Source organism: Girardinichthys multiradiatus, chromosome 19 (genome assembly GCF_021462225.1).
Source record: "Girardinichthys multiradiatus isolate DD_20200921_A chromosome 19, DD_fGirMul_XY1, whole genome shotgun sequence".
NCBI lineage: Eukaryota > Metazoa > Chordata > Actinopteri > Cyprinodontiformes > Goodeidae > Girardinichthys > Girardinichthys multiradiatus.
In genome coordinates, this window is record NC_061811.1 from 12,091,032 (window position 1) to 12,141,572 (window position 50,541).

Sequence of the window (50,541 nt, forward strand, 5' to 3'; positions counted from 1 at the left end):
CAGAAGGAAATGTGATTCTGCAGCAAATTTCTGAGATTCAAACTGGTACAGAGCAAATCAGTACAAAGCAGAACACGGGCCCAAGCCAAGCTCTTCTTAATCATAGAGCATTTACCTGAAGAAGGTTCCTCTTTTCCTTGATAGTAGTAGTGTTCCTTGGTGTCAACCCTGCCAAGACTGAGTGACTTGAGAGATAAGACATGCTTATATAGTGTTTTTGGGCTTGGCTTGTAGTCTCATTCAAGGAAGAATGAGGCTTATGCTGGTCCAACCAGATGAGCCAGGTTCCACCGGCGAGGAGCAGGACAGGGCAGCCACCCTGAAAAGAAAAAAGAACGATACTGACAAGTCACATGAGCAGATGCAGTTTTATGTCATCGCTGCCTTGTGAGTTTGTGTGATTTCTGATTAAAAAGGATTCAATTTATAGTCAGTAACAGCCTGCTGTTCTGCTTTATGTTTGGATGGGATGCAGCTATTCTCTTCAAGATCTGCTGTAGTCACTTTGCTCTTTTCAACTTTCAGAGAATGTTTCTGGTGAAAACACAAATAAACTGAGCTCAAAGATAGAAGTGACCTCTAATGATTGACAAGATATGCATTTATTCATTAAAAAGGAAACTGGAAGATGCAAAAGCAAGGCAAGTTTATGTGTATAGCACCATTCATACGCGAGGCAATTCAAAGTGCTTTACAGAAAAATAAACAGAGGTAAGAAAATTACTTTTGACTCCTCTGGAACCTCTGGAGATCATTGTGGAAAGACGGATTCTTCATAAAATGAAGAACATTATGGAGGACCCTGAGCATCCTCTTCATGAGACTGTCCTACAACAACAGAGTGTCTTTAGTCAGAGGCTTCTTCAGATCTGCTGTAAAACGGAGCGCTACAGGAGATCCTTCCTGCCCACAGCCATCAGCATCTACAACGGCTCTTTGAAGAAACCTTCATAATATGAGCTATAATAACATTTAATTTCCCTTTGGGATTAATAAAGTATTTTTGAATTTAATTGAAAACAACATTAAAAACAACCAATACATAAAAAATATAGTAAAACTTAAACAGCACCTAAAAATGAACATTAAATGCAAACGTTACATACCTGCGACAAGTTGGAAATTAACTGATAAAGTAATTTCTGACCTTTTATGGGAAGCCTGCAGTGGAGAGTGATGCAACTCTGAGATGTATTTAGGCCCAATAGTGTTCAGTGCTTTATAAACCAACAATACTGCAAACTCCTTCCTTTTACAGGGAGCCAGTGCAGTGCTTTAAGGTCTGCTGTGATGTAATCTTGTCCTGGTGTAGGTCAGGACTCGTAGTCCTGACCTACACCAGCTTTCTAATAGATTCTTAAAGGAAAGTAGGAAAGACTTTACATGGTTGTTACAACTCAGGTCTGAGTCCATGATGAAACACGTCTCTTGCATTTTCTGTAGACTTAAGCCTCAGTGAGTCCGAGTGCTTATTTCTAATCTTGCATCTTTCCTGCATAATGCAGATTTTGAATAAAAAGTCAAGAATGTAGCCTGGAGGAATGCCACATGTGATTCATTTTAACAAAATAAAACAAAGTACATTTGATCAGAAGACAGCTCAAAAACCATTAAGTTCAGGTTCTTTGCGAGGAAAAAATCTAAAAAGTCAAGGAGATAAAATAACTATGAATGGAAATTAGTCATATAGTGACTCATTTCAAATGAGTCACCTCACAGCAACAGTCGACTACTCTGCTGTGAAACAAGCACATTGCACTGCCACAACCTCCCGTGTTTATGTGTATGTGTATGTTTACATATGACAGACAGACAGACAGACAGACAGACGGACAGACAGATAGATAGATAGATAGATAGATAGATAGATAGATAGATAGATAGATAGATAGATAGATAGATAGATAGATAGATAGATAGATAGATAGATAGATAGATAGATAGATAGATAGATAGATAGATAGATAGATAGATAGATAGATAGATAGATAGATAGATAGATAGATAGATAGATAGATAGATAGATACTACTGGTCAAAAGTTTTAGAAACATTTTCTCACTTAATGGGTCTCTTTATTTTCATGACCATTTAAATTGTAGATTCTCACCAAAGGCAACAAAACTACGAATGAACACACATGGAATTATATAGTAAACAAAAAGTGTGAAATAACTCTAAACATTTTTATATTTTAAATTCTTTCAAATAGCCACCCTTTGCTTTGATGAATGCTTTGGTGTCTTGGGATTCTCTCCATGAGGTTCATGAGGTGGTGATTTGAAAAAGCTTTCCAAAGAGTCTTGAAAGAACTTCCCAGACATTCAATGAGAAACGGCCAAAGGTTAATGTTTATCATTTGTCATTACAGCACAGGGTGGCTACTTTAAGGAATCTAAAATATAACTTTTTTAAAGTTCTTTTACAATTTTTTGTTTGCCACATAAATGCATGTCTTCATTCACAGTTTTGATGCCTTCAGTGAGAAGCTACGTACAATGTAAATAGTCATAAACATAAAAAAAACCATTAAATGAGAAAGTGGTTCTAAAACGTTTGACTGGTAGTGTATATTTAAAAAACTCTCAGTTGTTTTTACATATTGTGGTTGTTGTTGAGGACCGATCTTTGATATTCGATGTGAGCGATGGAAACCGAGGTCAAATTCCTTGTTTGTTCTCACAAACTTGGCCATTAAAGTTGATTCTGATAATTACAGAATTAAAAAAAGGCAATTCCATATTAAGTTAATCTAAACATACATGGATACGAATGGTAAGAGATGTTGGGATACTACATAATTTGAAAGAGAATACATGTTAAATAATAGTGACCTGAGAACAGAGTCTTGAGGAACACCAGATGCTCATTGTTCACTTAGATTTATAATTACCAAATGGCACAAAGTGCAGGCTTACAAATAAGATCTGAACCACTTTAGCTCATTTTATGACAATCTCATTTGTCAGTCTGTCAATTAGTATTTTATGATCAAATGCCCAACACAGCACTGAGATCTTTTGGATGTAATGCTATGTAATGTTATATCATTTAAAACCTTTTTTCAATACAACAAACTGCATTTCCAAGGACCTCGGCCAAAAACATGAGGTTAACACAGGCTTGTAATTATTGACCCAACTCGATTAAGTTTATTTAAAAGAGGTAATGTCACTGCAATTTTCAAGTACTGTAAATATGTTCTGCAAAATTTCAGATGCAACACAGCTAAAAACAAGGAAAACACTTGTAGCCACCATGTCAAGGCACAATAATATTTGAGCAGGATCAACACATTTAGCTTCACCCGTGTTCGTGAAACACATCAGTAAGCACAGAAGACATTTTTTTTAAAGCACAAGTTTTATTTCTGCTGCTCTTTCCACAAGATACCAAATTACTTTCAAACAAATTATCTAACAGGTGTTTCTGGAATTCAGGAAGGTGACAGAGAAGATTTCAGGGAATTGAAATGTTTCTGAAAAAGCTGAAATTGTTAGAAGAAAACAAAATGCAAACTATAATTTCCTTGTTCAAAAAAGGCAAAGATATACTAATTAGCCAGTTTTTAATGCAGAGAACATTGAAAAATTCATGAAAAGACCACTGAAACTGGTTTTCATTTTAATCTGCCTCACACAATAGTCTGGACTTCCCCTTTATGGTTCAGAGTGAGAGATATGTGACGCTTCCAGTTCGACAATTAACACAGAAACAGGATGGATGAGTATGAGCAACAGCTTGTTTTTTATGATACCTGTTGAGCAGCAGGAAGTTGAAAACAAAACTCAGCTTCAGAAGCTGAGTGATTATTTGGCTGACATGGACAACATTCATTCAATAAAACATTACCTTCATGATTTCACATTATGATTTCTATCATCTCACTAATAAAATAACTACAAAAATAAAATCAGTGATCTTACCCTACAGTTGGAAATGGTATAAATACTTGCTTTTGAAACAATTAATAGTTTATAATGTCACAGCAAATACGTATGTAAAAGCTGAACATCACTAATTATGGGGTTATTTTTTATCTATGAAGAAAAATAACCGGAGATTAAAACGTTTAGCACTGTAACATGTTTCTACAAACATGATATAAAACAAACATTTACAGTGCCTTGCAAAAGTATTCAGCCCCTTTGAACTTTTCAACCTCTTGCCACATTTCAGGCTTCAAACATAAAGATATAAAATTCTAATTTTTTGTGAAGAATCAACAACAAGTGGGACACAATCGTGAAGTGGAATTAAATTTATTGGATGTGTCAAACTTTTTAAACAAATAAAAAACTGAAAAGTGGGACGTGCAATATTATTCGGCCCCTTTACTTTCAGTGCAGCAAACTCACTCCAGAAGTTCAGTGAAGATCTCTGAATGATCCAATGTTGTCCCAAATGACTGATGATGATAAATAGAATCCACCTGTGTGTAATCAAGTCTCTGTATAAATGCACCTCCTCTGTGATAGTCTCAGGGTTCTGCAAGCAATCATATTGAAATAGAAGAAGTATCAGACCACTGCAAATCTACCAAGACCCGGCCGTCCCTCTAAACTTTCATCTTGAACAAGGAGAAGATTGATCAGAGATGCAGCCAAGAGGCCCATGATCACTCTGGATGAACTGCAGAGATCTACAGCTGAGGTGGGAGAGTCTGTCCATAGAACAACAATCAGTCGTACACTGCACAAATCTGGCCTTTATGGAAGAGTGGCAAGAAGAAAGCCATTTCTCAAAGATATCCATAAAAAGTCTCGTTTAAAGTTTGCCACAAGCCACCTGAGAGACACACCAAACATGTGGAAGAAGGTGCTCTGGTCAGATGAAACCAAAATCCAACTGTTTGGCCACAATACAAAACGATATGTTTGACGTAAAAGCAACACAGCTCATCACCCTGAACACACCATCCCCACTGTCAAACATGGTGGTGGCAGCATCATGGTTTGGGTCTGCTTTTCTTCAGCAGGGACAGGGAAGATGGTCAAAATTGATGAGAAGATGGATGGGGCCAAATACAGAACCATTCTGGAAGAAAACCTGTTGGAGTCTGCAAGAGACCTGAGACTGGGACGGAGATTTATCTTCCAACAAGACAATGATCCAAAACATAAAGCCAAATCTACAATGGAATGGTTCACAAATAAACGTATCCAGGTGTTGGAATGGCCAAGTCAAAGTTCAGACCTGAATCCAATCGAGAATCTGTGGAAAGAGCTGAAGACTGCTGTTCATGAACGCTCTCCATCCAACCTCACTGAGCTCGAGCTGTTTTGCAAGGAAGAATGGGCAAGAATTTCAGTCTCTTGATGTGGAAAACTGAAGAGACATACCCCAAGCGACTTGCAGCTGTAATTGCAGCAAAGGGTGGAGCTACAAAGTATTAACGCAAGGGGGCTCAATAATATTACACACCCCACTTTTCAGTTTATTTGATAAACAAGTTTGACACATCCAATAAATTTCATTCCACTTCATGATTGTGTCTCACTTGTTGTTGATTCTTCACAAAAAATTTGAATTTTATATCTTTATGTTTGAAGCCTGAAATGTGGCAAGAGGTTGAAAAGTTCAAGGGGGCCGAATATTTTCGCAAGGTACTGTACATGTAGTATTTCCCTTTCAAGGCTGCATAAATTAAAATTAGTGGTGATAATGTGGTATAGACATGTTTGGATGTATAAACTGATATGAGCACATATTAAATAGAGGTCAAACACCAAACACAAAGGTGGACAGGATGTAGAGGGCGGCTTGTCAGGAACGGAGTTGGCTCACAGCACTGTTGGTATGGCAGTGAACTCGATCCCTGCACCGTTCTGCCAAATCAAAAGAAAGGATACTAAGTCCTGAAAGACATGACAACTGTTTCAGGATTTCTACACAAGCACATTTACACACATGTAAGATTAGTGTGTGCAGGAGAAACAAACATGCATACACCCACTCATACCAAAGTGCAATTGAGAGAGACCAATTAACCTAACAGTTATGTTTTTGGACTCTGGGAGGCCTAGAACATGCAAACTCCATGCAGAAAGACCTCCAGGCAGGAGGCAAACCCTGGACCTTCTTGCTGCAAGGCAACAGTGATAACCACTCTACCACCGTTTATGGTTATATTTAATAACCAATGTTTTTAAATATAGATATGATAACCCAGGTTGCAGGTTTTTAGTAGTTTTTCAGGGTTTTTTTCATGGAACAATTGAATTGAAATTCCACAGCAGAATGACAACAAAAGTACCAGAAATATTTTTTTTTCTTGTCATTGGGTTGGAAACTATGTTTATCTTTAGTGTAGAACCTAAAAATAAAAATAAAATGGTGGTTCCTTAAAAATGACAAAAAAAATTTTTTTTGTAGACTTTTATTAAAAATTATGTTGTCTGTTTTCGAAAGGTCATGTAACATTTGCAGCTTTAAACAATTATTTAGCTGGACAGATGAGGTTGGTCTAAACTAAAAAGGACAGCAAAGAGGCTCATGGTAACTCTGGAGGAGTTGCAGAGATCCACGGGACAACAGTCCACAAATCAGGTCCTTATAAAAGAGCGACAAGAAAAAACCCACATCATGCTACAGGGATGCTTTTCTTCAACACGGAGAGGAAAGCAGACCAGTTCAGAATCTGTAAGAAGACTTGAAATTTTAGGTTTACAGTTGCTCTCCATCCAATCTGACTGAGCTTGAACTATTTTGCCAAGAAGAATGTGCTGAAATCTCTAAATGGACAAAGCTGGTAGAAACATGCCCCAAAAGACGTAAAAGATGGTCTTAATCAGTAGTACTCAGGGGGGCTGAATACAAATGCATGCCACACAATTCAGATTTTATTTGTGAAAAATCCTTTTCCTTCGATTTCACAATCGTGCTACTTTGTGTTGATGGATCATATAAGTTCCCAATAAAATACATTGACGTTTGTAGTTGACAAGACAAAATGTGAAAAGATTCAAAGGGTGTAAATACTTTTGCATTGCACTGTAGCTCCTCTATATTTTCCACATCTAAACCTGCGTTTCTAGAACAATACCTACTTTCTTCCCACTCTCCTCCCTTCTCTAAAATCTAAGTCGACTGTTTCAGATCATCTGTCAGTTTCTTCAGAACACTGAACAAATTTAGGCCTCTTCCAACCACAAGGGTGTGAATGTGTTTGTCTACATGTTGGCAAATGAAACTGATCATTTGACCTTGTGTGCCTATAATTAGCTGGATAAGCTTTTTAATGATGGGATTAATGGATAAAAGCATTCTGAATAAAGGGGAGCTGAGGCAGACATGTTCGCTGTGGGAAAGGAGTAACAAACTGGAAAGTTCACTACATCTTATTTACCTCATCATCATCATCAATATTATATTCATCATATTCATTTAATTCTCCAAATATGGTCTGAAATGAACAAGACAAGTAATTAATAGGCAGAATTAAGGCATTGGTTTGATTTAAGTGAATTTAGGTTTATGCTGGAGTTTGTAGGAATATGGTAAACTGTTTACCATGGATTTGCTGGTTATGTTCGAAGTTAAAAACTCCACCACATCCTTGCTACCTGCAGCTTGAGCCTGAGACAGATAAAGAGGGTTATTCGATTTTATGAATTGAAAAGTGTAATCACAGCAGCCCAAGTCTCTCTCAACCCACCACTTCAATAGCCGTCTTTCCGTCGTAGCCTGGCTTGGTCATATCTGCCCCGGCGATCCTCCAGATATCCAGGCCGTCTTTATCACCACTCGCCGCGAGGCTGACACACAGAGTATTGCACTTTTATTAAAGCAAAATACGGAATGAAACAAACTGAGGGAGAAGAAAAACATTTTCCTGAAACTGAGCCAACACATCAATGGAACAAATCAACAGATTGGCAGATGCTTTTTCTTTGTCTTAACTGATAAAGCACGAAAGGCTCTGAATAGGTCTTGACACAACCAGTTGAGTATCTTGTGAAGACAAATTACAGAACCCTCTTTGTGCGCTGTGGAGATGCAGATTTGGTCCAGAACTATGCAGCCAAGCCGCATTCTTACATTATTTTTTGTAACACTTGAATAACTGGTTGGATCTGTGTCAGCTATGCAGGATGGGTCAGCATGGCTAGCGTAGCGACCAACAAGTGTGTGCATCTGCTTGTGTACAGTCTGAAGACATCCTTCTAGTCCATCTGACCTGCACAGCTCAGTTCCTGCTTCTTCCATCTGCTCTCTTGAGAAGTGGGCTCCGGTCTTTCTCAGCAGCCTCACGACTTCCTTGTGCCTAAACAAGATGAAAGTACAGATTCCCAGCAAGGTCACATTTTCACTGTAGTTCACTGGTTTAGTGTAAGGCAGGACAATAAGGAGATTTTATACATCTATTGTATCTTTTTAATGTCAGCTCATTCAAAATGCCACCACCTCACTGGAACAACTTTAAGTTCTTATAAATTAAATGGTTTAAAATGATAAATCAACAGATTAAAAAATATTAATATTAATATCATATTTTATGATTTTAATGATTTTTGATTACTCAGAAACATATGTCTACTTCTGCCTGTTTCTTACCTTTTTTAAAGTGTTTGGAGAAAAAAAAAAGGCTCCTCTTAGAGCTGAGGAGCCCAAGACCTCATTTTGTTTAATGTCCAACATAAAAGACCTTTTATTATTAGTGTGTCCTTCACAGTGTCTGAAGTGTCAAAAAAAGCTTTCCTATCTAAAGTATATGATCCAACTCTAAAGCTGCGGTTCGTCTATATTTGTTCCTAAGTCATTCAGCTTGAGACCATCTTCAGTCAGAGGTTTCTTCAGATCCACTGCAGTACTGACTGCTACAGGAGATCCTTCCTGTCCACAGCCATCCCCATCTATAACAACTACTTAAAGAAACTTGTATGAGTTACAACACTTAACTTTCCTTTGAGATAAATAAAGTATTTCTAACTGAATTGAATTTTTAAAAGTTGCTGTAGAACTTTTAGTGCCTCCTCTGATGCACTTATCTCAAGTTGTCCACAGACTGTCCTGTACCTTTTTTTTAAATGTGTCAAAACCTATTTTTATTACATTTTTTACATGTTTTCAGGTAAATTCAGCTAAAATACAAAAAGGAAAATATGTAGGTTGAAAAACAGACAACGTTTTAGGATCTTAAAGGTAACTTTTGTGGTCAGGTTGAAATCAGTTAATTCAATTTTACCTGAATGATGATTATCTTGTTGCTTTTTTTATGTTGTCTCACCCTATCTGAAACAGATTGCTTCTAAAGCACATTTGATTTTAATTGTTCATAAGAACCAACACTTGAAATGTTTACTCTGAGATTATTAAACACCTTTGTGCTGGTGTAATGTTAAATTACTTCACAGGGATGCAATATTTGGCTTTGACTACTTCCAAGGAAATATTGGTTCACACTTATTTTATTATGCCGTTCAAAGAGTTAATGTGGCAGGAGTTGTTGTCTGACAAGTAAAGACATGTTCCTTATCCCCCACATTGAGCCACCCACACAGGAGTCACCTGCAGGGACAGTCACTGTGACAAGACACAGCAAGTTAAGCCAGATATCTACAACTGTTCACCTCTGAGCTCCACGGTCCATAAAACAATTGTTAAAGACAACAGGGCAAAATAACAACAATCAGTTTATTCTTTAGGTTATGTAAAGTAACATCCACAGAAACTCATGGAAGGACAAAGAAGTCTTGTAAAAGAAGAAACAAACTAGTATCTTTCATCTGTGAAACTGGGAGCGAGCTGGTAGGACTGGTTCGAAAGGCACGCCTCACATTTGTTCTTCAAGCTTCTGTCTGTGTGACTTTTAGCTTTTCCTTATATGGACGTCAAGCTGCAGTGTGAAATGTCGGTGGCAAAATACATCAGCAGTACAGACAGTGCCTCCAAGCCTCAGTTCTGTTGGGTTGCTAACAGTCCATTACAGAAGGGTTCTGCCGACCAAAGCTGTACAACATTCTGTAGGACAGGTTCAGTAACAACAGGTGCCTGTGGCCCGATGGATTACTCCACTATCACAAAGGAAACAAGTCCACGCTTGCTGTGCCAACCGTTAAAAGAGCCATGTGGTACAGCTGTGACACATACCTTTTCCCCCCTCGGGCCTAATTATCGCTCCAACATGGAAACATGAAGCGTGGCTATTCACTAGCAAACATTCAGAAAGATTTTAGGGGGAAAATGAAGGCGCTTGTAAACGCAGAGACTCTCTAAACTGTCAGATGACAATTAGCCTAATTAGTTTGTAATTATTGTTGGCCTCTAAACTCCATTATGAGCCTCTCCTCTGATTTTTTCCCCCACTAACAGAGACGCTTTTCCCTTCTCATTTAAGCAGAACCAAATTCCCTGCCTCGCAGCAGCTCGTTTAATGAAATCTCTTCTATAGCAGCTATTAACAACATGTTTTCAGAAAAACACTTCAATCTCTGTGAGGAATGACAATTGTTGCTAATGGCTAAGAGGGGGATTTTAAATATCTGCAACTTCATAAATTTAATGAGCAGATTAAAAACAAACACATCAGCACTCGATGCGCTTTTACCTGAAGCGCACGGCGTTGCACAGGGGCGTGTCTCCATAGCGATCTTTGGCATGGACGGAAGCTCCCTGATTGAGCAGGTATTGCACAAGTCTGAGGTGACCCTCGCAAGCAGCAACATGCAGAGGCGTGCGTCCATCAAAGTCACCCAGACGCAAGTCGCTTCCCTGTAACACAGGAAAATCAGCACACAGCCACACAGACTGACCTTTATTATAAGCAAACTGGCTACTGTTGTAAATAAAATAACACATGTACACGTACGGTTTTATGTAATATGACAGCAAACCTCAGTTTGAAAGTTCTTAGCTGTATTTTAAAAAATAACTGTGGAAACTTAAAATACTGGCTTTAAAGACACTATCCAGTCGTGTATTTTCTCCCCACTAACAAATGTATAGTATGGATTTACACATCAGGATTTTAGTGATTTAGTGTTGTGAAAATGTAAACCCTGTGCAAACCTGTGCAACTCAATTGAAAAACAAACTGAAATCTTTTACAGAGAACACATTTTTTTAAACTAGCAAGATATGGTTGCGTAAGTGAGCAGACTGTCCTAGAATATACACTGCTCAAAAAAATAAAGGGAACACTTAAACAACAATATAACTCCAAGTAAATCAAACTTCTGTGAAATCAAACTGTCCACTTAGGAAGCAACACTGATTGACAATCAATTTCACATCCTGTTGTACAAATGGAAAAGACAACAGGGGGAAATCTTTGGTGATTAGCAAGACACTCAATAAAGGAGTGGTTCTGCAGGTGGGGACCACAGACCACTTCTCAGTACCTCTGCTTTCTGGCTGATGTTTTGGTCACTTTGAATGTTGGTGATGTTTTCACACTCGTGGTAACATGAGACGGACTCTACAACCCACACAAGTGGCTCAGGTAGTGCAGCTCATCCAGGATGGCACATCAATGCGAGCTGTGGCAAGAAGGTTTGCTGTGTCTGTCAGCGTAGTGTCCAGAGCCTGGAGGCGCTACCAGGAGACAGGCCAGTACACCAGGAGACGTGGAGGACGCCGTAGGAGGGCAACAACCCAGCAGCAGGACCTCTACCTCCGCATTTGTGCAAGGAGGAAGAGGAGGAGCACTGCCAGAGCACCGGAAAAATGACCTCCAGCAGGCCACAAATGTGCATGTGTCTGCACAAACGGTTAGAAACCGACTCCATGAGGATGGTATGAGGGCCCGACGTCCACAAATGGGGGTTGTGCTCACAGCCCAACACCATGTAGGACGCTTGGCATTTGCCAGAGAACACCAGGATTGGCAAATTCGCCACTGGTGCCCTGTGCTCTTCACAGATGAAAGCAGGTTCACACTGAGCACATGTGACAGACGTGACAGAGTCTGGAGACACCGTGGAGAGCGATCTGCTGCCTGCAACATCCTTCAGCATGACCGGTTTGGCGGTGGGTCAGTAATGGTGTGGGGTGGCATTTCTTTGGAGGGCCGCATGACCCTCCATGTGCTCACCAGAGGTAGCCTGACTGCCATCAGGTACCGAGATGAGATCCTCAGACACTTTGTGAGACCATATGCTGGTGCGGTTGGCCCTGGGTTCCTCCTAATGCAGGACAATGCTAGACCTCATGTGGCTGGAGTGTGTCAGCAGTTCCTGCAAGATGAAGACATTGAAGCTGTGGACTGGCCCGCCCGTTCTCCAGACCTGAATCCGATTGAGCACATCTGGGACATCATGTCTCGCTCCATCCACCTACGTCACGTTGCACCACAGACTGTCCAGGAGTTGGTGGATGCTTTAGTCCAGGTCTGGGAGGAGATCCCTCAGGAGACCATCCACCGTCTCACCAGGAGCATGCCCAGGTGTTGTAGGGAGGTCATACAGACACGTGGAGGCCACACACAATACTGAGTTTCATTTTGACTTGTTTTAAGGACATTACATCAAAGTTGGATCAGCCTGTAGTGTATTTTTCCACTTTAGTTTTGTGTGTGACTCCAAATCCAGGCCTCCATTAGTTAATAAATTTGATTTCCATTGATGATTGTTGTCTGATTTTGTTGTCAGCACATTCAACTTTGTACAGAACAAAGTATTCAATGAGAATATTTCATTCATTCAGATCTAGGATGTGTTATTTCAGTGTTCCTTTTATTTTTTTGAGCAGTGTATTTCAGAATTAACCACCACATTTAAACTCAGTTAACACTTGCTATCACCTAAAGTGCCTAATAAGCTTTTCCTGATTTTTTCTTAGTCGCATCCTACAGCAAAAGCCATGGGAAGTTTCCAAAGCATCAGACGGATCTCACTGTCAAAGAGGTATCAGTCAGAAGAAGAGTACAAAGTAATTTCCAAGGCATTTGATCTACCATGAAACACAGTGAAGACAGTCACCAAGGGAAGAAAATGTGGTGCAACAGTGACATTATTAGGAACTGGACATCCCTCCAAAACTGATTTTTTTTCATGCAGGAAACTGTGGTACAGTCTGATGAAACCAAAGTTAAACTTTTTTTTACCATGATAATAAGCGATGTTTGGCCCAAAAACATTGTCATACCCACAGTGAAGCATAGTGGTAGTAGCATCATGGTTTGGGTCAGTTAGAGGCAGTTCCAAATATTGGACAACATTGGCACACAATGTTCAGGCTTTGCTAGAAAGGTGAAGTTTAATTAGATCTTTTACTGCGACGATGACCTACAGCACACGTAGGAAAGAATAGCTTCAGCGGAAGAAGATTAAAGTTAGGGAATGAGCTAGACATTCAGACCAGAATCTGATTTTAAATCTGTGGCATGATCTGGTTATTCCCGTACATTTTCTGTGAAGATTATACATCTGTCTGCCTGGCAGTTGAGTTCGGCAAAGGTAATGAGGCATGCAGCAGGTCTGAAGGGAACACTGTTGCAACGTGAAAACTGTCTTAATGGAAAACATTGACCAGATCTTATAATTCCTATTACAACTCGGCTTAAAATGATAACTAAGGATAATGAAATCTGGCCATTCCAATCTGCCCTGTTCTTCACAAACCTCTTCCATGTGTTTTAAAGTTGCCAAAATTCCTGAAATCCATGAAGTGTTTTTAGACACAGCTCAAACGTATTCTGCCGCCACATTGAATACACGAAAACACCTTTAAAAAAGCCATTTGAATTAAACCACACAAATAAAGAGTGAAAAATGATATACTCAAAATCCTCTGATACTCAGTTGCCCCACACCTTATGTGATGTCACAAGATGCATGAAGCTTGAGTTTCATCAGGGTAGATTTTATCAGGGTTAATAATAACTTCTAACAAAAAAGCAAAACAAATAGAAAGACTGACCATGGTTGCAAAACCTTGACTTTTATGGCAAATTATCAGTGTCTGACCTCAAATAGTGGACATGACCTTTCTACCCAAACATGACAGGATAAGAGAGGTCAAAATGCTTCTCTACTGACGTACAAGGTTATTGCTAAACTGTGTTTGAAGCTTTTGTCAACAACAACAAAAAAAACCATATTGGTTTAGGAAGAATGATGAAAGCTAGAATGTGCTGAACAGTTGTGATAGGGTTGCTTACCATTTCTTTAAGGGCTTCTAAGGCCTCTGTGTCCCCAATCTTAGCAGCAGCACATGCCAGCGAAGGAGTTAGGGCATCACGTATGGCTTCCAGCTCCTGTTGGACATGTTGGATATGATTAAATGCAGTTATTGTGTCATGTCTAATGGTAAAAACTACTTGATGTCTCTGGTACCCTAAAGCAACGTAGCCCATTCAATCTCAAGTTACTTTTTTGTCTTATAAAGACCAGTTTGTTTGTGAGGCACTGACTGCAGTTGTGTGCCATCAAAGCCATTCAATTCATTGCCAAAAAAACTGCAATGGATTTTTAAATACTTTTTATCATCACTTTTTCTCACTTTCGCAAACAAATACTACAAAGTATTGGGAAAAACATTCAATTCCATATCATTCATCACTAACACAAACCTGAATATACAGTACAGACCAAAGGTTTGGACACACCTTCTCATTCAAAGAGTTGTCTTTATTTTCATGACTATGAATATTGTAGCTTCACACTGAAGGCATCAAAACTATGAATTAACACGTGGAATTATATACTGAACAAAAAAGTGTGAAACAACTGAAAATATGTCTTATATTCTAGGTTCTTCAAAGTAGCCACCTTTTGCTTTGATGACTGCTCCGCACACTCTTGGCATTCTGTTGATGAGCTTCAAGAGGTAGTCACCTGAAATGGTTTTCCAACAGTCTTGAAGGAGTTCCCAGAGATGCTTAGCACTTGTTGGCCCTTTTGCCTTCACTCTGCGGTCCAGCTCACCCCAAACCATCTCGATTAGGTTCAGGTCCGGTGACTATGGTGGCCAGGTCATCTGATGCAGCACCCCATCACTCTCCTTCTTGGTCAAATAGCCCTTACACAGCCTGGAGGTGTGTTTGGGGTCATTGTCCTGTTGAAAAATAAATGATGGTCCAACTAAACGCAAACCGGATGGAATAGCATGGCGCTGCAAGATGCTGTGGTAGCCATGTTGGTTCAGTATGCCTTTAATTTTGAATAAATCCCCAACAGTGTCACCACCAAAGCAACCCCACACCATCACACCTCCTCCACCATGCTTCACGGTGGGAACCAGGCATGTAGAGTCCATCCGTTCACCTCTTCTGCGCCGCACAAAGACATGGTGGTTGGAACCAAAGATCTCAAACTTGGACTCATCAGACCAAAGCACAGATTTCCACTGGTCTAATGTCCATTCCTTGTGTTCTTTAGCCCAAACAAGTCTCTTCTGCTTGTTGCCTGTCCTCAGCAGTGGTTTCCTAGCAGCTATTTTACCATGAAGGCCTGATTCACACATTCTCCTCTTAACAGTTGTTCTAGAGATGTGTCTGCTGCTAGAACTCTGTGTGGCATTGACCTGTTCTCTAATCTGAGCTGCTGTTAACCTGTGATTTCTGAGGCTGGTGACTCGGATGAACTTATCGTCCGCAGCAGAGGTGACTCTTGGTCTTCCTTTCCTGGGGCGGTCCTCATGTGAGCCAGTTTCTTTGTAGCGCTTGATGGTTTTGCGACTGCACTTGGGGACACTTTCAGTTTTCCCAATTGTTCGGACTGACTGACCTTCATTTCTTAAAGTAATGATGGCCACTCGTTTTCTTCACTTAGCTGTTTTTGTCTTGCCATAATACAAATTCTAACAGTCTATTCAGTAGGACTATCAGCTGTGTACTGTATCCACCTCCTGCACAACACAACTGATGGTCCCAACCCCATTTATAAGGCTTGAAATCCCACTTATTAAACCTGACGGGGCACACCTGTGAAGTGAAAACCATTTCAGGTGACTACCTCTTGAAGCTCATCAACAGAATGCCAAGAGTGTGTGGAGCAGTAATCAAAGCAAAAGGTGGCTACTTTGAAGAACCTAGAATATAAGACATATTTTCAGTTGTTTCACACTTTTTTGTTCAGTATATAATTCCACATGTGTTAATTCATAGTTTTGATGCCTTCAGTGGGAAGCTACAATATTCATAGTCATGAAAATAAAGACAACTCTTTGAATGAGAAGGTGTGTCCAAACTTTTGGTCTGTACTGTACATTATTTTGGGTTTCCTGAAATAGACCAACACAAAGTAGTGCATAATTGCAAAGTGGAAGGAAAATGATAAATGAGTTTCCGTTTTTTATGTTCAGGGTTGTTGTCCCAGTGGAAGGTGAACCTCTGACCCAGTGTTAAGTCTGTTGCCGCCTCTAAATGGTTTTCTTAGAAAGATCACCCTGTATTTACCTCCAATCATTTTCTCTCTCACTGCTGGAGAAAAGCATCCCCACAGCATAATGCTGCCACCACCACGTTTCACTGGAGAGATGGCATGTTCAGGATGATGTACAGAGTGTGCAGTTTCCATATGTAGCATTTTTATGATGGCCAGAAAGTTTAATTTTGATCTAATCTTAAATTATACGAAGGTGGACCCGTATTTAGGGGATTTCTGAAGGCACAGGGTTTTTTTGGGGTATCAGATTAAAGGGGTTTGAAAATAAAAACCCTTTTCTCAAGCTTCTTTGCAAAAGATAAAAAAGAACGTAATATTTTTCTACCACTTCATAACTATGCACTACTTTGTGTTTGTGAAAAACATTCAAGAGGCATCAATACTTTCACAAGTCACATTATCGCCTTAAGCATGGTAGAAAGTGGGCCGGGGCAGGCGAGTGAACCAATGCAATAATTTTCACCTGTTTCAGCAATGTTTCTGCTGCAGAGTTAATCTCTTGAGGACTAAGTCTAACAGTTTTGATCTATTTAGCACATAAACTGTCCCTCCAGAAAAATGTCAAAGACTTTTCTACACTTTGATAACAATTGTAACACACAGTATTTATTTTCTGTAACACTTCATTGGTTTAATGTGACACTAAGTGAAACAGAGCTGTCCTGTCAATTCAAAAGAAAAAAAACACCACTAAGAGAAATGTAGGGACTTAGGACTTGATTGTCTACTGATTTGTTGAAAATCCTGTTTAGCTGTTACAGGGTTGTTGCAGGTGCGTAGGTGTGTGTCTGCCTACCTCCTTGCAGCTAACGCTCAGAGACTTGGCAATGACCTGGATGAACCTGTTGTCGCTCAGACACAGTTTGGCTCCTTCGAGGTCGGCGATCATTTCACCTCGCAGGTTTTGAGACATCAACTGGACAAGGGAACAAACAAGTCTTTACCTTTCAAATGTTTTTATTTGAAAAGTTCACATCAACACCAAAAAAAAAAAATCAAGCCTTTGCACAAATAACAAGTGGTGACCTTTTTCTGAGCATCCAAAGTGAGTTCTTTCTTAGCCAGAACGTAGGACAGTTTTGACAAGGCAGCTTCAGGAGTCATGTCACTGCCAGTTATCAGGCCTGCATCCATCAACACCTACAAATTCAGAGGAATAAGTAACTTGCACAGCATATTTAATCATACCCTTGGTATACTATATTTAAAAAAATAAACTAGTATTTATGTATATGATCATTTAAATAATACTGGAAATACACATGAAATAAATGTAAAATTCTTCAATTGTTTCAATAGTTCAACTCTGTAGGTCATTGAGCTAAATGTGAAATTATTCATTTAAATGTATATCTGTGATATGACTGAAATATACATTTCAGAAATGATTTAAACTGTTGTTACCAGTCATACAGGATGGTAAAACACCAGGTAGGATATAAGGAAGGAAGGAAGCAACGCAGGAAAGATGTGAGGACACAGCTAGAAAGGAATGGATCTTTGACACAAAGTAGAGAAAGAGGGATGGAATGATACAAGGGAGGAGAGAAGAAATGAAGGAAGGACAAAAGGTCAAAAGGATGGCTGGACACCAGATAGGATGTAAAGAAGGACACAAAGTAGGATAGAAACAAGGAAGGATGAAATGTAGCGCGGGATGAAGGGCACAAGGTAGAACAGAGGGACAGATACAGAATGTAAGGATACAAGGTAGCATTGTAGCAAGGAGGACACAAGAAAGGATAAAAGTAAGGATAGTAAGAAGTACAGAATGTAGGATGGAAGGAAGGATGGATGGACACAAGGAAGGAAGGAAGGGAGCAAAGAATCACAGATTTTCTAAACAATGTGATTAGGAATAAAGTCTGGAAAAATTTACATTTTCCAACTCTGATTTAACCACACTTAAATTAAATTCCAGCCCATTTAGGAATCCCATATTACAGCTGTGAGTAAAGTGATTGGTCAGCAGTTGATCTGATGTGCAGATTAACCAATCAGATGTTAGGATCTTTTTGAGTAGCCATGGTGACATTTTAAATTATTTCATGATGGACTGTAGCACAAGAAATATGAAACAGTAAAATAATTATATATGTATTTAGTAACACATAATGAATGTAAAATTATATATCTGGCCAATTGGATGGACTTTCACAGCAGTTGATGCCAATGCCTGTTAGAAATTTTAATGAAGAAAATGCTAAAGCCTAACAGTGATGTGGACATTACAATGAAATAAAGAGCGAGTCAAAATAATATTCAACAATGATAATGCAAGTGTATATTTTCCTGTTATAATACAGCCCTGAGCACTGAATAAAATCTCCTACCCTTCCAGTGGCATAGGAGGCTGACACAGTGCCCCTCAGACACTGTGTGCAGTTGACTATGATGACACCAGCGTCGGTGGCCTTACTCAACTCCTCCAAAAGGTCAGGACGGTTATCGGGAGCATTTCCACTTCCGTAGGTCTCCAGGACAATGCCCTGCATGGGCGGCTGCAGGAAAGCCCTGACCTGGAAACAGATGTGAGTTAGCTCAAGTTAAAAACATCCCATATTAACAACCGAATCAACTGCATAGCATCAAATTGAGAAGTTAGTATTCCGTGTAATTCTTCCTGCAGTGCTTTTTACTCTTATGCACGGGACCATTCGCTCTACTAAATGCCCATCTGGTGCCATCTCTAAAACCAGTATCTCAATCACTGGTTGGCTGGCAGGCACTGGGAGGCCCTATAGCACATCATTAACCGTGGCATACGACTAGAGCAGCAGATGACTTCAATGGTAGGAAGGAGAGCAATTAATCTGAAGCCATTAGTGAGCATAAAGTCACTTGGCAAATAGTGTGAGGAGAATGTGACATTTAAAGTCAGTATTTTTTGGTATAATTAGTAGTTTGACAAAAAAAAGGTCTGACACAGACTTCAAATCACGTTTCGATACAATGGGGGTGGTGTATATGCAGGAGCCTGGAGCCTAATCACAACTGTGTCTCATGAAGGCCTTTAAAGGCTGTAAGGAAGCCTTGATAGCAGAGCTGGCGAGAGGGAGCAGATTGAGACAGTAAAGGAGCCCCGTCCCTGCAAATTCTGCAGGGGGAAGCTCAGCTAAATGGTACAATGTCAGCAGCATCCCTGCCTCTTTACAGGGTGATTGGACATGGGCCATGACTTTCTCTCATTTTTCTCTGGCCAGAACTTCCACTGCAGTTGACAAATGAAGTAACAGAAGAAAGGTAATTACATAAAAGTAACTGTGTTTTATTACAGTTTGACAAAGAAAATAGTGTTTTACCTTTAGAAATGAATAATTTAATACCATGTTATGGATAAATAGTTCACACCAACACTGTTGCCATGAAGAACTGACTCCTACAGAAGTCAGTTGATGCAGGGCTGTGACTACCTTGCTGAGTGAAACAGAGGTGGGCTGATTTCTAACCCCTTCGCCAGATTGGTGCTTTCACCAAACAACTGGAGACTGCAGAAAGGTACCTTTATCCCACCTTGAGGTGTTTAGTGAAAGATGCTTGACTTCTCCAAACAAAATTCTTGTCATTGTGAGCAACTAGCTTGATCTTTTGTCTCTTTTGACCAGACTTTTTCTTCAAAAGGCATTGGCCTTTTAGGTGTGAGCTGATTCAAATTTTAATTAAACCTAAGGTGGGGATTTTGGAGCAGGCGTTGCTTTCTGTGCCGAACCCCTCTCCTTCCTTGTTGATGTAATAGTCACTTCACTGTAGATGGAGAAACTGGTGTTCCAGGATCTTCTAGTTTATAATGAGCTTCACGCTTGGTGGTTCTTGGGTTGTTCTTAAACATCTTAAAAACTGTTCTTTCTTCAGAGGAAAGGGTTTGGGTTTGATGAGTAAACTTTGACACAGTTAGGTGTGTGAGAACACTTAAAAAATGATTTTGCAATGGACAAAGTAGGCTAACATTAAACTTGGAAAATGGCCCAGACCTAAACCCTATTGGGGTTGATGGCTAAAAGCCCAGATAATGCCAGGAAGCTAAACAATTTAAATGAACTCTATTTCAGCACAAAGACCTGTGACTGAGCAATACACCTGCAAAAAACACTAAAACTGCCTTAGTTTAGATAGAGAACTGGTGGTATTGACTTTCAAAGATGTTTGGAAAGCAGATAGAATTGCCACCATAAGGGCTTTGGTACCACCAGGATGACAGAAATCTAATGTTCTTACTGTTGACGCAGTGATTCCTGGGAACAACCTGAGCAGACCCACGTTCCTGTTCAGCTCAGTTCTGACTTGAAACTTTGCAGTAGTGTTTGCCCTCCACACAGTGTCCCAGTTAACTGAAGCAGAAAAGAAAAGAAAAGATCGATTTAGCAAAAACCACAACAATTGTACATATTCAGTACGCAGAAGTATTTTATCTATGACTAACTTTTAAAATCCACTTCAGCGGTGGCTAGAGGAGCCAAGTTGGGAGAAGTGAACGCGTTGAAACTCCCGGTATCCACCTTAGTCACACGATTTCCTCTGTAGAGTTTGTTGTAGAAATACAGGCACACCTGGGAAAGAAGAGACCTAGTTCATGACCAACATTTGCTACAGATCCAATCAGTTTGTAAATTCTCTGTCTTGCACTTCTTTCTGCTTACGTATTGCATGTTGTTATTATGTATAACAAACAAAAGGCAAATAATAGAAGACTGGGGGAAACAAATATCTAATTTTGGAAGTAGAAAAATCAGAACAACATATTTTGTGTACAGTGTTTTTCAAAAGCATTGACACCCATTTCTTTCACATTTTTGTCACATTACAAACACAAGCTTCTGTGTATTTTATTGGGATTTAATGTGACAGAGCAAGATAACGTAGTACATAACTGTGAAGTAGATTAAGAAAAGTAAAACATGGTTTTCAAGTGTTTTACATGTAAAAATCCTTTAACCTGACACGCTGAAATAAAATCCAGTACAACCATCTGCCTTTAGAAGTCACATGCAGTGCATCCGGAAAGGGTTCACAGCGCTGCGCTTTTTCCACATTTAGTTATGTTACAGCCTTTCAAAATGCTGCAGAAATCCACAGCTCAGGTGGACCAATCTGTCAGCAGGGCAACTATGAGTCGTATGCTCCACAAATTTGGCTTTTATGAAAAAGAGGCAAAAAATTGTCGAAAGAAATGCTAGAAGAATTTCTGCTTGCAGTGTCTCTGACATAAAAGAAGTCGCTCAGGTTAGATTAGATGGAAATTAAACTTTAGGCCTACATCCAAAAAGCTATTTGTGGCAAAAGACTAACATTACACAATACCCTGAAAATGTCAACCCAACGGTGATACATGATGGTAGCAGCATGGTGCTGTGGATGTCCTTTTTTTCAGAAGGACCAGGTAAGCTGGTCAGAGTTCATGGGAAGACGGATGGATCTAATCGCAACATCAGGTTAACTTTGGAAGATAACCTGTTAAGGTTAAGGCAGAAAAGCAACTATAAACACACAGCCAGAGCTGCAAAGGAAGAATATTAATGTGTTATGATGGCCCAGTTAAAGCCCAGGCCCAAAACCAATTAAGGAACTGGCAAGACTTGAAAAAACTCTATATCCAGTCAGTTTCAGTATGAGCTATCTTTGCAGAAAAGAATGGGCATAAAGTTCAGTCTCTAGATGTGCAAAGCTGGCAGTGACAAACCCAAACAGACGTTGACCTTGATAGCCCTAAACATACTCAGCAAGAACAAATACCTTCTCTCGCACAGGGCTGCCAAATCAAAATTACATTATTCTCCTCTTGCTGTCCTGTTTTGTGAGTTCCTGCTGAACATTTTCTTGTTTGGTGTCTGACCACTATTCCAAATAAAAGCTGCAGTAGGAGGCAGCCTTTATTGACAACTTTTCAAGAGTTCTTCACTTGAGCTCTTGTAAAGTATGAAATATCTTGGCCACAAAGAACTTTCTTTGTTCCTGTCTTGTTCTTGGGACCTTGAGTAAAATAACAAATTACTCACATGTCTAGGCCCTAAATGCAGGATAAATACAAATGAATGGACTTTCATTTGTAAAATGGGCACAGAAATCCCTGATCATCTAGATTTCCATCACATACAGCCACACAAAAATTTTAAAGTTTCACCTGATTGATGTAAAGTTTAGGTTTAGGTTCACATGTGTTGCACAATGTAAATTCAGAAAGCATATTATTCATGTAAGGTCCTCAAACATCTAGGATATTAATATTCTAGGATTAAATCACCAACAACCTGTCAGGGGAACAAACCACTCTGACTGAAATGATCGGCCCTGACAAGACATCATTCCTGCTAAACGTCCTGCGGAACATTCAATGCTTTTCCTGTTCTGTTAACTGCTGTTTAGTGTTGCGAAATATCTCTTGTTCATTAGAAAGCAACAGTTTCACACACCGCTCTGATGTACACGATGTATTCTCTCTGCATATTACCATATACACTGTATATTCACTGAATTTAGACGTTCATCCAATAACTTAAACACACTAAAATTCTGAGTCACAGCAAGTCCTCTGGTGTCATATTTCAGGTTAACAAATAAAGCCAGGTTATTAAAACATTTCAATCTATAGGGACTTTCCAAACCTCAGGAATGACAAAATGGCCCGCAATTAGCAGCGCTCCCAGCAGGTTGTCTCTGCCATCATTCCTCAACTCATAGATCGGCACCTAAATACAGAAAGTAAACACTAATTATGCAGGAACGTTTCATGAACTGGTTGGTTAAGCTCTTGAAGACCACAGGTCTTACCTGAGAACCAGTGAGAACAATCGGTTTCCCCAAATTCTCACACATAAAGGACAAAGCAGATGCTGTGTAAGCCATGGTGTCCGTGCCGTGAAGGATCACAAACCCATCAAAGTTTTCATAATTTTTCTAGGGTGAGACAATTAAGACAGGTGGCACAATGAGCACTCATGTTACCATGCAATATTTCTTTGTGTATCCTCTTAACGTTCATGAGGTAGATAAAAACTGCCTTAAAATAAAGACAAGTGTTTGTCGAAACAAGTGCATCTGAATAAATTTTAAATATCATCAAGAAATTCAGTTATTTATATATTTCAGTTTAAAAACTCTTTATATACATTCACTACATACAGTAACATATCAAGCGTGTATCTCAATTAATTTTGATGACTGTGAATTACAGTTTCTCAGAGAATTAGAGTAATTCATAAGACCAATAAAAACAGAAATGTCTGGCCTGCGTAATTATGGGGAAGACTGTTGACAGCTGTCCAGAAATTGACATCCACAATAGGTCACTGCTAAAGAAGCTAGCTATTCACAAAGTGCTGTATCCAAGCATATTAATGGAAAGTTGAGAGGAAGGAAAAAGAGTGGTTAAAATAATTGAACAACCAACAGGGATAACCACATCAGATTCACAAGACATGGACTGGAGCTGGAGTCAGAGCTTCAAGAGCCACCAAACAGATCTATCCAGGGCATAGGCTTCAATTCAGCGTTTTACCCGAGATATACTTTTTCCTTCCTCTCAACTTTCCATTAATATGCCTGTGGACCCTTTGTGAGTCCACAAACAGGACAGATCTTTTGTTGTTCAATGGTCCCAATTCCTATTTACTGATTAAAGTATATATTTTTTATTTTTCATTTGAAAAGCAAGTTCCTAGAATCTGGAGGAAGAGGGGAGAGGCACAGAATCCACTTCGCTTGAAGTCTAGCGTAAAGTTACCAAATCTGGTAATGATTTGGGAAGCTAGGGCTAATTGATCTAGTTAATAAAGCTAAAAAAAAGCCCCAGCCAAGAATCAAGTGCATATACAGTACAGTCAGTGGACAGACTTTATTGTACGGGAAACATTCTGTTAAAAATGCCTTTTTATTGATCTCATGTAATGAGATTTAAATTACTAAATTAACATTTTGATGATAGTTTAATTTAAAGAGATGCACCTATAGATGTACCTCAATGTCTTTGCCAATTCGGCCCCAGTCATCCGTGGTCATGTTGGAGGAGTCGAGCAGAGGATTGTACTCCAGGATCGTGTAGATTATCCTCTTATTTAACTTACTCGGCCTTAGGACAACAATTTACAGATTTAATATATAAGGACAAAAGTCAGTGCAAACACATTAAATGCATAGTGTTAGGACTAATAATTAAATATGACAACATAAATAATTATTTATGCTCATTCTGGTCATTTTTGTATTTAAGTTCTGATTAAAGAAAGGAATAAGTTTAAAAGACAATAGAAAGAGTCACTAATAAAAAAATGAGTTAGTGGAGAGACACAAAGTGTTTGTCTTGTTTTCAAGCTGCCAAAACCTGTTTCAAACACAAACAAGGAATCCTACTGGTGGAAAATCGCGGTGTGTCGTCATGTGGGTATGGAGAATAGTGTTCGGACTCTGTTCTCGGTTTTGTAAACTCAGAACCTGCTATTCAACTTTAGAAAAACAACAAAACTATTTTAAAACTTAAATTTAAAGAGGGACAACACTAATTTTATACTCCTTTGGCATTTCATGTATGATAACAGGAGAAAAATATATTTTCCTCATTCATGAGGCTGGAAAGTCTTGCGTCACCTTTAAGTGGAGTTAAATTCAGGCAACCCAAAGAGCCCCACCTGCAACACTCACATGTAAAGCAGCGTGACGGCCTCATCAGTAACTGGTTTCTCTTTTAATCTCTTTTTTTAAAGAACCAGGGTGTGACTCCCCAACTCCCACCCCTACATTATCAATGGTAGCCATGTCCCATGGAGATAGGAGCTGAAAGGAACAGCAGGGGGAAGAGCAGGCGGGCCCAAGCCCATCTAACCAGGGGTCTTCAATGCCACTCTTCTAATTAGCCTCTCATCCGCACACAACCCTGTGACATATGTTGTTGATACTCTGAGAGGTAAAGTAGCAGAAGAAAACCCGATTCGAATGACAAATTATTCATCTTTTTGGCCTAAAGTGCATCAAAGCTGTACATTTGCATACTGGTGCTAGGAGGCCCGATACTTTAAGAATAATAAACGTGTGTATTGTGTGTGTGTGTGTGAATGCATAATATGAATGAGGTTGGGGGTTGAAAGTGGACGGTCTTAGCTTGCATATGGGACAAATTCGGCTTATACTGTTGATGCTTAAAGTAAAGGAGTAAACATCAATACTCGTAAAATACAAATAGAATTAGTGAAAGAACTTAGTTTTTTCAGTAATTTCATTCAAAAAGAAAAACTATTTAAGCAGAAAATAAATCCCTGACAGATTTATATTTCAAATTATTTTCCTTCAACCACCAGTTTGTTGCTAATAGGAAATAATGCAGGCATCTTTCAAAAGATAAAACAATGCAAAAATATATATAAACATGTATCTGTTTTCATTTATATTTCATTAAATAAAATAGCATGTCTAAAGTTCTATCTTTACCCTTCTCAAAAATCAACCAAGAAATCTTTTTTTGGTATTACAGCAACCAAAGCCTTCTCATGTTGATCAGCTTTTTGCATGTCTTGGCTAATATTTTAATTATTTTAGATATATTTCTTTCTGTCTATCTATCTAGTTGGAAGGCCTCCTTGCTGTCACCCTAATCTTTGACTCTCTTCACAGATTCACGATCAGATTCAAGTCTGAACTTAAGCCGGGCCACACTACGAAGCATTAGAATTACTTACAGGGTGACGAAACAAGTTGGCAAAATAAAAGATTACTTTACACCTAAATCTGCCAGGGGTATGAATAACTTCTGGCTTAACTGTATTATATAGATTTATTACACACAAAATCATATATTTCAAGCGTTCCTTTATTGTATTTGTTATGGCTTTCACCACATTTTTTTCTTTCACTAAACTTTCCATTCTGTACCAGTGACTTTTTGTAGCTTATCCTCCTTGTTAAATGTCTGCCTGACAACCAGCGGATTGCATAAGCCATAACTTAAAATCTCTGCAATTTTCTATTAATCTATAATAATATTCAAATTAAGTGAGACACTGAGTTTTCATTAACTCTAAGCCATAATCATCAAAGTGAACAGAAATAAGACTTGAAATACATCATTCTTTTTGTAATAAATCCATATAAGATGACTTTTTGTATTTAATTATTGAACAAAAATTTTTTTGGGATCAAATTCAATTCATTGAGATGCACCTGCATGCTCATAATTCTCATTGGCTGTGAAAAGTTGTTAATCAGCTTGGAGCCCGGTCAGCTTTCATTCATGGTCAGCATGCATGCAGGACAATAAGACAAACTTTAACAAACATGCTGATCAGCACATTATTGTTTGGATTTCACAAACTGATGCTCCAAGGAACATTAGATCATCTCAGCCCGGGTAATTATCTTTCACACATTAAAGCATCTGGCTTATTGGAAACTCGGCACACATTAGCAAGTGGAGAGTGGAGGGCATTAAAAACATTCAGCCCAACATTTTGTTGAATCTATTCTCCTTCTGGCCAGCAGAACATTTGGCCTTAAGGATGCCAGAGACTTTCAAGCACGGTGAAGGCACACGCCATGCTTTCAGTTTTACAGCACCGAGGAACCTGGAGACCACCGAGGGGCGTTGGCTTTCTGTTGGGGTGACAAATGTAAGTTAGGGTCATTAGAATTAACTTAAACTTTTTCCCCCAATGTGAAAGTGAATTTTGGGGCATAACTCGAAGAGATAAAACAGTTAAGTGAGCAAATTATGTAAAAATGCTACATATTAGGCATAAGCAAATGTTAGTAACGAAAGAACTAACATTATTAGATGATACTATGATTATAGTTTAACTATAAAAATTGTATAATAAAGAAAATTAACTGTACATTAGATGGTAATGTTTTTAGTGAAAAACAATAACCAACCTTACAAGATGTTAAATGGCTCTTTCCCTGACACCACATTAAACAGTCAGTCATTTTCTACCGCTTATTCCATAGTGGGTCGCGGGGAAGCTGGTGCCTATCTCCAGCAGTCTATGGGCGAGAGGCGGGGTACACCCTGGACAGGTCGCCAGTCCATCACAGGGCAACACACAAACAACCACACACACACTCATTCATACACCTAAGGGCAATTTAGAGTGACCAGTTAACCAAACTGGCATGTCTTTGGACTGTGGGAGGAAGCCGGAGTACCCGGTGAAAACCCACGCATGCACAGGGAGAACATGCAAACTCCTGGCAGAAAGATCCCCGGCCGGGTATCAAATCCAGGACCTTCTTGCTGCAAGGCAACAGTGCTACCAACTGCACCACCGTGCAGCCCCCACATTAAACAATTAAAATAAAATATATCCATTAATTAGTTGTTTTAAAGTTCAGAATCTTTTATACAAATCAATAAAACATTAAGTGGCCTTAAATATTGCATCTTTAAGAGCATGGCTACATGCTGACTGAGGTGATATGCTTCCTCTTGGTGAACTTACGGCAGGACCAGCGTGTTCTCGAGTCTGTAGTACTCATACAGGCAGGTCTGACAGGCATATAGCTCATCATGCAGGATGGGCAGCTTGCGCAGGCTCTCCACAAGGGCATTGGCTTTAGGGGCATAACCTGTGGATTACAATAAGAGAAAAAATAACCAATTTAACTACCCTATTCTATGTACTGCTGTTCATATAGAGGGAATTGCCATTGTCTCAAGAAGACAACAAAATCAGCCTTATGCTGAACCCTAGAGGTAAAACTGAGAAATGACATGGAGACAAATTATTTAAAAAAAACCAATGAAACTAAGGTTTTCATTTAAGTAAATATTTTTAGGTAAATTACAAAGGTTCTGTTGTGAGATTGATGATTACAGCCAGAAGCTTTAGTCATTATTATATCTGTATATACTATAGACTTATATTTGATCTATTTAAGAGGAACAACTCAATCCAAATCCATCCAGACAGAATAAATAAAAAAGGTCCAAAAGGTCCGTGCATGCATTGGAAAGCATGCAAACTCCATGCAAAAAAAAAAACCCCTAGCAGGGACATTCTTGGTACATGGCAACAGTGCTAACGGCTACACCACCATGCAGCTAAGATGAAAACAATGACACCAATAAAAATAAAGCAACTCAAATCTTATGCCCCAAACAAATGTATCTTCAGTTTTAGTTTCAAAACAGCAGCTGAATATACCTGCCTAATATCTGATTGTTTAATGTTACATAATGCTGCAGAATTAAAATGCTTACTGACTAACTCTCGTTTTGTGAACCTTGGCAATGCTATACACATAACACTGGGAGCTGCAGTCTGTGCAGGTGGACAAGGGATTACTAACTCTGACAAATTGTTTGTAACTGATCATTTAAGGAACAGAGGTTGCAGGCTGCAGGCTTAGTGAAAAAAGGAAGTTACTTTAGGCTCCTTAAAGGAAGAGGAAAGAAGCGTAATGCCTGGCCAGATGGCTCACCGTATAAGGGAATTAAAACGGCTTCCAAGAAAAGAAATTGGAATGACAGAAGATCTATCTCAGGTAGTCACACTTAGAAAAACTACTACATTTTTTATACACATGAATAATGTATTTTTAAAGGCAAAAGTGAGAGAGTACTTAAGCATACTTAAGTAACTCAAGTAATCAGTCAAATGCAGCTACATACAGACGATAATACCCTGTCCTTCCTTAAAATTAAAAACAAAATGTAAAAAATATGTTATTATTATTATTATTTGAACCTTCTGACTGGTATTCGATGGATGAAATTACTGACAATGACATAGCATAGTTAGTACTCTACTGGAGAATCGTTGATTACTATTAGTTAAGTACATATTACTAACTTCATGCAGTAACTGGAAACTAGATCAATCTGTGGTCTCATGGGATAAATAACATGAAAGCAAAACAAGCAAACAAACACAATGTTGGGATGCACTCTTTTCACTTAATGGACTCCATGAGAGTTAAGCTGCTCTTCTGCACACTATAAACATTAACAACTTTACGTTAAAGAGAATAAGAGAAGTTTTAAAAAAAGTTTTTTTTAGAAAACTAAGATTTTTTTTGGGTCCACAAACAAAGAAAAGGTTCTGGAAATCAAAACAGGGTTCTAAAGAATCCATGTAGAATAATTCATTCAGAGTTTGATGTATCTAAATATTGCATTTTTTATGCCTGCTTGTGTAAAACATTAAGGTTTCAAACACTCTAAACATTGTTTTGAAGACTCAGAGTTCACTGTAGAATTTTCTAGTGATCAGTCACTTGTTTTAACATAATGTTTTAGATGTGGAACTAGAGATCAAATACAGGGGTTGGACAATGAAACTGAAACACCTGTCATTTTAGTGTGGCAGGTTTCATGGCTAAATTGGACCAGCCTGGTAGCCAGTCTTCATTGATTGCACATTGCACCAGTAAGAGCAGAGTGTGAAGGTTCAATTAGCAGGGTAAGAGCACAGTTTTGCTCAAAATATTGAAACGCACACAACATTATGGGTGACATACCAGAGTTCAAAAGAGGACAAATTGTTGGTGCACGTCTTGCTGGCGCATCTGTGACCAAGACAGCAAGTCTTTGTGATGTATCAAGAGCCACGGTATCCAGGGTAATGTCAGCATACCACCAAGAAGGACGAACCACATCCAACAGGATTAACTGTGGATGCAAGAGGAAGCTGTCTGAAAGGGATGTTCGGGTGCTAACCTGGATTGTATCCAAAAAAAAAAAAGAGCTGCTAAAATCTCTGCAGACCCCACACAACCTGCACATCAACTGTTCAGAGCTTTACCTTCAGGCCGCCGCTACAGAGCACTGTTCACTAAAACCAGCCGCCACAGAGACAGTTTCTTCCCCCACGCTGTTTCTCTGTTGAACATTCAATAGAGTACAGAACAACAGCATACAGATGTTGCAAATGCACCTTTTTATTATATATGTGTATATTGTACATTGTAAATATGTATATTCTGTAATGCAAAAACAAACCAAAGAGCAAAGTGTACCGGAGTCAAATTCCTTGTTTGTATGTACGAACTAGCCAAACCTTTGGTCACTCATGCCAATGCCAAACGTCGGTTTCAATGGTGCAAGGAGCGCAAATCTTGGGCTGTGGACAATGTGAAACATGTATTGTTCTCTGATGAGTCCACCTTTACTGTTTTCCCCACATCCGGGAGAATTACGGTGTGGAGAAGCCCCAAAGAAGCGTACCACCCAGACTGTTGCATGCCCAGAGTGAAGCATGGGGGTGGATCAATGATGGTTTGGGCTGCCATATCATGGCATTCCCTTGGCCCAATACTTGTGCTAGATGGGCGTGTCACTGCCAAGGACTACCGAACCATTCTTGAGGACCATGTGCATCCAATGGTTCAAACATTGTATCCTGAAGGCGGTGCCGTGTATCAGGATGACAATGCACCAATACACACAGCAAGACTGGTGAAAGATTGGTTTGATGAACATGAAAGTGAAGTTGAACATCTCCCATGGCCTGCACAGTCACCAGATCTAAATATTATTGAGCCACTTTGGGGTGTTTTGGAGGAGCGAGTCAGGAAACGTTTTCCTCCACCAGTATCACGTAGTGACCTGGCCACTATCCTGCAAGAAGAATGACTTAAAATCCCTCTGATCACTGTGCAGGACTTGTATATGTCATTCCCAAGACGAATTGACGCTGTATTGGCCGCAAAAGGAGGCCCTACACCATACTAATAAATTATTGTGGTCTAAAACCAGGTGTTTCAGTTTCATTGCCCAACCCCTGTATTTTACAGATTCTTTAAAAGACAGTGAAATAAAACAGACCAATTTCAGCTGTGGTGGCTAATGACACCGCAAATAAGCAACTGAAAACCAAAACTAAGAAGGTGAATGTTATGATTATTATAAAAGCAAGTTACTCCCAGATATCCAGCAATGGGACGGACTGCTGGGAACCACAATGTCTTCCGATTTTCAAGGCTAGTATTTCAACATCTAAAGTGGACAACATTATAGAAACAACTGTGTAGAAAAACATTAACCTATGTGAAATGTGCTTCTTTTGGCCTTATAAACTAAATCTGACTGAGCTGTATTAATTACTGGGACTAAATTAGAATGTAATTGAATTTGAAATGCACTGTTTTGATTGAATAGTTCTTGATATGAATTGAATCTAAGTGGTTTGCAAAGTACCTTGAGATGACATTTGTTAATCTGATCTATATAAATATAAAGAATTTAATTTAATTTGGTTGAAACTGAGACCCACTGCTTAAGATAGAATGACCTAAATTGTGTTGTGCTGTTTTTGGACTGTTGTGGACAAGCTGAGCTTAAACTCCTTGCAGTTTTGCTAATACTACATTTTATTCGGTAGTTAATGTTAATTTGTGTTCCGCTGCTTGAGTTCACATCAGTCCGTTAAATTAGACCTTCACTGATTGAGTTTGTTTTGGGGTTAGTCGAAACCCCAAAATATGTTTCAGCACAAGCAAAAAATAATGTTAATCGAGTTAACATCAGTGGTGGCACATGTACCATATGCACCATATGTCTTATTGACTTTTAAAGCCTATTTTTGTCAGTTATTTTCATTTTCTGTTCTTTGATAAAATATTGTACTTATTTTTAAAGCCTAATCTGAGTTATCAAGTCTTTCTTAGTTTATATTTACTATTTCTATTTCACACTAACCAAGTGCATGCAGTTTGTCCAACAGACCTTGACACTAAATAATAACTGGAAAAAAATCAATCGACGTCTGAATCTAACAGGGACTGTTAGATTTGAATGTTTGAATGTTATTCTGCATCTCTACATTTTCCAGATGTTGAGCAATAGGTTATTGATTTATGAATGGTGATGTTGTTTCAACTGTGTTGTGAAAAAAGGGGCCATCCTCTGAGGTCCAAAAATTCAACTCACTGTAAAATGCAGTCTCTATAAGGGTGAAATAAACAACAGTTCCAAATTTATCCAGCTTTATTACAAAGCCTCAAAAAATTAAGAAAAGAGAGTTAGTATATGATTTAAGTGGTTTAAATTAGTACCAAAACTGTCTGCATTTTTATCTTTTTGAGTATGCTGTAGGCTTCAATTTGCATTTTACTTTGCACCTGTCACACCTGAATTTAGGTAATTTCTGTTCTATTCTATTTCTGTGTGTGGTGATTAGACTTTGGAGCAGTCTAATAAAAAGAGGATTATAAATGGATATCAAACATTATTAGGCACGAGCAGGAAGGCCTGCAAAGGCCTATTGTAACTCGAATGTTTATTATTATTCATCCGGGAAATGAATTGGCTTTTTGGAGGCCTTAACATATTCAAAAACTCACCAAACTTCACAGAAAGTTGACCCCCAATGGAAATTTTCGTATTCTAATGGATTTGAAAATGGGCGTGGCCAAACGGCTCTACAGCGCCCCGAAAAGTGAGATAGGCCAACTGGTAAGTCCTAGAGAGTTGAAATTTGGTACATAGCTAGATCTCCCCAAATCATGAAAAAAAGTATCTTGGGGGTATGCCCTAAAACCAACAGGAAGTCTGCCATTTTGGGTCATTTTGGACGTTTTTCACTTTTCATACATCTCGAACTTTAACGAACTCCTCCTAGGGATTTTGAGCTACTGGCTTCATATTTGGTCAGTATGTAGTTAAGGCATTGGGGATTAAAAGTTAACACAATTGTGAGTTTTTGAGCATGATGAAGGGGCGGGACCAGGCCTCAAAGTTAGCCTTCTTGCTGTAAATTTCGAACAGCAATAACTTTCACATAAATTAGCTGAAATACACCAAACCAGGTATTATTGATCCCTCTCAGGTCAGCAACAATCCTATCTGGTCACACATATAACATCATCAAAGCCACGACCCTGAGAACAGGAAGTCACTTTTTTCACTTGGAAAGGTGCCTCTCTGACCCTCTTGACCCAATCAACTTGAAACTGTGTCAGAAGACAGATAACTAGTTGGTCTAACTTCATTTGAAGCAGTGACTTTTCATAAAAGGGCGTGGCCATGGTGGCACGGCGAAGTTGAACGTCATGCCATGGCCATACGTTTGACTTTAATTTCCACATACATCATCTGATCTGCACCAAATTTAATGTGATTGATCCTAGTCCAGTCCCCAACAGAGATCTGATGACATATTTGGTGGGCGTGGCCTAATTTATCTACAGCGCCCTCTAGAAATAAAAAAAAATCAGCCCCAAGCCATGCTTTGACCGAGGATTGTGAAATTTGGTAAACATATGTAACTTCTCAGGACCTACAGAAAAGTCTCTTAGAGCATTGGTCCAAACCCCACAGGAAGTCGGCCATTTTGGATTGAAGTTGCCATTATGACCCCATTCTTACTGTATCTAGCTCACGTATCTGAGCGAACACCTCCTACAGCTTCTGACTGACAGACTTCGAAATCAATGAGTACAGTCTTAAGGCATTGGGGATTAGAAGTTATGAAAAGCTTTTTAATACATGAAAACATGTGGGCGTGGCTAAGCTGCAAAATCTGACTTCTCGCCATGAAACAAAATTATTATAGTTTTTACAAGGAAAGTCACAGAGACATGAAACCTACTGGGATTTATCCTTATGATGACTGGAACAATATTCAATGGTCAGCTGCTAACATCATTGAAGCCCCGCCTGCTGAGAACAGGAAGTGTAATGCTTCACTTAGTGTGGGCCATATTTGATCTCCTTCAACTAATCAACATGAAAATGTCTTCAATGACAGATAACATGTTGGTATAACTTGGTCTCCAGTACTGACAGATTTGGCTGGAGGGTGTGGCCGTGTCAGCGTGGCGAAGTCTGATGTCATGCCATGGCCATACGTTTGGCTCTAAATTACACATGCATGGTCCGATTTACTCCAAACTGTATATGCTTGATCTTTGTCAATCCCTAAACAGCTCTTTTTGATTACATTGGAAGATGGTTCAACGGCACCCCATAGGACACTTCAAGTGCTCCATCTCCCTCATACATCTTTGGATCCACCTCAAATTTAGTATGGATCATTGTGGATCAATGCTGAACATGTTCACTGTTAATTGATGACATCACCTTAGCCCTGCCAACTAAAAAACAAGTGAGTGTAGCTTTCATCAGAAAGGTCAGATTTGAGCTACATTTTTAATGCTTCTCGCCAGAGCAGTACTCGGCTTCACCAAAGATTGTGTGACAGCCTGCTCACACTGCCGCCTACTGGTGAGGTGCACAACTGAGCGGCGGGATCGTCGGTGGTGTGGAGTAGGCGATGCCAGGCTCCTGCCGTCGCTGTACAGGCCGAGTTGCGCTGAGGTGCGAGGGCCATCAATGCTGCTTGCAGCTTTAATTTGTATTATTATTGTTGTTACTTTGATTGGTATCTAATTAATTGGTCTCATTGTGTATGTAAATATATTGTATCATATATTTATTAACCAGTAGATAACATTGAAAAGACATATATAACTTGTAGCACATTATTAAGAAGTTTTTATTCATTTAATCAAGAACAGATCAGTATGACAGTGTGTCATACTGAATAAGTTCATGCTTGTCCCCACCCTTGAATACTTACATCCAATTTTGTACATCTGAACATTTATGTCTTTTGTTTTTCTTCTTCTCTTCTTCTTCTTTAAAGTATGTATTTGCTGTTACATATTCATAACTAAATTAAAAAAAATTAAAATACCTACAAATGTTTCTTAGGTGCCTTTCAGATGGTCCTGGAAAATCTATTTTTGCGTAAATAATTGTTTGCTATCAGCGTTCAGCCTCGTGAAGCTGCTGCTGCTGCGTCTATTTTCGGATGCGCGTGCCGCTTGTTGTGAATCCTCGTGCATCGTATTCTCATCAACATGTTGAGGTGTGTGCTTCAGCTAACCGCCACGCGGCGCACGGTAAGACACATTAAAAGTAAATTAAAAGGTAATTGATCTCATTTCGTCATACTTACCGCCATCATGTAACATCATCCCGATGGTACCCCCGGTATTTATCACGAGGACACGTGACTCGTTTGTGCAAGGTGAGGACACCCGGTCGAACTTCTCCAGCGAGCTGCAGCTGGACAGCTTTCTCCTTCGGGACGGGTGGAGTTGAACGTTTGTCGAAGAAACATCGTCTCTTTCAATCAGAGTTGGAAGAGACAGAGCCCGACCGAGCGTGATAGGTCTGCTGTACTCCGCCATGATGCCTCGAAGTAGCGCTGCCCCTTTAAAACCGGTTGTTGGCGGTGATAAGTTGATAAGAGTCTTGCCTCATGAGCCCCGGGTTCCATCAAAGTCATGTGATGTGCCAAAAAACGAGGGCGGAACGATTATTTTAATGTTTACATTCGCTATGTATCTTTGACTCCTATACATCTTATTACAGTGATCCAGAAGAGCGCGTCCTGATCTACAATGTAATACACGGAGTCCGCCCTGACGTCATTAATGTGGGCATGGCTCTTACAACAGCTGTCTGTCATAATCTGCAGCTATAAAAGTATTCGCTCACCCATCTAAGTGATTGAAATCAGGTATTCCAACCACTTCCATGGCCACCGGAAAGGGCGTAAGTTTGACTTAGGGGGATTAAGCTCTCTGCCTATTTATTTATTTATTAAATAATTAAGTTTTGTTAAAGAAGTCAGGTTAATCAAGAAGTCAGGTTAATCAAGTATTAGAAATACATTGTAATGCTTTTGCTGTAGTTTACTTAACTTTCCTGTTTTTTATTTGCTTTGCACCAGTGACGTGCAATGGGGTTCATGACTGGTGAGGCACAAACTCCACTGTAGTTAGAGATACTATGAACCCAAAACAGAGGCTTGTAATTAAATTTTTTATCTTAATTGAAACATTTAATTAGGCACGAGCAGGAAAACTGCAAGGGCCTATTGTAATTGTAGGAATTCTTATTCTTTGTTTTGTCCGCTGCATCTTTGCGGGGCAATATGGGGACTTTGCCATGCACCAAAACTCACCAAATTTTACCCAAAATTGTCCCCCGCGTAAAATTATTGTTCCGTAATGTCGTCATTTGCGGGCGTGGCCAAACATCTTAGCCACGCCCCCAAACGTGAGATAGGCCGAACCGTAAGTCGTAGAGATCTGAAATTTGGCACACAGGCAAAGCTCCTCAAACCAAGACAAAAAGTCTCTTGGGGGTATGCCCTAAAACGCACAGGAAGTTGGCCATTTTGGGTTGAAGGCCGATTTTTGGACGTTTTTCACTTTTACTCACCTCAAACTTTAACGAACTCCTCCTAGGGATTTTGAGCTATTGGCTTCATATTTGGCCAATATGCTGATAAGGCATGGGGGGTTAAAAGTTTATCAAAATCGTGAGTTTTTGGCCATGTTTAGGTAGTGTGGCCGGGGCACGAACTTGGCGTTCGCGCTCAAAGTGAAAACATGCAATAACTTTGCCAAAGAAACGCCAAATTACACCAAAGTTGGCATGAAGGAGGACTTTCGGGATCCCGACAATCCTATGGGGTCATATGCTGACATCATCAAAGCCACGACCCCTGAGAACAGAAAGTCACTTTTTTCACTTGGAAATGTGCCTCGCTGACCCTCTTGACCCAATCAACTTGAAAGTGTGTCAGAAGATAGATAACTAGTGGGTCTAACTTTGTTTGAAGCACAGTGACTTTTCATAAGGGGGCGTGGCCTTGGTGGCGCGGTGAAGTTGGACGTCATGCCATGGCCATACGTTTGGCTTTAATTTCCACATACATCATCTGATCTGCACCAAATTCAATGTGATTTATCCTAGTCCATTCCCCAACAGAAATCTGGTGACATATTTGGTGGGCATGGCCTAATTTGTCCACAGCGCCCCCTAGAAATAAAAAAAAAAATCAGCTCCAAGCCATGCTTTGACTGAGGAATCTGAAATTTGGTACACATATATAACTTGTAAGGACCTACCAAAAAGTCACTTGGAGCATTGGTCCAAACCCAAAAGGAAGTCGGCCATTTTCGATTGAAGTTGCCATTTTGACCCTGTTTTGGCCGTTTCTAGCCCACATATCTGAGCCAACTCCTCCTACAGCTTTTGACTTACAGACTTGGAAATCACTCAGTATACTCTTAAGGCACTGGGGATCAAAAGTTATCAAAAGCTTTTTGATACATGAAAGCATGTGGGCGCGGCCAAGCCTCAAAATAGGACTTTTTGCCATAAAAGACGAAATTGATATAGCTCCTACAAGGAAAGTCACAGAGACCTGAAACCTTCTGAGAGTGATCTGCCTCTGGCCCTGAACCATATTCACTGATCAGATGCTGACATCATCGAAGCCCCGCCCCCTGAGAACAGGAAGTGTCATGTTTTCCTTTAGAGAGTCAATTTTTGATGTTCTTCACCTAATCAATTTGAAACTGTCCCATGTAGCAGATAACATGATGGTCTTAGAAAGTCGCCAGTATTGACTGACTCTGGGTGTGGCTGTGGCGGCGTGGCAAATTCTGATGTCACGCCATGGCCATACGTTTGCCTCTAAGTTACACATGCATGGTCTGATTCACTCCAAAATAAATATGGTTGATCTTTTTCAGCCCCCAAGGACCTCTATTGGATTACATTGGAATTTGGATCAACAGCGCCCTCTCGGTCACTTCAAGTGCTCTATCTCCCTCATACATCATCGGATCCACTTGAAATGTATTATACATGATCATTAGTTAATCATGGACATGTTGACACAGTCAATTGATGACATCACTTAGCCCCGCCCACTAAGAAACAAATGACTGTAGCTTCCATCTGGAAGGTCCGATTTACTCCAAATTATGAATGCTTCTCGCCAGACCGATGATCATATGCCATGTCGCTCATAGTCCCTCTTAGTGGCGACATTTGGAATTGAACGGCGTCCTCGTTGGTGGCTTTCAGCCGGCGATGCCAGGCTCCCTCATGCGCTCCACAGGCCGAGTTGCGCTGAGGTGCGAGGGCCTTCAAGGATGCTTGCAGCTTTAATTATTTTTAAAGCTTTTAATTATGCTTTGATCAATTCAAATCAATACAATATCATAGCATAGAATGAAGGAATATTTTCATTTTGGCTAATCTGTATGGATCTAAATTGGGGCCATAAAGTTTGTTCAAAAGGAAAAAATTTGAACCTGAAAAATTATTTTGAACCTTCCAAAAAAAATTGAAAACTGGAAAAAATAGTTTTTTTTTCCCCAAACTTTCAGATTGCTTCAAACTTCCAGCCCTGTTTTGGCGTGGGGGGCTGGGCCTCAGATCACGAAGGTCTGGAATAATGACTGCTCAATACAGCAGCTGAACAACATATTCCCAGCTGTTGCATTCAGGGACCGTGGGAACTGAAAATGATCTGTAACACATCATCGATATTCTATGTGTATGTGATTGGTTTTGAAAGATAACATGCTTCACCAATAGAAGCAGCTTACGTGAATACACGACACAGCGGATTATGACGGTATTTTCCGAATATCCTTGCATAAGTAAGCCTGGACTTGTTTTCACATGGACTGGACTCGGGTTTCGGTTTCTGGATAAAACATGTTTGTTCGTCATTTAGTGAAATGACTCACAGCAGATAGTGTCCAAAAATTTTACTCAAGTAACAGTAGTGACACTCAATTATAATATTACACAAGCGATTGTAAAAAAGTATGATGAAGTTACACTTATAAAAGTAATTTGTTTTTAAAACGTTACTCAAGTGAAAGTAATTAGTTACTATGTGCTCCAAGACACTTTGAATTTGACTTGTGAATTTGATATAGAACTGGCGGTGTTGTAAGTAATTTTTGGGTAATAAAACTACTTATAGATTGATAGACAGATTATATATATATATATCAAGGAGGGGTATATATATATATACCTTAACGTGGTGGAGGGGTTTGAGTGCTCAAATGATCCTATGAGGCTATGTTGTCTGGGGCCTAAGTGCCCCTGGTAGGGTCTCCCATGGCAAACAGGCTCTAGGAGATGGGTCAGACAAAGAGTGGTTCAAGAATCCCTCATGAAGAACAAAATATCAAGGCACGTGACGTCGCCCGGTACGGCAGAGCCGGGGTCCCACCCTGGAGCCAGGCCCGGGGTCGGGACTCGTCGGAGAGCGCCTGGTGGCCGGGTTGCTCCTCGCGGGACCCGACTGGGCCAAGCCCGAACGAGAAACGCGAGGCCATCCCCCAGTGGGCCCACCACCTGCAGAGGGAACCATGAGGGACCGGTGCAAAGAGGATTGGGTGGCGGACGAAGGTGGAGACCTCAGCGGCCCGATCCCCGGATGCTTAGGCTGGCTCTAGGGACGTGGAATGTCACCTCGCTGGGGGGGAAGGAGCCTGAGCTTGTGTGGGAGGTCGAGAGATATTGACTAGAAATAGTCGGGCTCGCCTCCACGCACAGCATGGGCTCTGGAACCCATCTCCTTGAGAGGGGTTGGACTCTCTTCTACTCTGGAGTGGCCCACGGGGAGAGGCGGCAGGCTGGTGTGGATTTGCTTGTTGCCCCCCAGCTCAGCTGTCTCGTGTTGGGGTTTACCCCAGTGGATGAGAGGGTCGTATCCCTGCGCCTTCGGGTTGGGGAGAGGTCTCTGACTGTCGTTTCGGCCTTCGGGCTGAGCAGTAGTGTGGAGTACCTGGCCTTCTTGGTGTCCCTGTCGGGCGTGCTGGATAGTGCCCCTCCCGGGGACTCCATTATTCTGCTGGGGGACTTCATCGCCCACGTGGGAAACGACAGTGACACCTGGAGAGGCGTGATCGGGAGGAACGGCCTCCCCGATCTGAATCCGAGTGGTGTTTTGTTATTGGACTTTTGTGCTAGTCACGGATTGTCCATAACGAACACCATGTTCAAACATAAGGGCGTCCACCACTGATCATCACCTGGTGGTGAGTTGGATCCGCTGGAGGAGGAGAAAGCCGGACAGACTTGGCAGGCCCAAGCGCATAGTGAGGGTCTGCTGGGAACGCCTGGCGGAGCCCCCGGCCAGGGATGTATTCAACTCACACCTCCGGGAGAGCTTCGACCAGATCCCGGGGGATGTTGGAGACATAGAGTCCAAGTGAACCATGTTCTCCGCATCTATTGTCGATGCTGCTGCCCATAGCTGTGGCCGTAAGGTCTGCGGTGCCTGTCACGGTGGCAATCCCAGAACCCGGTGGTGGACACCGGCAGTAAGGGATGCTGTTAAGCTGAAGAAGGAGTCCTATCGGCTGTGGTTGGCTTGTGGGACTCCTGAGGCGGCTGACAGGTACCGTGAGGCCAAGCGTGCTGAGCCCGGGCTGTGGCAGAGGCAAAAACTCGGGCCTGGGAGGAGTTTGGTGAGGCCATGGAGAAGGACTACCGGTTGGCCTCGAAGCGATTCTGGCAAACCGTCCGTTGCCTCAGGAGGGGGAAGCAGTGCTTCGCCAACACTGTTTATAGTGGGGGCGGGAGACTGCTGACCTCGACTGAGGACATTATCGGGCGGTGGAAGGAGTACTTCGAGGATCTCCTCAATCCTGCCATCACGCATTCCGTGGTGGAAACAGAGGCTGGGGACTCGGGGTTGGACTCTTTCATCACCCAGGCTGAAGTCACCGAGGTGGTTAAAAAGCTCCGCGGTGGCAGGGCTTCGGGGGTGGATGAAATCCGCCCTGAGTACCTCAAGTCTCTGGATGTTGTAGGGCTGTCATGGTTGACACGTCTCTTCAACATTGCGTGGCGGTCGGGGACAGTGCCTCTGGACTGGCAGACTGGGGTGGTGGTCCGTCTTCATAAGAAGGGGGACCGGAGTGTGTGTTCCAACTACAGGGGGATCACACTCCTCAGCCTCCCTGGTAAGGCCTACGCCAGGGTATTGGGGAGGAGAGTCCGACCAATAGTCGAACCTCGGCTTCAGGAGGAGCAGTGTGGTTTTTGTCCCAGCCGTGGAACACTGGACCAGCTCTATACCCTCTACAGGGTGCTCGAGGGTTCATGGGAGTTTGCCCAACCGGTTCACATGTGTTTTGTGGACCTGGAGAAGGCATTCGACTGTGTCCCTCGTGATGCCCTGTGGGGGGTGCTCCAGGAGTATGGAATCGGGGGCCTTTTACTTGGGGCCATCCGGTCCCTGTACGAGCGGAGCAGGAGTTTGGTCCGCATTGCCGGCACTAAGTCGGACCTGTTCCCAGTGCATGTTGGACTCCGGCAGGGCTGCCCTTTGTCACCGGTCCTGTTCATAACTTTTATGGACAGGATTTCTAGACGCAGCCAAGGGCCGGAGGGGGTTGGGTGTGGGGACCAGTGGATTTCGTCTCTTCTTTTTGCAGATGACGTGGTCCTTGCTGGCCCCCTCTAGCCAAGACCCGCAGCATGCGCTGTGGCGGTTCGCAGCCGAGTGTGAAGCGGCTGGGATGAGGATCAGTTCCTCCAAGTCCGAGGCCATGGTACTCGACGGGAAAAGGGTGGCCTGTCCTCTTCAGGTTGGAGGGGAGTTCCTGCCTCAAGTGGAGGAGTTTAAGTATCTCGGGGTCTTGTTCACAAGTGAGGGAAGAATGGAGCGGGAGATCGACAGACAGATTGGTGCGGCTGCCACAGTAATGGGGGCGCTGTGCCGGTCCGTTGTGGTGAAGAGAGAGCTGAGCCGAAAAGCAAAGCTCTCAATTTACTGGTCGGTCTACGTTCCTACCCTCACCTATGGCCATGAACTTTGGGTCATGACCGAAAGAACGAGATCCCGGATACAAGCGGCTGAAATGAGCTTCCTCCGTAGGGTGGCCGGGCACTCCCTTAGAGATAGGGTGAGGAGCTCGGCCATCCGGGAGGGTCTCGGAGTAGAGCCGCTGCTCCTCCACATCGAGAGGAGCCAGTTGAGGTGGCTCGGGCATCTATACCGGATGCCTCCTGGACGCCTTCCTCGGGAGGTGTTCCAGGCACGTCCCACCGGGAGGAGGCCCAGGGGACGGCCCAGGACACGCTGGAGGGACTATGTCTCTCGGCTGGCCTGGGAACGACTTCGGCTCCCCCTGGAGGAACTGGAGGAGGTGTCTGGAGAGAGGGACGTCTGGGCGTCTCTGTTGAGTCTGCTGCCCCCGCGACCCGGTCCCAGATAAGCGGAAGACGACGAGTACGAGTATATATATATATATATATATATATATATATATATATATATATATACATGTATTGTTGGGACCCAGCCATGGGTTTCAACATTAAACTCCGGTAAACACTTTTTTGGAACTTTCAAAATAAATTGCATTTAACTGACTTCCAGCAACTGAGGAAAGGGGGGTAGCAGCAGACTTCCCATGATGCCACTGTCTGAATAAGAGCACCCCCTCTCCAACAAGCCGACCTCTTCCACAGGCCTTCGAAAGGACCGGATAGGAGAGATAAGCGCGCTGATGTCTCTTTGCTGGCAAACAGACATAACTCTTCAACTGGATCCAAGAGTGTCATAAGATCACGCGATCATATGTACAAGTTAAGTATGAGTGAATAACTGTTTGTGTACCCAGTATTCATTCATAAAAACGGGAATTAAGGTACATGCCTGGCTTGACTTTCTCTCTCTGAGGCCTGCAGAAGCAAACTGTCCCAGAGAAGTTCCCTACAGAGAAGCGGTCTCTATGAAGCCGAGCAGAGCGGTCTTCCAGTCTGGAAGGAAGACAGCAGAGACCCCATCACCGTGGTAACGTGCAGTGTGGTTGGCGGACAGAACGGGCCGTCTTTCATCCACAGCCACGGAGGTTAGCTAGAAGCTAACCGTTTGTTCACAGATCAGCAGACAGAACGAGCTGTCTTCCAGCCAGAGCTACGGAGGTTAGCTGGAAGATAACCCTTTGTTCACAGAGCTCTCTTCAAACTTCATCGTCGCTTGGAATACGTTCCTCATCACAGTTCAAGAGGTTAAGTGTTTGGGCAGAAAAACATAGAAGTGATTTAGGTTAAAATGATCTAAACGTTTTTCATTTTATGAAGTTTGGTTTTGTTTGTGTTGAACTCAGCTATCTTGGTGCTAGCAGAATATCTGCAGCACACCTCTTCAGTTTGTGTTCTTTGTTTGTGTGTTTTTAAAGTTAAGACACAATTTATTAAAGGGTGATTTTAAACAGAAGATTGACCATAACGCGCCGTCCGCGCTTATGCATTTTAACCCTTTTATTAACAGTATTGTTTTAAAGGTGTGTTTGAATCTGGTGCTAAGCTAGCAGCTTCTTTGTTAGCTAAACTGCTAACAGCTAAGGACATGCGCTTGCTGCTAAATAATTTATTTAACCAGAAAGGTTTAGTTTTCAATCCAGTAAATAATGTGTCCCTAACATCATTTTACTAAATTTGATAACTAAGTAAACACCATTAAGCCCCGTTTCTCCAGAAAGATTTGTCTCTTTCCAAAATATTCCCTTAATAATATTTCTTCAAATATTACTTAAATAAATACAGGCAGCTAATGAGACACCGTTGATAATTCATCCAGAAGGTTGGTTTTATTCAGCAGATCATTCTTAAAACATTATTTTATTAAAATAATGTTTTACCTGATCTTGTATTGTGAATGGTGGTCTAAACGTTTGCTGATTATCGCCTAAGTTAGTTCCAAGACTAACTTCACTTCACTTCCAGATTCTTCAAGATAATCCTTGGTTCTCAAACATAAATAACATTGGTAATGTTGCATCACTCTTTTTGATCATGATTTCCAATCATGTGTGAATTCATTCCATATATGTGCAGAGTTTATGCTGTTCAATAATGTCAGAGCTCATCTCACACCTTTCTATTCTGTCCTAATACCATCACCTTACTGGGCTGGTATTCACAGGACAACCCTTAACAGACGAAATATTATTTGATAAAATATTAATATTAAATAATAATCTCAGATTCATAATCCCAACAATATCTATCTATCTATCTATCTATCTATCTATCTATCTATCTATCTATCTATCTATCTATATATATCTATATATATATCTATATATATATATATATATATATATATATATATATATATATATATATCTATATATATATATATATATATATAATCCACTGTCCAGGTTTTGTGTAACAGCCCTCTGGTGTAGCTTTTAAACACCAAAATGTCATGTCATGTGTGGGGGACCGAGTTTAAAACAGGAGTATGCTGCCCTTACAATGCGGGACTTTGCAAAGCTAGACAGCTAGCTAACACTGAAGTTGAAATAATCCAGTCCTTGATGATTTTGTGGATTTATTTACAAACTCCTTTTCATTTTGTTTTCTTTGTAAAACTATAACATACAAAAATATGTATCAATTATACATAAAGTACAAATGAACAACTAGAACCATCTTCACACTAGCCTAACTGCTTCTTCACAAAGATAGCTAACATGTAAGTTGAGCTAATGAAATTAGATGTAACATGTTGAAATAATACAGCAAGTTTAACTTAAAAGGATTCTCCAAAACATTCAAAAACAATCAATAATATGAAGTTACAGAACAAATCATGTCCAAGGGACAAACGTCTTTGATGTATAGCCAGCAACACCATGCATTAGCCCAAGCAGTTAAAGTCAACTGACAAATTCAGACGTGCCCAGTGTTGCCAGGTGAGAAATGTAGGATTATCGTACTAGAAACAGAAAACTATCGTATTTTGAGGGAAATTATTGTACACTTGTCATAACCAAAATAACAAGTCTGTTGATGTGTTGAATAGCGTCTAACAGGCACTCACAGCTTTGTCGCGTCAGTACGGAATGGATTCATCAGCAACCCCACAGTTGCATTAGGCTAATGTGTCCTCCATAAACTGACGGGTGGGAAATAATGAGCGAAATCATGAGGCCTGGAGGCCACCTAATGTTAGGAAATAGACATAGTACCAGGTTTACTTTTTTGACAAAGAGAAACAGTATCATGATAACTGACAAGAAAACGAGAAAAACGAGTTAACTCCAACATCTAATGTTAACAAAAAACTAAGTGGTGTGTAGCCGTAATCACAGAAAGGAGACTATTGTTTAGATTAATTACATATTACATTACATGATAGATGACTAGAACCCTGTTCATAATGTGCATGAAACAGTTTAGGCCATCAGTTAGGCTAATTCAATAATTAATTATGCTTACCTTAAGGTTTAATCTCCAGCTCTGAGTCACTGTCTGAGTCTGCTGTATCCTGCTGGGTGGGAGCAGTCCTTTTCCTGTATAGATTTGATGTTGTCATGGACATCAGCATTATGGTTGTTGGCTTAAAATTGGCACACCCACCTGCCATCTTCACACACTCTGATGTGTGCATGAGCCCATTAAGGGTGCCTGTAATAAGTCTGTTTTGTGCCTTTGTTTTGATTAGATATACCTTGGAAAACACACGTTCACAGGATGCATTTGAATGAGGAACCTCTAGTGCATCAAGGGCAAACTCTCCCAGTTCCCTGAAATGCCTTCTTGCCCCAAAGTCTTCCAAAGTGGAGAGATGGTGCCAGAATTCATCCACAGTCATTGTTTTGGTGTCTTTAGGGTCACAAGAGGCAATCTCCTCCACTGGTCATCGATGGCTTGGAGATGGTCAGCATCTGTTGAGTCAATCAGACGTGCCAATACTCTCATGAGTGTAAACAGAGAGGGATACTCAGCTCGTGCTCTTGCATCAGTCGCTGTGGCAGGAGACAAACATGCAATGTGGACCAGGAGGGCATCATCAAAGTCGAAGCGTTTCTTTATTTCTCTGCAGGCAATCCGGAGAAATTTTTGACAGCACATATAGAAATCTGTCAGGGTGGCTGGTGTGAAGTTTGCCTGCTGGACGTTCTGCATCACCTTTATACCCAGGTACATTGTGTTGAGTGGTAATAACTTTGAGTCATCATTGAAATTGGTCTGACTCAGGGCTGTGTGTAAAACAGTCTCGTTGCATGAAGGTCAGTAGGAGATCTTTGTAGGTCTCACACATCTTGCTCCTCAGTGATGTAATAACCACGCTTTCACTCTGGAAATATTGATTGAGGTCTGTGAATTTGGGCAGAACCCACTCCAGAAAGTAGTAATACAGCTGGAGAGACTCATTGTTGAGTGCATGATAAATATTCTCAGCAGCATTCAATCTAGCATCAATCCACTGGTCAGTGAAAAAAAGCCAGAGGGCTTCCCACTGGGTGGATATCCTTTTGACAACTTCAGTCAGTGACAGCCATCGAGTTTGGGAAGGCTTCAGTATTTTGTGGGGTTCAACATGGCAAAACTCCTGAAATTCACGAAGTTCAGCCACACCTTTAGCACTGCTTTTAAAATATCTATAGATGTCTCTGGCTAAATCTTCGCACAGGCGAGGAAGCTGCTTGCACGCCTCACTGGCACACAGGTGTAGGGAGTAACAGATGCAGCGATGTATGGTGATCCCCGGCAAATCGTTTCTTAGACGACTGGAGACAGAGTTGTGTTGTCCCATCATGGTATTACAGCCACCCGACCCAAACCCCACAATGTTTTGAAGTGGGACACCTGCCTCTGTGAATGATTTCAGAATTTCTACGTACAGTCTTTCTGCAGTGGCTCCTTCTCTAACAAAATGTCTGCTTTCTTCTGAAAAGATCTGCACCAGCTTCCAAAAGTAGGTCTGAACCCTGTTTGTACCCTCATCAAAAAAACAAACCACAACACAGAGCGTTTTGACATTTCCAATGTCGGTTGATTCATCAACAAGGATGCTGAATTTTTTTATCATCAGGATTTCTGACAGTCTCTCAAAATAGCAGTCACCAATAACATGCTTTGCTATGGCAGTTGCCTTTGTGCGGCCAAGTGACATGTTTTGTGCCGATTTTGAGTCACTAAATATGTCCTTGATGACATCCACCAGATGGTCTGTGGCCCTCATTGCGATGTTGTGCTCTGCTAAAAACCCTGCTAGCTTGACCTCTGCTGTCTTTATCGCTGTTTCCAGCTTCTCCTTTTCTGATGTTCTTTGCAAGCATTGTGTTGTGGATTTTTGTGTTGGCGGTAGATTTTTTTCTTTCTCTGTGTTTTTTTTTTTTTTTTTGATTTTGTGGTTTTTTAATACTGATACTTCGGCCACCAGCTGTGTTGCAGCACCGGCAGAAAGCTTTGCTCTCGGAGCCAGCAACAGGTCTCAACCACACGAATTGACTCTCCCACTCTTTTTGATAGCTTTGTGGGCGGTGCTGCTTTGTCGTACAAAATTGTCGTACAAATACGATAATTATCGTACACCTGGCAACACTGGATGTGCCCATTCTATCCATGAACACTGACAAAGGTGTCCACTAGGTGGTAGTAAAGCGCTATAATTCAACTATCAACTTAACATAAAACTTTAACCAAAAACATTCTGATGAAGGCAGTACAAGGAGTCACAGGAAATATTTGAAAAATCATCCGTATTAAGACAATAAAAGACCTGAAATATTTCAGTTAGTGTGCAATGAATCTAAAATATATGAATGTTAAATTTTCATCATGACATTATGGAAAATAATTAACTTTATCACAATATGCTAATATTTTGAGAAGGACCTGTATATGCTGGCTGATCAGACCATTAACACACAATTTGGGTAACTAAGCGGAATACAATCACTAACTACACCAAACACCACAGTACAGCTAAGTTTGTTAATAAACTAAACTAAAAAAAATAGAAAGCAAAAGTCTTAAACTTTAAATACAAATATTAACTTAAATGGAAAAGCTTGTTTAACTAAAAAAAACTCCATGTCCCCCCTTTCCAGCAGGAACTGGTGGTGCAGTCCAATCAGTCCATTGTATTTAAGTGTGCTCAGCCCTGGCCAGCATCTTTTGTCAGGCAACTCCCAGGGATCACAGCAGGTAAGTACCGGTAAAAGAAAAAAGAATTAATCAGAAGCACAAAGATGAACCATTGGTTGAGAAAAATATGTAAGTCAACTAAATGTGTGTGCTTACAAATAGAACAAATGTATTTAAACCAACCAATAAATATTTTATTGCAAACTAAAGTGGTGCTGTGTTTGAATGAATAATGGTGCATAAGGGAGTTACCGACTTTAATGGAGTGTGGCCATGGGTTTGGCCATCACACCATGACGCATATTCTATTAAACAACTATGACACTATTTGGTATCCATGAAATCAGCAATTACTTGGTTCAAATGCATCTGTAAATATTTCAATGGGCATCTAAAACATGAAATCACAGGAAAGCTGGTGCCTTTCTCCAGCAGTCTATGGGCAGGAGGTGGAATACACCCTGGACAGGTTACCAGTCCATTGCAGGGCAACACACAAACATCCAAGCACACACACCTAAGGGCAATTTAGAGAGACCAATTAATGTATTTGAACTGTGGGAGGAACCCAGAGTACCCAGAGAGAACCCATGCATGGATGGGGAGAACATGCAAACTCCATGCAGAAATACTCCTGACCAGGAGTTGAACCCAGGACCTCTTGCTGCAAGGCAACAGTGCTACCAACTATGCCACCATGAAGCCCATATTGATACAGTAATGTTACATAAAAATACAACTCAAGCTATTTCAATTTTAAACCTAGAATGCACTTCTTAATCATTGGAACATCATGACCCCCTATTCCGCAAAGTGGTTTGGTCCGCATTTCCAGCGGGTGGGGCTACCAGCAACTCTGTGTTTCAGGGAGCGACAGGCTCACCTGAAGAGGAAACCACACCAATGTGTAAAAGCCAATAAGTCATTTATCACACCACTTGGTTAACGAGCAGAAGGCTGTAACGTGCAAAGTGACTTTTCTCCCGCTTTGTCCAAAGATAGGCTCAGAAAATTTTAGGTACAATACAGAGTATCTGTCTTTTTGTATTCTCTTTAATTTTATGGTAAATAGGATAACAAATATCCAGAGATTTTTACTCAAAAGCACCCAAATCTGCCTTTTAATTAATTTCTTAAGCTTGAAAAAACATCAAGCATTTTTTTTTTTAGATAAAGAGTGATTCAAATCCTGCTCTGACTGCTGACAATTTAAAAAAAAAATTTTTTAAATTGTGGCAAAATTTCCAAACTTCCAAAAGTAAATTCGCTGAACCCTTTTTAAGTTTTGGACCTACAATGCTTTATACGTCCCTTCCCTACGAATAATCGGAATGCTTGATTGTACACAATCAGTTACCATTTATAGTACTATAAATGGGCTGATAGGGTGGATTTTGTTTGAGGCAGGCTACTACTGTTGATGATAACTAGAAATGTATTCTTATTTATTGTTTTATGTTCAGAAAGCTTGTAGTTCTGATCTGTATCAGGTTTTGCGTATTTGGATATTCAGGTAACTCATATGTTTCATCAGATTTTCAAAGCAAACTTTAACCCTTTCTTAAGCTATAAAAACAGTTACAGTTTTCTAGGTTTTGTTCCAACTCTCTGCATGGTACTGTCTATTATTAAGATAATTCAATTCAATTCAGTTTCAATTCAATTCAGTTTATTTATATAGCGCCAATTCACAACACATAGCACTTCACAAAAGTCAGGTACATACATTCCAGTTAATCCTAATTATTGAATCATTAATCCTAATTCATTCAATCAACAGTGCAGTCAGATTCAGTTATTTATAAGTGTCATGCAACAACTAATGAAATCTCTGCAAATAATCATTTTGTTTATTTAGAAATAGGTGAAAAAAGTATTTAAAGCTGTTTAAATAAGTTTATATGGAACCAAACACAAAGGCCTGTTTTATATTTGCTGAATAAGTCTTCATGACCCCCTCCTTGAACCGCCACCTTAACGTGGTGGAGGGGTTTGAGTGCTCAAATGATCCTAGAGGCTACGTTGTCTGGGGCTTAAATGCCCCTGGTAGGGTCTCCCATGGCAAACAGGCTCTAGGTGACGCTCAGACAAAGAGCGGTTCAAGAATCCTTCATGAGGACTAATATATCGAGGCACGTGACGTCACCTGGTACGGCGGAGCCGGGGTCCCACCCTGGAGCCAGGCCTTGGGTCGGGACTCGCCGGAGAGTGCCTGGTGGCCGGGTTGCTCCTCGCGGGACCCCGCTGGGCCAAGCCCGAACTGGAGACGCGAGGCCATCCCCCAGTGGGCCTACCACCTGCAGGGGGAACCGTGAGGGACCGGTGCAAAGAGGATTGGGTGGCGGACGAAGGTAGAGACCTCAGATCCCCGGATGCTTAGGCTGGCTCTAGGGACGTGCAATGTCACCTCGCTGGGGGGGAAGGAGCCTGAGCTTGTGCGGGAGGTCAAGAGATATCGACTAGAAATAGTCGGGCTCACCTCCACGCACAGCGTGGGCTCTGGAACCCATCTCCTTGAGAGGTGCTGGACTCTCTTCTACTCTGGAGTGGCCCACAGGGA

At 40.8% G+C, this 50,541-nt stretch overlaps 1 protein-coding gene across 4 annotated transcripts; it reads right to left on the reverse strand.

Annotated features, from left to right (window-relative positions):
- Positions 1–5,495: 5,495 nt before the first annotated feature.
- aspg (asparaginase homolog (S. cerevisiae)) lies at positions 5,496–35,670 on the reverse strand. Of its 4 annotated transcripts, XM_047345339.1 has the most exons (18): positions 35,206–35,670; positions 27,745–27,871; positions 26,864–26,899; positions 24,278–24,389; positions 23,093–23,218; positions 22,927–23,010; positions 20,748–20,874; positions 20,543–20,655; positions 18,661–18,846; positions 17,354–17,467; positions 17,124–17,243; positions 14,101–14,196; positions 10,549–10,712; positions 8,179–8,265; positions 7,657–7,756; positions 7,512–7,577; positions 7,348–7,404; positions 5,496–5,827 (listed from the first exon to the last, which is right to left on the reverse strand). In XM_047345339.1, exons 1-18 carry the CDS (start codon positions 35,438–35,440, stop codon positions 5,783–5,785), a joined length of 1,995 nt encoding a protein of 664 aa, XP_047201295.1. In that variant the 5' UTR covers positions 35,441–35,670; the 3' UTR covers positions 5,496–5,782. The 4 variants fall into 4 exon arrangements, with proteins under 4 accessions (XP_047201295.1, XP_047201298.1, XP_047201297.1 ...); XM_047345342.1 differs by lacking the exon at positions 7,348–7,404 and having other exon boundaries at positions 5,498–5,827; positions 35,206–35,667; XM_047345341.1 differs by lacking the exons at positions 5,496–5,827; positions 26,864–26,899 and adding an exon at positions 5,839–6,639 and having other exon boundaries at positions 35,206–35,669.
- Positions 35,671–50,541: the final 14,871 nt, after the last annotated feature.

What these genes read in the sequence shown, in the direction of transcription:
- aspg (XM_047345339.1), bottom strand. Translation starts at nt 35,440, where the DNA reads ATGGCGGAGTACAGCAGACCTATCACGCTCGGTCGGGCTCTGTCTCTT. An exon ending in GATGATGTTACATGATGGCG is followed by an intron (nt 27,872 to 35,205) that starts GTAAGTATGACG and finishes TGTAATCCACAG; the next exon opens with GTTATGCCCCTAAAGCCAAT. An exon ending in GCAGGAACTGAGCTGTGCAG is followed by an intron (nt 7,757 to 8,178) that starts GTCAGATGGACT and finishes TCTGTGTGTCAG; the next exon opens with CCTCGCGGCGAGTGGTGATA.